Source organism: Homo sapiens, chromosome 10 (assembly GCF_000001405.40).
Source record: "Homo sapiens chromosome 10, GRCh38.p14 Primary Assembly".
Lineage (NCBI taxonomy): Eukaryota > Metazoa > Chordata > Mammalia > Primates > Hominidae > Homo > Homo sapiens.
The window spans coordinates 29,263,333-29,327,251 of record NC_000010.11 but is presented as its reverse complement, the minus strand read 5'-3'; the positions used below and the strand labels follow the sequence as shown (position 1 = coordinate 29,327,251).

Sequence of the window (63,919 nt, the reverse complement as noted above, 5' to 3'; positions counted from 1 at the left end):
AAATGCCCATGGTCTAAAGGTCTTTTGTCAACCACACTCAAAGACTTCCATCTCCTTGAGGGTGAACTTGTCTGCCTGGTTTCATTACTTGCATGGCACTCCTCTCAGATGGGGACTTTGACCTTCTGAAATTCCTGTTGAAGATTAAATACCAAACCCAGCAGTCCACAGGAGAGTTAACAGACGGTTTCAGTACACACAGCAAGACTTCCAGAGTGGTCAAATTATTAATCCACGGGAAAATGCGGATCAGATGGTCAAACGCAGGACATAACTCACATAGGGAACCGGCTTTTGCACTGGGAGCCACTGAGTCCTAGGGATAGAGCCACGCTGCTCTGGGCTAACAGGAAATCCCAAGTTTGGGCTTTTTGTTTTTTCCAAAGCACATAAATGCAATTGATTCACTCTTTGTGGAACTCTTTGGAGCTTCAGTGCCACTCTAGATGGCTTCTCCTGGCCTCATCTAGAATATTTCTTTTTTGAAAGTCTTTTTGGAAGGCTGAGTTAGAACTGCTGTCTCTTCTCTCCTCCACTCTCTTTTGCCATTTCGCATTCCCATTTTAGGCTTTTCTAGTAGTTTAAAATATTACATGGTTGATGTATTAAGATAAAATTATGGAACCTACTTGGTCATGAGAAATATATCCCATAGCTATACTAGGTCTTTTGAAATTACCAAGTCAGCAGGTAGGAAAGTCAGGAATACAGTTGAGAAATGTGTGTCCTTCATTCAGCATGAACATTTGCTAACAAATGTTTTGTAACTGGGTAGAGACTCTAAGTGTGTAAACTTTCTGGAACATCTCCGAATTTGGTTCAGGATACTTTGCACAATTGTCTCTTGATCAATTCAGATTTCTTCCTTGGTCCCTTCTTTCTGTTGCTCGCCCTTTGGTTATTTGTTACTTACTCTCTGGTACAAGGAGGGAAGGGTCCCAGAGAGAAAGAAAAATACCCCTCCATATTCTTTCCAACATGTTTTCCAACTGTTCACATTTCCTCGGGAATGGGAGGCTAAAATTCTGGGTGAACTCTGTTTTGGGCTATGTATTGAGGTAGCATAGTACAATGGTCAAGAAGAGAGATTTAGTATCTGAAAGACCTGGAATTGAATTACTTGAACTAATGGACTAACCTTATTAGTTAATTAACTAGGTTAATCAACTAAACTTGTGCAAATTCATTAAACTCTCTGGGCTTTAGTTTTCTCATTTGTAAAATAGGATAAGATTAGTTTCATAGGATTGTTAAGAATATTCAGTTAATGAATGAAAAGTCCTTAGCTGTGTTTCCAACATAGAAGAACATTTATTAGGTATTATTATTATTATGTCATTAGTTGTTACCCTCTGCAATGCCCATGAATCTGTTGTGTGTAGAAAATTTTGATTTTTCAGCTGACAAACCATTATACCATGGCCCCAACACTTTATGTTCAGTGTTGCAAGGTACTTTTGAGAATTTAGTGGATTTTTTCTCTCTTCCTCTTTCCTTTTCTTTATTCAAGCAGGTAGCAAGCTACGACTTGGATGTCTGAACTTGTGAGTGCAATGCATACTACTATGCCAATAAAGGCAGCACCATTTCATTGATTGGATGAAAGCAGCTTCCAGTCTGCTTTCTGAAATGGACAGATTCTTCTTTAACTGATCAGGGAACCACATGCCCCAACACTGCATATTCACTGGAAGGCCAGGAATCTTAGGAACTGAGTTTTTTCAGGTTGCATTTGTCAGCACTCGCTGGAAAGACACAAAAGAGCAAATGGCGATGTCTATAGTTTCTGAGCTATGCCTCTTAAGTATTTCAGATGCCTACAAGCTCTGCTAGGCCTCACTGTGGGAGCATTTTAAATATCCAGAATAAGGTAACACTCACCTGATTTCTTTTTCTAATTTAACCAATTCAGTCCAATTACTGCTGTCGCCCTGTGCTTTGCACAGAACCTAAGAGCTGGGTTTTCATTCAGCCTCATGTGAGAAAGCAACTACCAAACATTACAAGACTCCTTGGCCAAACGGACTGTGGTACCCAATCTGACTAGGATGCGACTGTTCCAGAACTCTCTCAAAAAAATTTTTTTTGAGACAAGGTCTCACTCTGATGCCCAGGCTGGAGTGCAGTGACACGATCTCGTCTCACTGCAGCCTCTGCCTCCCAGGCTGAAGCAGTCCTCCCACCTCAGCCTCCCTAGTAGCTGGGACTGCAGGCACACGATACCATGCCTAGCTAATTTTTTTTGGATTTTTTTAGGTCTACCTGTAGACCCTATCTTTTTGTAGAGATAGGGACCGTATGTTGCTCAGGCTGATCTCCAACTCCTGGGCTCAAGCAATCTGCCCGCTTCAGCCTCCCAAAGTGCTGGGGTTACAGGCATGAGCCACTGTGCCCAGCTTCAAATTCTGATCTCAAACAAGCTTTCTGAAAGCATTGAGGTGGGGGTAGTAAGATACTATGAGTTCTGTTCCAGGAAGTCTGGAATCCACAAACTCTTGTCCTGGCTTCAGTCTAGTGAAAGCCACAAGGTCAACGACAGTGACACCACCGTACAGTACTTCACAGTTAACTAGGGGCTGCATATATATTACTCCGTTTATCCTAACAACGGCTCCTTGAGGTTTGCTGAGCTGAATCATAATAATAACAAAAACTTATTGAGCACTTGCTATCCATTTTATGCTGGGCACTTAGATATTCATGACAACCCCATGAGGTAATACTATTTGACGATCAAACAAGGGCAAAGTCAGGGTAAGTTAGTCGCTGTGCTGCAGAGATGGGATTTGACCTGATGTCTGCCAAGTGCAGTAGGCTGTGCACTTAACTGCCGGTGCAGGAGGCAGGCTCCGGGGTGTGGGAGTCTCGGCCAAGGTCACAAAATCGTTAGCATGGCCAGGACCTGAACCCTCGGTTTCTCATTCCCTGGCCAGTTCCCTTCTTGTTACACTGTTGTAAAAGCACTCTATATTTTGGATTATTAAACTTTAAGTAGCTTCTAAAACCACCCATTTAGCTGGGCCTACAGCTGGGAGTGATTAGATCAGCAAGCCCCCTCAAGCCAGCTTACCTGTGCAGCAGGTCCTTGTCCCGGAGCAGCCCTCTGTGTCTCCCACCGCATGACTGACAGGGGCTCTCACCCTGCCTGCCCATGAGAGGCACAGTGTGGCTTTAAATTATGCTAATGTCAGCCACGTGCAGTGGTTCATATCTGTAATCCCAGCACTTTGGGAGGCTGAGGTGGGAGGATCGCTTGAGCCTAGGAGTTCAAGACCAGCCTGGGCAACAACATGAGACCCCATACCTTTAAAAAATGTAAAAAAATTAGCCAGATGCAGTGGCATGCCTGTAGTCCTGTCTACGCGGGAGGATGGCTTGAGTCCTGGAGTTCAAGGCTGCAGTGAGCTATGATCGCATCACTGCCCTCCAGCCTGGGTGACAGAGCAAGACCCTGTCTCAATAAATAAATAAATGATAAAAAATGCCCATTTCCATTGCAGATTAAGTAAATAAGGGTCTCTGAAGGTGGGTCCCAGGCAGGAATATTTTTTTAAAGCTCTCAGGTGAGTCTGACCGCAGTCTGGAGCAGGAACCTTAGACTGAGGCGTGTGCTCTGAAAACTGTGGAAGGAAGTTCAAGAGGTGGCAGCAGGAACCGCAGTCCACCCCGCCAGCTGTGTCTTAGCTTCCAGAGAGAGAAACGGGTCCAGATAAACTCCTTCATGCAGCACTTAGCATGGGGTCACACATGAAGAATCAAGATTTTTTGGATGCTATTTAAAATAGATGAGGAATTTTTAATTTAGAACCAATTGGTGGCTTCCTGAGAGTGAGGAGGGGGCTGTGGGATTCCTGAAACTGAATTGTGTGTGTGCCAAATGAGCATTTTGCCAAAGAGGGGAGTGTATCGTTATTGTTGTTTTCAGGTTCTCAAAGGTTTCTTTAAGGAGTTTACAAAAGCGACCTTACTGATCCCTCCAAGAGCAGCCGCAGAGAAAACAGAGACAGTCCAGAATATTGGAACTGGAAGGAGCCTGGGGTTCATGACCTTGGTGGCAAATGACAGTGGCCTGATGGCCACATGCTCAGAGGTTTTGACTTTTTAGTCTGTGGGGAGGGCCGGGGCATTAGTATTTTTAAAAACTTCCCTGGACGATTCTCCTGTGCCGCCAGGGGTGAGAACCATCACAACTCACTATTTTTAGATGAGACTGGGGCCTAACAGATTCTCCTGCCAGCTTGCTCTGCTAGGAATACTGCTTACTGTCTGCTGTTTCTGGCTAAGTCAGTGTGACAAGCCCCACTCCACTTCTCTACCTTTTATCTCTCAGAAAGATCTTTCTTTTCTCTTTTTCTTTCTCTCCTTCCTTCCTTTTTTCCTTTTCCCTCCCTCCTTTTTCTCTCTCTCTCTTTCTTTCCCTCCCTCCCTCCCTCCCTCTCTTTCCTTCTTTCTCTTCCCCTCCCTCCCTCCCTCTCTTTCTTTCTCTTCCCCTCCCTCCCTCCCTCCCTTCCTTCCTTCCTTTCCTTCCCTCCCTTACTTATTGCTCAGAAAGGACAAGTAGCATTATTTTCCACCCTGATTAGAATACTTCCAGGGCTGGGATGAGGGTGAAGCCTTAGCACACAGTTTAAGGGGGTGTCCAAAAACTCAGGAGTCAAGATAAATAACATTTGAAGGCATTATTTTTTAAAAATCAAAATTAATGCAAAAACCCCATGATGAAGAAAATATCAAAATTTCAAAATAGGCCAGGCACGGCAGCTCATGCCTGTAATCCCAGCACTTTGGAAAGCCAAAGCTGACGAATCGTCTAAGGTCAGGAATTTGAGACCAGCCCACCAACATGGTGAAACCTTGTCTCTACTAAAAATAAAAATTAAAAAAAAAATACAAAAATTAGCCCAGTGTGGTGGCAGCCATCTGTAATCCTAGCTACTGGGGAGGCTGAGGCAGGAGAATGGCTTGAACTCAGGAGGCAGAGGTTGCGATGAGCCAAGATCATGCCATTGCACCCTAGCCTGGGCAACAAGAGTAAAACTCCATCTCAAAAAAAAAAAAAAAGAAAAAAATTTCAAAACGAAATGAAAATCACTCATAGTGCTGTGAAGAGCCACATTCAAACCTGGAGCAAAAGAAAAAGAAAAAAAAATCAGTAATATTGGTCCTGTCTTTGAAATGTTGACTTTTTGTTCATCATGGAGTTTTTGCATTAGTTTAATGCATCGCATATTGCAAATAGATCATGCATTAAAACCTTGTTGATCCTGATGACTGCGTGTTTTGGTGCTTCTTTCATTTCACACCTAGGAGAGTTTCCCACGGTTCTCGCCTTGAGACTGTGGCCACTGAGCGGGGACCTGTGAGAGGAACAAGAAGCTGCTGGCTGTGCCAGAAACAGGTTAGATTCTGGGCGTGTGGGGAACAGGTTAGATCCCAGGTGTGCGGGGCTGGGACAGAGTGAGCAGGGGTGTGGGGGAAGTGGGGGTGGGAGGAGGGCTCTATTACATATATGTTTTACTATAAATGTGGGGGGAAATTTTGCTTTCTTATCTGCTGGCACCAAAATTTTTCTTACAGGTGGGATCGAACTTCTTTTTAAGAGCACTTTTTCATCAACTGCTTAAAGAGAAGATAAAACTTTGAGCACCTGAATAATTAGGAGCCAAGATGATAAAAAGAAACAAACAAACAAAAAACAGAATAAAAGAAAACAGGTGTTTGGTCAGAGAGAAAAAAGAAGAGGAAAAACCCCGGAAGGGGAGCAGGAGGAGAAGCAACACTTGGGGAACAGGAATTTCTCTTGTCTGAGTTTTTTGCATTGGAAATCTAGATCTTTCTGTCTTCCTAAACCTTCTAAGGAAAGTCCATATAAATATCTTCTGTGGAAGGTTTAATTTTATTTCTGTATTGTCCAAATGAAGAAAAGAGACCCCTTTCCTGTCAGTGACACAATAGCAAGGAGAGGAGAGGATTTTTAAATGAACGAATTCAGCAGAAGCAGAGGCTCAGAGCCAGAGAAAAGCATGAAAATGTAAGCTTTTTAGGTCTCAGGAATCTTGCAGAAGACCTTGGGCTTCCCTTATAAAAGGTTGAGTCATTCTGCCCAGGATGTTGAGGGGACAGGGCCACAGCTGATGTGTGGGTGACCCCTTAGCGTGGCTCAGTATAATCAGACAGCACCTATACTTTATTGGTTTGTAATTGCATAGATTTTGAGTTTTCTTGTGCAATATCACCTTCATATTTCTTCATATTTCTGTGGTCTCGTCATCTGTCTCTTGCTATCAAGAAAAATGACTGGCTGGGTGCAGTGGCTCACACTTGTAATCCCAGCTCTTTGGGAGGCCGAGGAGGGAGGATCACTGGAACCCAGGAGTTCGAGACCAGCCTGGGCAACATAGTGAGGTTCTATTACTACAAAAAATAGAAAAATTAGCTGGCCATGGTGGTTTGTGCCTGTAGTCCCAGCTACTCAGGAGGCTGAGGTGGGAAGATTGCTGGAGCCCAGGAATTCGAGGGTGCAGTGAGCTATGATTGTGCCACTGCACTCCAGCCTGGGCAGCAGAGTGAGACCTCAAGGCAAATCTGTAGGCTTCACGTCCTTACAGTGTCATACAGGGGCAAAAGCACTTTGTTCAACACACTCTTAACTATTGTTTAAAATTCCTAGACTTAGGGAAGTTATGTGTTAAGTTTTAGATTTTTCTTTGGTAGAGATGAAAATAATTTCTATCTGGCAGGAAAAACAAAAACAACTCCGTAGTTTATAGTTTATTTCCCTGTAAGATGTTAACTAGCCAGTAATCGTACCCTAACATTCCTTTTGTTAATTGCCCATAAATACCTAGCTCCTCAGATCTCTCTGAACTGGTATTAAGATCTTACTGATTCCTCATTAATTAGTGAGTGTGATAAAGTGTTTGACATGTGTTCATTTTATATTTGCATAAAGAGTCTTGGATTTAGCTTTTTGGAAATTGTGCTTTTGCCCTCTCTGGACTTGTAGACCTCAGGGTATAGCTGGTTCTCCTGCCCCTGCCTACAGAGAAAACCCAGAGCTGCAGAATCAACCAATTGGCTATGCTCACCATTTGCATAGCATAGTGCCTGGCACAGTTACTCACATATTTGGGGGTTTTTAAAATTGGTTTTAGTGGGCTTTTTTTTTTTTTTTTTTTGAGACAGGTTCTTGCTCTATCATGGCTCACTGCAGCCTTGAACTCTGGGCTCAGAAGATCCTCTTGTCTGAGCCTCCTCAATAGCTGGGACTACAGGTGTGAGTCACCATACCTGGCTAATTCTTTTAATTCTTTTTGTAGAGAGGGGGGTCTCGTCATGTTGCCCAGGCTGGTCTCAAACTCCTGTCCTCAAGAAATCCTCCCACCTCGGCTTCCCAAAGTGTTAGGATTACAAGCATGAGCCTCCGTGCCTGGCCTTTGAATACTTGCTGAGTGTTGTGTGTGTTCTGGCCTCTGTTGTCCCCAGGTTACTCTGATGATGAGGCTCCACTCTTGAGGTCCCTGTATTGACTCTCAGCTATCGGAGAGGAACGACTTCCTGAGTCTTCACTGTAGCCAGAAGGTGGGTGACCTTGATGTTCTTCTCCCAGTGAGGTGACGGAGAGGGGGCACTGTAGCCCAGGGGAAGCCTGTGCTCAGCAGGGTCCCGTTAAGTCTCTTACTCAGGGTTCATAACCTTGGTTGAGCATTAGAATTAACGGGGGAGTTAAAAAAATATCTGCATCAGGACCCTGCCTTCAGGGAGCCTGATTTAACTGAATTGAGCCAGGCCTGGCATCTGCATTTTTTGAAGTGTCCTGATGATCGCATTGTGCAGCCAGGGTTTGGAACCACAGTTCCAGCCCTGTCCCTCGACTGGCACAAGGGACCGTCCCTCCCGTTGTCTCTCCTCAAATGTGGTTACGTGAGCTGTGTTCAAAGGGCCTCCCAAGGGTGTTTTTCCCTGCGCTGCCGGCCCCATGTTGGTCTTCATGGTGGGCCCCGAGGAGCTCCAAAGTCCACAGAAAAATCCCAATTCCTCAAAGACTCTCATCTTACCAGCAATCTCCCCACCGCCCGCGCAGACTGCTCCATTGTAGATTTTTTCCTTTCCTCTTCTTTTTTCTCTTCTAAATTCTAAGTTCCTGGCAGCCACTAAAATGTCTCAGAAGCAGAAACTAGCTTTGATCGACTGTCAGCAGAGTCGAAAACTACAATTTTTTTAAAAAATAATTTTTCAAAATCTCCCTTCTCTAAAGTCCTTCTTGGGCACCCCCTGGAAGGCCTTTGGGCTGCCTTGTGCACATGACCCGCTTCCCTGGCCTCGGTCCCAGCCCGACCTCTCCTGCCCTCCCCTCTCCGCCCCTCCCCTCCTCTGTCCTTCCCACCCCCCTGCAAATTAATGTGGTGCTGCTGCTGAGAGAGTGGGTTCTGGAGCGGGCTTCTTTCTGGCCTCTCTGCCATCACAGGCTGGCAGCTTCAAAGCTCGAGTCATCCTGTTTCCGTCTGCCCCTGAGCCCGCGTGGCTTGGCTTCACCGCAGGGGTCAGAAGTGCAGCCTCAGCCGATGACAGCAGCCTGGCCCGGCTCGACAGCGACCCGGGGACACACACCCATCTGATGTCTCCCCTCCTCTGCTATTATCCCTCCCCTTCTCCGCTATTTTCTCTCCCCTTCTCCACCTCCTCCGTCCCCAAACAGTCCTTCCTCTGGAAAGATAAGGCCCTCTTCTCAGTTCCCGCATCCCTTCCCTTTTATGCCAGACAGAGGCAGCCCTTTGTGAAGGGGGGTACGGGCTTTTGCACAAATATTTAATCTCTTCCAATCTGCCCTTTTGCACTGCCTGTCAGTTCCTGGGGTTGGAACCACTCTGTTTGCTTTAGCTGGTAACAGGATACTGTTTTGAAAAGTGATGCTGAAGTCAGATTACTTATGAATCTGGGCTTTATTTTGCATGAATGCTTTCTCAAGGCAAGTATAGATTTCGTTTTTTCATCCTCACCAAGAATTATGTTGCCACTGGGGTTGTGGTCTTGAGCAGGCAGGGAAATCTAGCTGAGTTTAACTTTTTCCCTTGTAGTTTGGAATTCTTAGCAGCAGGGACCTGTGAAAATAAACAGCCTCAGTTTCAGGTGGTTTCTTTCAGCCACTATCTGCACCTTTGCTTTTTGAACATGCCTTTATTTCACATTAAAATGTAGTTTATCCTTTCAAAGTGTCTGCAGGTCCTGTTAGAAATCACCTATTACAAAATTATAGACAAAGAAAAATGCAGAAATAGGATAGTAATCACTTTTTTTTTTTTTTTAAAGAGACAGGGTCTCACTCTGTTTCCCAGTCTGGAGTGCGGTGCTGTCATTATAGCTCACTGTAACCTTGAACTTCCAGGCTCAATCGCTCCTCCCACCTCAGACTCCCAAGTAGCTGGGACTACAGGTGTGTGCCACCATCCCCAGGTAAATTAATCACTAATGTTTATTACAAGCCTGGTTTGTGCCAGGTGATTAACATGCTTCTAATACGGTTGCTAGTCCTTACCATGGCTGTGCATGGCAAATACTGTTATTCCCATTTTACAGGAAGTGAAACAGAGAGGTTCAGTGTCTTGTCTGTGCTCACACCACCAGTCACAGAGGAGTTGGGCTTAGCTCTGGCAGTCTCTCAAGGGCGCCCTGTCTACTCCCCACTCTGTTTGCACAGCTATTGGCTTTGCTCCATCACCAGGGACAGAAGACCTGGAGCTAAGGTAATGGCATGTTTAGGATTTTTCAGCACAGTACTGACTTAAAATGTTTTCTCTACGTACCAACCAAATGGTGAATGATGGATCCTAATTGTTGGGAAATTGTGATTGGCTTTCATACTTCTAGTCTTGATTTGACTTCTAAAGTAGCCAAGCAGTCCAGGGAAAGATGACCTCCATGAAGAACATGTGCTGAGGACTTCTGGTGAGGTTCAGAGGAGAATAAACAGTGAGAAGAGGAAGGGCTCTTTGCAAAACTTGGCCTAGAGCTCCAGGCCTGAAAATGGTACTGGACAACCTCAATATCCAACCATAGGGGAGAGAGGAAGTGAATCACAGGTCAGCGTAAGTAACTGTTATGCTGTTCCTATGTGTCATGTGTTAGAAAATATTAATGTGGGGAAAATCTTGTGTCGTATTAATTTAAAAATAGCTATAAAATTAGGTATCCTATAATTCCAACTTTATTAAAAATCTGTAAAAAACCTGGAAGAGGCTGGACATGATGGCTCATACCTTTAACCCCAGCAATTTGGAAGGCTGAGGTGGGAGGATCGCTTGAGCCCAGCACTTCAAGAACAGCTTGGGCAACATAGCAAGACCTTGTATTTACAAAAAAATTAAAAAGTTAGCTGCGAGTGGTGGCTCACGCCTGTAGTCCCAGCTACGTGGGAGGCTGAGGAGGGAGGCTCACTTGAGCCTGAAAGTTTGAGGCTGCAGTGAGCCAAGATCACGCCACTGCACTCTAGCCTAGCCTGGTGACAGAGTAAGACATTGCCTCTAAAAAAAAAAGAAAAAAAAAAAGGAAAAGGAAAAAGAAAAAGAAAAAAAAAACCTGGAAGAAAAAACATCAAAATATATTAATAGCAGTTATGGATTTTTTTCAGTTTTGGAAATTATTTTCTATCTATTCTACAAAGAATGTAGATTATTGTTATGAACAGAGCCTAACCAATAAGGTGAGTAAAACAATGTCTCCATTCAAAACACAGCGTTTCTTTTGGGTTACATCAGTGAGGAGGCCCCAGTGGTAAAAACTGTGCAAACTGCAGCCTGGTGTAAAGAAAGATTCGTTGCTTCTCTTCTCTCTCCTGCTCTCCAGCAAGACTCTCTTCATTAGCTTCTGACCTTGGGCTTCCTCTTCTCTTTCTCCTGTTACTGGAGGATCAGTTTAAACCAAAGTGACTGCTGAATCTGTGAATCGGAACAGTTTCTGAGTGTCCCCTGTTCTATTTCCCTGCACTTGTGGAATCAGATGAGAGAAGGGAGAAAAATGAGGGAAAGAATTACCTGCTCAAGGCAGAGTGCTGTGAAGCTGCCTTCCTGCCCTCAAGGAGCCCCATTTTGTTCCAGAAGCTTCTACTGTGCCCACAGTTCCTCCCAGATCCAGATCCTAAGCTCTCCCTGGCCATGACTCCTCTGCAAGCTGGATGTGTGAATTTCCTTCCCCTGACATCGCTGTGTGTAAAGAACTGCTTGCAGCCCAAGCGCTGGGGGATGGCGATGTCTGTCCTCAAGCAGTCGGACCCTTCAAGGCAGAAGCACTGCAGAGGAAGCCTGGCAACCTGGAGAAGCATCACCGGGGGGCTGAGCAGGGCTGGAGTGGGGCTATTTGGCCTATGTTGGAAGACATTTTCATGCTTTAAACTTTTTTTTTTTTTTTGAGACAGTGTTTCACTCTGTTGCCCAGACTGGAGCGCGGTGGTACGGTCAGAGCTCACTGCAGCCTTGACCTTCAAGGCTCAAGTGATCCTCCCACCTCAGCCTCCCAAGTAGCTGGGACCACAGGCACAGGCCACCACACCCGGCTAATCTGTTTTATTTTTTGTAGAGATGGGATCTCACTCTGTTGCCCATGCTGGTCTCAAACTCCTGGGCTCAAGGGATCCTCCCACCTCGGCAAAGTGTTAGGATTACAGGCATGAGCCACTGCACCCGAGCCCTTAAACTTTTTATTTTTATGGTATTTATTTATTTATTTATTTATTTTTATTTATTTTTGAGATGGAGTCTCAATCTGCTGCCCAGGCTGGAGTGCAGTGATGCAATCTCGGCTCCCTGCAACCTCCGCCTCAGTGTTCAAGCAATTTGCATGCCTCAGCCTCCAGAGTAGCTAGGATTACAGGCACTCACCACCATGCCTGTCTAATTTTTTTGTATTTTTAGTAGAGATGGGGTTTCACCATGTTGGGCAGGATGGTCTCGAACTCCTGACCTCAGGTGATCCGCCCACCTTGGCCTACCAAAGTGCTGGGATTACAGGCGTGAGCCACTGCGCCCGGCCTAAATTTTTTAAATCAAAAAAATATAGTGTATTTCTAGTTGGAAAGAGTAGTTCCTGTTTATTGACAGTTCCAGTTTTAGACATCCAGAGCATTTTCCTTCTATTTTGGAGACACAGAGGAAATCTTCCTGGGTCTCTTGATGAAGGCTTTATTTTTTTAAATTCACCTTGAAGAGACTAAATTGTTCCTGCAGATCTTTCAGGGGCTGGCTTAGGGTTTGTGCCATATTTGAGACACTCAAGGAAGTGGCTGTGTGGAACACAGGTGAAGGGCTCAGGCACTCCCTGTTCGTAAAGGAACTAGGACACGTTCTGTCACTGAGTTCTGAAGATCCCCGCAGGGCAGCAGGGGCCTCTTGGATTCTCTGCCATTGCGCTGTGGCCCCTGGGCGATAGTTACCCCTTCCGTATCTCAGGGACGTGTATATGGAGTGAAGTTTTCATTCCCCTATATCCCAAGATTGTTGTGAGGAGCGTATGAAATAATAAACATGAACTTGATTTGAAAACAAAAATGTTCTAGATGCAAGGTCTTATTTGTAAACTTTCTGTGATTCCACATGTGTCCAGTGGTACAAAAAACCAACATCAAATTTTTTAATTAATTTTTTTAAGAGACAGGGCCTCACTCGGTCATCCAGGCTGGAGTGCAGTGGCTAGTTCATAGTTCACTGAAGCCTCAAACTCCTGGGCTCAAGCGATCCTCCCACCTCAACCTCCTGAGTAGCTGGAACTACAGGTGTGCACCACCACACGCAGCTAATCTTTGTACTTTTTGTAGACATGGGGTCTCACTGTGTTGCCCAGGCTGGTCTCAAGTGATCCTCCCGTCTTGGCCTCCTGCAGTGCTGGCCAACATCAAATATTTTTGAATGTTAACTATTATGTGTTTAGCACTGCAGCAGGGATTGTGGAAATATAGCAGTGAAGGACATGGTCCAGGCCTCAAAGAGCTTACAGGTTGGATGAGGACACTAATCCCCAGTCACCTAATCCTACAGCACACACCAGCCATGTGTTCAGAGGCAAGAGCTTTAGGGGTTAGAGGAGCTGGGAGCTTGTGTTGGCTGGGCCAGGCTTGAATAGGCTGCAGGGGAGTGGCACAACCTCCATGTATGGGAAAAACCAAGAGCAAGGACACCTGAGGGGAAATGATATACTGGGTATAAAAGGCATCAAGGGAAAATCACAGACCAGACCAGACCAGAAAGCATCGAGGAACAACAGGGAACAAGTTGGGATTCAAAGAGCCAGATGCTGGGGGAGTGGGAGGTGTCCCAAGAATCAGGCAGAGCTGAGTCCCCACAGAAAGAATGTACCCACATAAGCCAATCACTATCCCCTAATACCCAATGGTCTGCTCAGTGTATCTGGTAACCAGCAGATAATGTGGCCACGAGGAGTAAATGAAAATCTACTTCCAAGTGTCTTAGAAACTATAAAGGGGAATATGAGTGTGGGTTTTTCTGAAATATGCTTTTGTTAAATAAAGATAACTCAGGCATAGAAGTATTCATGTCCTCTTGAATTTCTGAAGGCTTTAATTATGGAAAATTATCTGGGAAAATGTATTCTTTTCATCCTAAATTATTCTTTATAGAAATAAATCAAACATGGGGGAAGGGGAAGAGTAGGATTGCATGCTTAGAAATCTTGTGAGTTTTGCAAAAAGATAGATGAGTCTAATGTTAGGACAGCCAATGTCTTTTTACCTTAAATTTTAAAACACTTATTTTTGGAGTTGGTTTAAAAAAAATATTTCCCCCAGTCTTTGAATGGCTGGTGCCAGGTTCATGCTAACTTAGCTCATAAATAGGTGCCGTTGGTTTTAATGAAGCAGAAATTTGGCTAAGAATGGGGCTGCAAGGCAGATGACTAACAGGACAATAATAATGAAAAATGCATATTTATGGCCTTCTGTAAGCACAGATTATTGATTTAGTGCAGCTTAATGGATTCTACATTTTTCAAATTTTCTTCAGCTATCTTATAAAATTACTTTTCAATTCTTAGATGGGGTTCAAAAGGTTTTTTCCCTCAGGGTTTATAATGCCTGTTAAATTGTCCCAGGATGACATGTATGTTTAGAAATATATAACATGTTTATTTATTTATTTAGGCAAGTAGCGGTTAGGCGTTCTTAAAGCCTCTGCATGCAAGGCAAGCCGGTGGGCAGGAAAGGAGCCATCAGTTGAGGCCTGGGGAGTTGGCAGTAAGAGCATATTGAAGGGTTATTTAGGCGCTGTCACAGTATCCATCAGTCTCATCAGTGGAGACTTTCTTCTAAGTGGGAAACTTACTTGTTGGCATAACCAATTCTCCAACAAACATCAATTGAAGGCATTTTCCAGGTCAAATTGCATTCAACATGAGCCTACTACCTTCACCTAAATTTAGAACAAGACAGCTCCAACCAGCTCTGCCCCAGCAGAACAGAGGCATGTGGATTGATAATGGGCAAGAGAAAACCCAGCAGGTGCCACAGAACCACCCCGCCATGGGAGCCAGGAGGGGGTGCCATCCCTGTGCGGAGCAGAAGGCATCCTGGGAATATCGCTTTGGGGTCTGAGATGCTCAGCTCACTGCCATGTCACCAGACTTCCATCAGAGGGTCACCAAGTTCCTAGCCATACGAATAAAATCTGCACGTCTAAGGTTGAAAACAACTTTGTCATGGGGTTGTGAGCTTGTAAGCATGGCTTTTTGAATTGGATAGATTTAATTTAAATCAGGGGTGTCCCATCTTTTGGCTTCCCTGGGCCATATTGGAAGAAGAATTGTCTTGGGCCACACATAAAATACACTAACAATAGCTGATGAGCTAAAAAGAGAAATCACAAAAAAAAAAAATCTCATAATGCTCTAATAAAGTTTACAAATTTGTGTTGGGCCACATTCAAAGCCATCCTGGGCCACATGCAGCTCATAGGCCATGGGTTTGACAAGCTTGATTTAAGCAGAAGTGGAATAACATGGGGAACTCTCTTGATGTCAGGGGTAAGAGCTACAATTTTATCTGTTTGGACCCATTAGAATTTCCAGCAGGATTTAGGCATAAAAGCTGCAACTAAAACAAAACAAAAAAAATGCTGTAGAGACAGGGTCTTGCTATGTTGCCCAGACTTGCCTTGAACTCCTGGCCTTAAACAGTCCTCCTACCTTGGCTTCCCAGATTGTTGGGATTACAAGCGTGAGCCACTGTGCCTGGCCAGGGGTCTTATTTTTTACTCCGGAAAAAAAACGTTCCCTCCCCCTTCCCCTTCCCTTTCTTGACAGAGTCTTGCTCTGTCACCCAGGCTGGAGTACAGCGGCATGATCTCGGCTCACTGTAACCTCCACCTCCCACCTCAGCCTCCCGAGTAGCTGGCATTACAGGCACGCACCACCACGCCCGGCTAATTTTTGTATTTTTAGTAGAGACGGGGTTTCTCCATGTTGGTCAGGCTGGTCACAAACTTCTGACTTCAAGTGATCCACCCACTTTGGCCTCCCAAAGTGCTGGGATTACACACGTGAGCCACCGTGCCTGGTGATGTTTTTCTTTAATAGCAAAATATGTCAGGAAAAACTTGGAAAATGCAGAATACAAAATACAAAAAATGCAACTGAGAACTTTTATGAGAATTTCAATATCAAACAGTGAATCTCAGTTGCCCTATCTCTCTGCGTCTCTTGCGTGCGTGTAGATAGATAAATGGTGTCTAGGCTTGTGGGTGGGCATGCATAGACGGTCCTTCTGGGGTACTCTTAAGGGGATTCGGCCCCTCAGGTGCTCCTAGTTCCTAACCTCACCCTTCTGCATGTGTCCTGTTTCTGAGGATGGCCCTGAAGATGAGGGAGTCTTATTTTTGAATGAGCAGCAGTTTCAGGGCCACAGAAACCAGGACTCCCTACAATGAAGAAGGGAGCTTTGTTTTTTCCAAGGCTAGAGCATTGTGGAGGTGATTTTTCAAGTCTTAACACCATGCTATTATGACATCATTGGAACTGAGACGGGGTGAAGACATTTAAATGGAAATATTTATTTTCTTAAAAGTATAGCTTAATTTTCCCTCTCCAAGTTTGAGAAGGAATATTGGGAGGAAACGGGACAAGATGACACAGGCATTTGGACATTCACTGCAAATCCTAGGGCGTTGCTGCAAAGCATCCTGGGTCCAGTTCCAGTTTAGGAAACCTCACAGCCTTTTTTCCACTCGGACAGGTCTCTGCCCTCACAATGTTTCTTCCAGCCTTGCCTGAGGATGAGAGGGAAGCAGGAGCAGCAGAAAGAAGCGTGACAATCCAAACCGTCTTAGTTTCAAAGCCTACAGAAATTAACCAAAATCGCCAGCGGAACCCTGGGTTGGGTTTCATTTGCTTCTGAGCTTCAAGGATGCTGTCCTTTTGCCTAGTTCAGACTTTTGTCTCCTGGTTTTCTCCTAGCCATTGTTAGCTTCAGCAACAAGCAATCAACTTTTGTAAGGATGGGTCATTCCATGTCACACCCACATCTGTGAAAATTCGGGTTCTCTGAGTGGGGCCGGCTGGCAACGTTCACCAGAACACAGCAGCAGCGAATGCAAGGCCCCAGGCTCAATGCTGGGGACGCTTTCTGCTGAGTCGCCATGACACAGACCTGCTCACTTTCCTCTTGCTGCTGCTCATTCTCTTTCCCTGCAAAATGTTGCTGTAACCTTCAAAATCTTATCCAAATCTAGAACAAACTCAAGCTTTTTTTTTTTTTCCTCTCTCGAATTGATTCAGTTGACCCTTTCCAAGTCACTTTAGAAAATACCTTTCTCCATTGTTTGGAATACGTTCATATGAAAAGCAATTGCAAATTATCTTAACCCAATCCCAAGTCTCCTCTCCCTTTCTATGTACTACTATGTTCACTGCACACCCACACACTGATGGAGGAGAATATAGACAAGGTCTCCTTCCATTGGTTGGACCACTCTGCGGAGGTGAGTTTGTCAATTCCACCATAACTGTGATAAATACACACACTAGGTTTTGCCCATGACAGCACAAGTCTCCCAAGAAAACACTCTTACCAATAGTTCATTCCTTGTGTCTCTTTAACAATTTTCCTGGCACAGATAATTGCATCTGTGAGGTCATCAGTGATCAAGGCTGTAAAAGAGAGAAGACATCAGGGTTAGGCGAGACTTTGTTGTTGGAGAGGGACCTCAACTCAACTTTACTTCACTTTTCTCAGTCTTTTTGGATCAAGAGGGTTGGAAGAACTATGATTTTGCCTGCAAAGCCACAATCTTATTTTCATTAAGCTTCTTCAAAAAGAACTTTTTGTTGTTGTTTTAAGACCGTTTTCATCTTGCACTACCTGATGTTTCAGAGGAAGAGCCCAATCCTGAAGGGTTTTTGGAAATGTGTTTAGAGAAAATGCCATGCAAGAATGTTTTTTATGTCTTAAAGAAATAGGCGCAGGCCAGGCATGGTGGCTCAGACCTGTAATACCAGCAGTTTGGGAGGCTGAGGTGGGAGCATCCCTTGAGGCCAGGAGTTTGAGTCCAGCCTGGGCAACGTAGCAAGATCCCATCTCTACAAAAAGTAAAAAATTAGCCAGGTGGGATGGTGTACACCTCTAGTCCCAACTACTCAGGAGCCTGAAGTGCGAGGATCACTTGAGCCCAGGAGGTTGAAGCTGCAGTGAGCTGTGTTCACACCACTGCACTCCAGCCTGGGCAACAGAGTGAGACCCTGTCTTAAGAAAAAAAAATGGCACATAAGACAGGATAGCACAATGTTTTCTCTATGTGGGTTAGTTTGACATATAAGTTCTCTTTGGAGGTAAATATTAAACCTTTGTCTATTGTCATTTCATATTGTGCCTTAAAAAATTTTTATCCAGGGTTTTGTTTTGTTTTGTTTTTGTTTTTGTTTTTGTTTTTGTGAGACAGAATCTCATTCTGTCACCCAGGCTGGAGTGCAGTGGCATAGTCTCGGCTCACTGCAGCCTCTGCCTCCTGGCTTCAAGCAATTCTCCTGCCGCAGCCTCCCCAGTAGCTGGAATTACAGGTGTGTGCCACCATGCTGGGCTAATTTTTGTATTTTTACTAGAGATGGGGTTTCACCATGTTGGCCAGGCTGGTCTCAAACTCCTGACATCAAGTGATCCACCCACCTCGGCCTCCCAAAGTGCTGGGATTACAGGTGTGAGCCATCGCACCCAGTCTAGGGTGTTTTTCATATGCAAAAAGTTTTAAGTTTTAAGTCAAATACGTCTATCTCTATCTTTATTACTTTTCCTTTTTTCTGAAACAGGATCTCACTCTGTCACCCAGGCTGGAATGCAGTGGCATGATTATAGCTCACTGCAGTCTCAACCTCCTGGGCTTAAGTGATCCTCCCACCTGAGCCTCTCAAGTAGCTGGGACTACAGGCATGGGCCACCATGCCCGGCCATTTTTATTATCTGTATTTTTTGCAGAGAGAAGGTTTCACCATGTTGGCCAGGCTGGTCTTGAACTCTGGGGATCAAGTGATCCTCCTGCCTTGGCTCCCAAAGTGCTGATACTACAGCCAGCACTGTGCCTGGCCACTTATTACATTTTCTATTGCTTCAGACATAACAAATCTTTTGATTGAAATGTATTGTTTGATATCCGCATTCTTTCCTGCTTGCCTGAAAAGTAGCCTCAGAATCCTTCTCAACACAAACATGACAGAAAACGGCAAATAAAATGTAAAAGTCCAATATCACTTCTGTTGCAATTTGGGTCTCCAGGAACAGACGCTGCGATGGGTTTGAGGTGCTAGATATTCCTCAGGGATCCACACCTATGAAAGGAATGGGGTGGAGGAAGCAGGATGGGCAGACGGAGATGTCCATTTGTGACGCAGACCCAGCAATTCATTGGGCAGCCCAGCCATGAGCTCCCGAGTGAGCACCGCCCATCAGAGTGGCCCAAGTCGGGCCCACATGCCAGGTCCGCATGCCTCTGCCTCACATGTCACTGGGTGTGGGTCACCCCGGAAGGGAACAACCTGCACCTGAAGCCAATCCTGAAGCAGGTGGCAGGTACTGTCTGCTCATCACACAACTGCAGCGGGGGCAGCACGTCTTTCCTTAGCAGGGGATCTGGGAGGCCCATCTCCATGACCACCACAACCACCAATCAAGGACAAAAATACTCAAACCACTTGATCTCATTTCTGCTTGTCAATTACTCAAAGGTTTTGTTTTGTTTTGTTTTGTTTTTGTTTTTGATTTTTAGAGAATTGGGTAATGCTTGACGTTGACAAGGGCACAGAGAGGCAGGTTCTCTGGATACTTGCTCGTGGGCGTATAATGGATTCAACGTCTTAGGAAACCAACATAGCAGCATGTGTTTAGAGCCTTAAAGAGGTGTTTATCCTTTCACCTAATAATTTATCTCTCCAGATCTATCCTAAGGAAACAGTCATGATGCTAGACAAATATTTCTTTACAAAGTGGTTTACTCTAGTTTTATTTACAAGAGTTAAAATGAAAAAAATCCAATTGCCTCATAATCAGTGATGTTCAAATTAATCATAATACCTTCATTTAATAAAATAAACAGCCATTTAAATTATGTTTTCCCAGGATGTTTTATAACATGGGGGAAATGCTCCCAATGCAATGTTAAGTTCCCAATATCATAAAAATATCCATTGAGAGCTGTATTGGCTAATGCCAATATGGCAGGCATTAGCAACATGTGACAATTTACATTTAAATTATATTTGTTGACCGATGAATGGATAAAAATATGTTTATATAGAGAGTGGAATATTATTCAGTCATGGAAAAGAAGGAAATGCTGACATTGGCAGCAGCATGAATGAACTGAAGGAGATCGTGCTAAGTGAAGGAAGGAAGACCCAGAAAGACAAATACCACATGATCTCACTCATATGCAAAATCTATCAAAGTTGAACTCATAAAAGCAGAAAGTAGAGCAGTAGCTGGTGAGGAAAATGGGGAGACGCTGATGGAAGGGTCTAAACTTTCAGTTATAAGGTGAGGAAGGACTGGGGATCTAATGTACAATATGGTGACCATAGTTAATTATACTGTACTGTTCACTTGAAATTTGCTGAGAGTAGCCGGGCACAGTAGCTCATGTCTGTAATCCCAGCACTTTGGGAGGCCGAGGCAGGTGGATCACTTGAGGTCAGGAGTTTGAGACCAACCTGGCCAGCATGGTGAAGCCCATCTCTTCTAAAAATACAAAAATTAGCCAGGCGTGGTGGCATGCACCTGTAGTCTCAGCTACTCAGAAGACAGAGGCAGGAGAATTACTTGAATCTGGCAGGCAGAAGTTGCAGTAAGCTGAGATTGCACCACCGCACTTCAGGCTGGGTGACAGAGCCAGAATCTTAAGTGTTCTTCTCTCTCTCTCTCTCTCTCTCTCTCTCAATCTCTTTCACACACACACACACACACACACACACACACACATACATAAGCGGTAACTATGTGAGGTGATGGATTTGTTAAACTTGATTGTAATAATCATTTCACAATGTATACAAAAATAAAATTATCATGTTATTTACTTTAAATATATATTATTTTGATTTGTCAATTATACCTCACTAAAGCTGGGAAAAATTCAAAAAACTATGAATTTTAATTAATCAACATTAAACATAATTAAAACTTTAGTTCCTTATTTTTTCTTTTTTTTTTTTTTTTTTTTTTTTTTGAGACGGAGTCTCGCTCTGTCGCCCAGGCTGGAGTGCAGTGGCGGGATCTCGGCTCACTGCAAGCTCCGCCTCCCGGGTTCACGCCATTCTCCTGCCTCAGCCTCCCGAGTAGCTGGGACTACAGGCGCCCGCCACTACGCCCGGCTAATTTTTTGTATTTTTAGTAGAGGCGGGGTTTCACCGTTTTAGCCGGGATGGTCTCGATCTCCTGACCTCGTGATCCGCCCGCCTCGGCCTCCCAAAGTGCTGGGATTACAGGCGTGAGCCACCGCGCCCGGCCAAGTTCCTTATTTTTTCTAGCTACATTTCAGATACTTTATAGCCACTCATGGCTAGTGGTTCTCATGTTTGACAGCACAGATGGAAGACATTTTCATCATCACGGAAACTTCTATTAGACAGCACTGGTTTAGAAAAAAAAGACAGTCATTAATTCACTAATACTTTAAGAAGGATTGGCTCTTAACTGTGGGATCACCAATGCTCTTAAGTCTTTGCTGCGTATTTTCTAAAATTTGTTTACAGTAGAAATGCACTATTTTTGATACCAGAAAAAAATAATTGTAAAAAATGCTAGCATAAAATGTTGCATTTCAGTAGAACATTGTAATACCAGATTATTTTGTTAACTCTGTTGGAAGTGGAATTTTCCCTCGAGCATGCTATTTCCCTGAGTTGCTAATTTTGTGGCTTTCTCAGTTCAGCTTCACTAGAAGATAAAGGTAGTGACAGATTTCTTTTAAGCAAATTTATTCTGAATGTGACTTAATTTTTATTTAAAACAAAATTCTATTAACCAGGAGAAAAACTGACAAAATATATCATCAGTAAGAGATAGCAATTGAAACAACATATGCAAATTCGCTGGCATTTGGTTTACAATTCTACAGTGAAAACTAAAGCTATATCAGCTTATAAAATCTCCTGCCTATCTTCTTGACATATAAATATTTCAGATAATAATAGCTATTACTACTAGCTTATGTTTTATAGAAATCTTACTCTATGTCAGGCACATGTTAAATCTCTTCACGCAAAATCTCCATCAGTTCTCTGAACAACCATTTCTGTGGGTACCATTTTATCCCCATAAACCAAGGTCACACACCCAGTTAATGAGCCTGTATTCTGATAGGGGGCTTAAATTCTGTTTTCCTCTGATCTCTTCTTCCAACAGAAGTCACTTAAGCAAAGATTCCTGCTCATAAAACACTATATGTTAATAAAGTTAATAATTAAAATATACTTTATTAATTTTTCAAGTAATTATCTATGAGGTTATCCAAATTTAAGCATTTGGTACCTGATACATGTTCAAGTTACTTAGAGACACTTTATTTCGGGTGCTTGATAAATGCTGAGACACTGTGGTTTGTGTTTGGAAGTAGTCTAGCATATTTTCTGGGAGATGTGGGTTTGGGGCGGTCTCTAGAGGTTGGAGGGACACAGATTATATAATACATAGTGAGGAGGAAGCAGATCACATTCTATTATTCTGGGATTGGAGGTCATCCCAGGCATGTACAGAAAGAGCACATTTTGTACTAGGGGCAGGGCAGTTTGATTGTGGATGCCCTGTAAGGATTTCTGGGACGGTGGGGCCATATTGGACCAGGAAGTGGACACCGAGTACAGTTGTTTGTCTCCTCCTACTTTGTTATAGCATTTAGTTGCGCAGTTGGGATGTTTTGAAAGTTGGACTTGACTGAATTTGCTTGGGAAAATATGTTAGGGAAAGTAGGGGCTGGGAAATCAAGAGCTCCCTCCTGCCTCCCAGCCCTGAGCACTGAGGTGTTGTTACAAGAAATAGCCACAGAAGGGCAGCAGAGGGGCAGAAATGAGTTCAGATGGCACTTTTTAAATGAGGACTCTTGCCAGTAATTGTTTCTGCTCAATTTACTTTAAATAGACAGTCTGTCCTGTCAAACATGAATAAAGAAAGGGTTATGTTGAACAGCAAAGAATCGTTTATTCTTCCACATCCAACAGAAAACAGCAACAATTTACACAAAAAGAGCTTCAGTCCTATTTTCAGTTATGTTAGTTCTACTTCAAAGTATCTGTGTCTCTCCTCGGCATCCTCCTGCCTCCCAAGTGAAATCTAGCAGCCACACACCCTCGATGTTCATCTCTTTCCCCTGTGAGATGACAAAGGCCAATTCAGATACCAGGGTGATGAAAAATAAAATTAATATAAGTGCACTAGACTACACTAGATAGAGAGTCAATAATCATTTTTTCCTCAAATGCTCTTATTTTAATGAAATCTGTGCTGTTGGGGGTAAATACTGTCATCACATCAGGCATTTTGTACACTGTGTGTATGTATATGTGTAGGTATATGAACGTGTGTGCTTATGTATGCTTTGTATATATGAATATAGCATCAATTTTCTGTCCAAATAGTTTAGGGAAAGTAGGAAGGCATTTTAGGAATACAATTTGGAATGAGAGTGAGGAGACTGTCCAGCTTCAGAAAATGGTCACGGGCTAGGTGCAGTGGCTCACGCCTGTAATCCCAGCACTTTGGGAGGTCAAGATGGGAGGATCGCTTGAGCCCAGGAGTTTGAGACTAGCTTGGGCAACATGGCGAGACCCCCTTCTCTACCAAAAACAAAAAGAAGAAAAAGATCATGAAGTGTATCCATGCTGTACATGCATATAACGTCACGTACCTTGTAAACACACCCTAATGCTAACTTTTTTTCAGTTTCCCATGACAAATGTCCCTACTTCTGTAATATGTGGGACAGAATGACATTGTTCTAATAAAAAACTCTCTGGCCTGAGGCTAAGGGAGGCCTTTCATGGAGGGTGGTTAGTTATAAAACCAACATCTTGTTTTCTATTTTAAGGCTATCCCCCAAAATCCCATGCTCTTCACGATAAGAAAACAGATATGAGTGTCCTTTTACCTCTGACCATGAACCGTCCAACACTTTAATTTCTTAGAATCTAAGATTGTCTTGCAGATAGACCTTTGCCCCAGGCTTCCTTAACTGGAATGAAACTGAACAATGTTAAATTAGTAATCTGCATTTAAAGTCCAACATGACCACGATGGAGTCACAGATTTCTCTTCCCACTGTAAACAACCAGAAGACTAGACAAAATAGATGAAAAATTGTTTTCGGATATGGACAACTGGCAATGCAGGATCATGATCTTTGAGAGAGAGAAAAACACAGTGAACCCTGTGACTGCCATGACTTTCTGCCCAGAGGAGCTCTGCAGACCAGGAAGGTAGAACCAGGCAGGGGATGGCCATCTAAGAGGAGGAGACAGACATCAGACGCCAAGGCAGCTCAGATTTTGTGGAGAATACCTGGGAGGCAGGAGCTACCCAGAAGAAGAGCAGCAGAAATCTGCAAAGGGATTCCACCCAGTCTTTGACTGAAGGCTAAACTGGGTATGCACAGGTAAATTTCCACAGGGCTAGGCAGAGAACTACCCCAGGGAACAGGGCAATTACAGACCTCGCGGGGCTGGAAGACATTTGATTTCTGACTAGCCCAAGGGAATAGACCTTGCTGAATCCTCAGCACATTCAAAAGAGACACTGGATGCTTAGTTATGCCTTGGTAGTGGGACTAAACTAGCCCTACCCTAAAAACTACTCCAGAACTTCACTAACAAAGTTTAAGAGTTACGCTGATCAGAATAAACTTAGCTGGTTGGAAAAGAAATTCAACACTCTTTAAAGGAAGACACATAGTCTAGACACTCAACAATGTTGCATATGAGGCAGGATAGGTAGGCAAGGAAGCAACTGTGTCCGCGGGGTACGGCAACTATGGTGACTGGCCAGTCAACACGATGAGCCTCAGCATTCACACTGAAGGCCAGCTCATTCAAACAAAGCTGTCTCCAGAAGGGAATTTCCCCTGTAGGGAACATGCGCATTTTGACTTTACCTGTCCTCAAACTCACGCTTTGCTCATTATAATAATAAAAAACACACACCTGGGTGGAGATTTAAGATGCTAATGAGACATGCGACATATGAACATCCATGTACAGCTACTGCGCAAATGCACGAAGAGGACCGCCCAGAACATGCTTACTAGCAACACCTCTTCCCACCCGTTTATGAATAATCATGGAAGACTCCATTAAAGGGAGCATCCCTCGTGCCGGCCTTTGATGTCTCATCCTTACGAGCAGCCTGCCCTGAAGTTTCTCTCAGGGTGTACTGTCCATTCTGCACCTAACTTACAAAATATTCTTTTTCTTTTTCAATAAATTAGTCTATGCTACATCTCCTTTGCTGTGTATCTCTTGTTGAAATTCTTTTAAACTAAGAAGACAAGACTCGAGGACTTACAACAGCCATCAACACACACACTATGTATGTATTCAATAAAAAATGATTCCTTGTGCAGAGGCAGGGAAATGTGGCACATACCAGGAGAAAGATCAGTCAAGGGCAAGACCCAGAAATGACAGTTGATTCTACAGCAGATAAGAAATTTAAATCACTTCTTATAAACATGCTTACTTATGTCAAGGACTTCAAGAAAAACATGAATAAAATGAAATGAGAGATACGAAAGTTTGCCTAACACCAAATAAAAAATACGGTATCTGAAAAGAAACATCCAATCAATAAGCTTAATAGATTAGCATTAAAAAAAAAAGTAACAGTGGACTTGAAGACATAACAATGGAAACTACTGAAAATAAAACACAGGGAGGGAAAAAGGCTAAAAACATGAAGAGCCATGGTGATAAATGTGACAGCAGCAGCAATCTAACATATGTGCCATTAGAATCCTTGAAGGAGAAAAGAAGAGTATTAGAAGAAAGAATGACTGAAATGTTTTCAAATTTAATGAAAATTATAAACTCAGGGGTACAAAATGTTAATGAATGCCAAGTAAGATAAACACAAATATCACACATAATCAAATTGCTGAAAATGAGTAATAGAGAGAAAATCTTAAAAATGACTAGATAAAAAAGACATATTACATACAGGGGACAAAGATAAGAAAATCATTGGTTTCCCATCATACACAAGGCAAGACAGAAGGCAATGGAATATCTTTAACAATTTGAAGCTGAGCATGATTACTCACAGCTGTAACCCCAGCACTTTGGGAGGCTGAGGATCACTTGAGCCCAGGAGTCTGAGATCAGCCTGGGCAACATGGCGAGACCCCATATATTAGTCCATTTTCATTCTGCTGATAAAGACATACCTGAGACTGGCCAATTTACAAAAGAAAGAGGCTTAATGGACTTATAGTTCCACATGGCTGGGGAGGCCTCACAATCATGGCAGTAGGCAAGGAGGAGCAAGTCATGTCTTAGATGGATGGCAGCAGGCAAAAAGAGAGCTTGTGCAGGGAAACACCTGTTTTTAAAACCATCAGATCTTGTGAGACTCATTCACTATCAAGAGAACAGTGCCGGAAAGAACTGCCCCCATAATTCAATCACCTCCCACCGAGTTCCTCCTACAACACATGGGAATTATGGGAGTTACAATTCAAGATGAGATTTCGGTGGGGACACAGCAAAACCATATCACCCATCCCTACAAAAAATAAAATAAAAACCAGCCAGGCATTGTGGCATGTGCCTGTGGTCCCAGCTACTCGGGAGGCTAAGGTGGGAGGATTACTTGAGCCCAGGAAGTTGAGGCTGCAGTGAACTGTGATCATGCCACTGCACTCCAGCCTGGGTGACAGAGCAAGACCCTGTCTCAAAACAGCAACAACTTGAGAGGAGAACAACTGTCATCCCAGAATTTTATATGTAAAGAAAATATTCCTCAAAATCAAAATAAAATAGAGATATTTTCAGACAAACAAAAGCAGAGAAAATGCTTGCCAGTAGACCTCTAGTCTAAAAAAACCGAAACCAAAACCAAAAAGAAGGTAAAGAAAGTTCTTTCAGCTGAAGGAAAGTGATATCGATTGACTACTTCCCCAAATAAATCCACCAAAGGAATGAAGAGTATTGGAAATAGTAAATACATAATAAATATTATAGAACTTTTTTCTCATTTAAAAATTTATTTAAAAGACAATTGTTTAAAGCAAAGATAATAAAAATGGATTGTGAGGTATATAAATATAAAAGAAAAATGCGTGACAACATGGCACAAAGGATGAAATGGGAGAAATTAAAGAATACTGTTAAGAAACTCATATGTTATATATGAAGTGGTGTGTTATTTGAGGGTAGAATGTAATACGATAATGATGCCTATTGGAAACCCTAGAGTAACTACTAAAAACAAAATAGAGATATAGCTAACAAACCAATGGAGGAAATGAAAGAGAATAATAATTTTTTTTTTAATTCCAAAGAAAGCAGAAAAAATGGAACCAAGAATAGATGGCATAAACAGAAAACAGAATAGCAAGATGGGATTTAAAACTAACCATATCAATAATCACATTAAATGTAAATGATCTAATCAAGGTTCCACGATGTATGTCCCACAGGAAAACCTCCTGTTTCTGTAAATAAAGCCTTATTGGAACACAGCCAGTCCCATTCATTTACATACTTTCTATGGCTGCGTTCACACTCTGTCGTGGTTGAGTAGTTGCAATCAAAACCATATGACCTGAAAAGCCTAAAATATTTACCATTTGGCCTTTTAGGCAAACATTTGCTGACCTATGGTTTAATCACTCCTACTGAAAAGCAGTAATTACCAGAATGGATATAAAAGCAACACATAACTATATGCTATCTATAAGAAATTCACTTTAAATATAAAGACCCAGATGGGTTAAAAGTAAAAGGATGGAAAGAAACATATTATGCAAAGACTTCCCCAAAGAAAGTGAGAGTGGGCTGTATTGCTATCAGATAAGGTAGATTTCTGGATGAGAAATAGTACCAGAGTTAAGGAGAAACACGGACTCCAGTGACAAAAGGGTCAATTCACCACAAAGACATAACAGTCCTCGATGAATATGTGCCTAATAACAAAGCTTCAAAAATGGACAAGACTGAAAGGAGAAATAGACAAAACTAAAATGATAGTTGCAAATTTCAATATCTATCTCTCACTATATGATAGTTCTAGTAAGATCTGTCTAATAAGTTCTCAGTAAGAAAATCAGAAAGGAAATAACAGTCACTTATAGAACATCTACCCACCAAATATAAAATACACATTTTTTTTTTCAAATGCATATTCATCATAAGACACATTTGCTGTGCTGTAAAACAAGATTAAAGACATATTAGAGGTCTGAAACCATATAGACCAGGGATCCCCAACCCCCTAACCACAGACGGATACCAGTCCATTGTCTGTTAGGAACCAAGTCACACAGCAGGAGGTGAGCGGCAGGCAAGTGAGCTAAGCTTCATCTGTATTTACAGCCACAAGCTTGCCATTGGTTGCATTACCACCTGAGCTTCACCTCCTGTTGGATCAGTGGCAGCATTAGATTCTCATAGGAGTGCGAACCCTATTGTGAACTGAGCATGCAAGGGATCTAGGTTGCACGGTCCTTATGAGAACCTAATGCCTGATGATCTACCGCTGTCTTCCATCATCCCCAGATGGGACTGTCCAGTTGCAGGAAAATCAGCTCAGGGCTCCCACTGATTCTACATTATGGTGAGTTGTATAATTATTTCTTATATATTACAATGTAATGATAATAGAAATAAAGTGGACAATAAGTGTAATGCGCTTGAATCATCCTGAAACCATCCTCCTCCCTCTGGTTCATGGAAAATTGGTCTTCTGCAAACTGGTCCCTGGTGCCAAAAAGGTTGGGGACGGCTGATATAGACCATATTCTCTGACCATAATGAGGTGTAACTAGAAATCTATAATAAAAGCTCATCCTGGGATCATCCTTCACAATCAGGCTGGGCATTCCTCTTGCCTTTCTCCCTCATCGAGTCCCTTGTTTCCTGAACCATGTCTTCCTCTTTATTGTTTTAGTTTATCCTTTTTGTGAAGCATGTTTTCCTACGGTTTTGTGAGAGAGGGTGCATGGGAGGTGAGCTGAATATGTCATCTTTGCCCTGACGGATCCACTCTCTACCCTTCTCCACCATGCTCTGTGCACTCAGAGGCCAACGCACACAGTTGCCGTCAATGGTCTCCCATGTCCTCTGACTTCTGAAGGGGTTTAAATAAGAGTAGGCATCAGCAGGGAAGGGACAGAGGAGGGACACTGAGGTTGGCATATACATATAATATCTTCCAGCTTTATTTCTGTCAGGTCACTCAGCACAAGTCACATCCCTTGAAGGAAGGTCTCAGATCCTAGAAGGTTGTCCTCTCCCTGCAGACCCCTTGTACCTCGGTGCTGGTCATAGTTCTCTTTCCATTCCTCATTGGGCAAGGGGGTGGTAATTGCCTGTGATTCCTAATCCCTTACTTCACTATTGCCATGTTTTTTCTATGATTTGATCAGATTTTTGTAAGTAGAGTCTTTATTAATATTCTCCTCCAATTACCCAGTTTGTGTTTGTTCTGTCTTCCAGCCAGGATTCTTTATGATACAGGAGGTAAAGAATTTAACAACTTGGTTCTCAGAAAGTGTACTCATTCTATGCTCAAAATGTACTGATAATTTGGTAGCACAGAATTTTATAGTGGAAATGGTTTTCCCTAAGAATTTTGAAGACTTTTTCCATTTTCTTCTAGCTTCCAGTGTTGTGGTTGAGAAGTCTGATGTCACTCTGATGCTTGATTTTTTGTATGGAACTTTTATTTTCAAATGGAAGCCTGTTGTATATTCTGTTTTTCTATCATGTTCCGAAATTGTATGAGGATGTTCCTGAGTGTGAGTGTACAATAATCACTTTATCCAAGGGGGATACATTCCAAGACTCCCAGTAGATTTCTGAAATGATGAATAGTACCAAATTCTACATATACTATGTTTTTTAAGGCAGATAACTGAGACAGCTACCAAGTAACTAATGGGACCATAGTGTATACAATGTGGATATGCTGGACAAAGAAATAATTTATATCCAGTATGAGACAAAGCAGAATGGTGCAAGATTTCATCACACTACTCAGAATGGCATGCAATTTAAAAGTTATGAATTGTTTATTTCTGGAATTTTCTATTTAATACTTTTGAGTCACACAATGACCATGAGTAACTGAAACTATGGAAAGCAAAACCATAGACAAGGAGTGACTGCTGTACCGGTCATGTGATGAACCTTACAAATTGAAATCACATGCTCTTTAGTTCTGGAAATGTTTTTTAAAGGTTGTGTGCTATCTATTGTTTCTCTTCTCTCCTGCTAAAAAGTATTTTTATATCCATTTATTTTATCATTCTTATTTCTCCTATTTTTCACTCATCTCTTTTTTTCACTCTGCTTTTAGAGAGATTTCTTCAATGTTATCTTCTAACTACTTTACTGAGTTTTCCATTTCTGTATCATATTGTTAATTTCCAAAGGTTCTTTATTTGGTTATCTGAATGTTTCCTTTTTCTCTCTTTTTTTTTTTTTTTCAAAAAAAGCATCTTGCTTTGTTTCATCCAAGCATCCTCTCTTATCTATCTGAAGATATTAATGGTAGTTTTCTGAATTTGAAGTTTCATTTCCTTGCATAAACTCTGCTTTCAAAAAGTTTTATCTGTTTGGTTTTTGCTTCATTTTTTTTCATGTCACTGCTACTCCTCTGAAGTCTGGTGAGCCTTGGCTCTCTGCAACTATTTAAGAGAGGGGCACTAAAGGCTGGCAGAGCCCTGTGCTCAGAGGTAGGGATTTTCAACTGTGGATCTCACTGCAGGGAGGTTTGACCAGTCTTGTTCACTGGGGAGTCCCACTCAGAGTCATTAGTAATTTCCTTTCAATTTGGCCAGATCCCTAGAAGAAAATCTTCTCATCTGGAGAGTCTGGCCTGGCTGCCATCATTGTGGGGTCTGAGTGGAGATGGTGGTTGGAACTATAGAAACTATAACTTAATCTCCCATGTCTGTGGTCTGGAGCTCTCAACCTCAAAGATTGTTGAGGTCTCAGTTGAGAGGTTTTCTACTTTACTCGTCTAGAGGAAAAAGTCCCAGTATTCTGCCAGGGTGAGTGAGGGGCAGTCAGTAGGTGAATGCCTCAGGAAGGGACTGGATGTTCTAACTACTCCTTAAGTGAACTTTAAATGTGTCTTCCTGTTTGTAATCTGTCTTCATTCTAACTTCCAGAAGTAGCTAATGCTACTGATTTCAGAGCTTTTTGTTGTTGTTGTTGTTGTTGGTTCTGTGTTTGCTTCTCAGCTTTCTCTCTGCTGATTTAGGATTCAGATGTCTTTAATCACTAAGTTAGTCACCACTTGCCTCCTGCTTTCCAGCTTCTAAATGTTTTGGTATTGTTTCCTCTTCCATTTATCTTGTATATGTGGATTTATCTTTTTATCTTATTGATTCTCGAATCCCTTTGGTATTAATTTGGCAGGACACCAAGAGGGAGGAGAGGGGTATTGGGTTTCTATTGCTGCCCTACCAAATTACCACAAACATTGTGGCTTGAACACTGCAAAATTTCCTTACAGTTCCGATGGCTGGAAGAGTGCCAGGGGATTCACAGGGCTGAAGTCAAAGTGCTGACAGGTCTGTTTTCCTTTCTGGACACTCTGCAGGAAGATCCATTTCCTTGCTCACTTGAGTTTTGGCAGAGTTCAGTTCCTTGTGGGTGTTGGACTGAGATCCCTGTTGCTTGCAGGTTGTCACCTGAGGGCCATTCCCAGCTTCTAGGGACCACTCACACCCCTTGACTCATGGCCCCTTACTCCATCTTCACAGCCAGCAATGATGGGTGAAGTCCCTCTCACACTTTGAATCTCTCTTTCTTCTTCTATCATTGGAGCTCTCTCTGACCACAGCTGGGCAAGATTCTCTGCTTTTAAAGACTCATGAGATTAGACTGGTTCCACCCACATTGTCCCGGATAATCTCCCCTACCTGATCTCAGATCCTTCCTCACATCTGCAAAGTTCCTTTTGCCTTGTAAGGTAACAGAGTGAGAGATTTCAGAGATTAGAGAGTGGACATTTGGAAGCTGGGGACTCAGCCCACCATGGGAGGTAAATGCACACATTTAATCCTCATATTTAACTGAAAGACTCCATTGGTGAGCTCTTAGGGAATGCTAATAAGATTGACTGGGACAGAGAAGGGTTCAAAAGTCATGCCTATGGAAAGTGAATATACTGAATGTTTTAGCTCAGAAGATAAGAAACCAGAGATGAGAGGTACTTATAAATCATTTGCATACAGTTAATAAGTTTTTATGTGTAACATAAAGCAAACTTGTTTTGAATAAACCCAGAAGGAAAAACTAGGATTGATATAGAAGGTTAGAAGAAGACAGATTTTGGCCTAACAAAGGAATGTTCTAAATTAAGGGCTGACCAACAATCGGGAGATCTATCTCAGGAGGTAGTGATCATTCTTTATCAATGTTAGGGTAGGGACAATATACTAGGTAACTTAACATATTATTCAGTCATTCAAACATTCAAACCCATATACTGATTATCTTGTACAATAGTTCCCCCTTATCTGCAGTTTCATTTTCCAAGTTTTCATTTACACTCAGCAGTGGTTGGTTAGTTTTATCAATGTAACATATTTTGAGAGTCAGAGAGAAGGTGCTTACATATTTTTATTACAGTATATTGTTATAATTATCCCATTATTATTGATTGTTAACATCTTACTGTACCTAATTTATAACTTACACTTTGTCATTGGTATCTATGTACAGGAAAAATCATAGTATATACAGGGTTAGGTATTATCTGCAGTTTCAGGCATCAGCTGGGGGTCTTGGGATGTATCTCCCTTCAATAAGGAGAGGACTCCTGGATGTGGCAAAGAGAAGTTAAAACGGTTTATTTTCTGCTCTGAAAGAATTTGCAATAGAATATTTTATGACTCTCTGACTTCACTCTTGTTCCTCATTCTCTCCATTTATTCAATAAACATTTATTGAGCTCCTGCAATGGCCAGGCACCATTCTAGACATTGAGGATACATCAGTGAATGAAACAGAACTCTCTGCCCTCAAGGGACTTACACTCTAGAGGCAGCACAGAGAAAATGCCTTTGACTGAGCTCTGCCCTCTGCCTGTTCAGCATCTCTTGCATCAGTCTTCTCCATGTCACCAACCATGACCATCATTCAGTCTTTTTATGGCACTTAGCTCAATAACTGTGGTGACACTTAAATGGTCTCTGCTTTAATCTATCCCACACCCTGCTTGCAGATTGATCTTGCTGAAGCAATGCTTAATTAACTGACCTCTCTTGGTTTCCTCTTGCAGGCAGAAATCAGTGAAAGCCTCTTAGCCTGGGTTTTTCACACTCAGATGGTCGTTAGCCTCTCCACCTGCCTTCCCTGGGATTCTCTTCATGTCACTTTGTTACAGAAAAAACAAGCCTCTCCCTACTCTCTGTTCATGCTTCACACCTTCCCACAGGCACCTCTTTGCTTTTGCTCTTCCCCTGGCCTGGGATAACTTTTCTCTATCTCTACCCAAATCTTCCCTATCTTCTAAGTCTCGGGTCAAATATCACTGTGTTTACAGAATTTTCCATGATTTTCTTTTTTTCTTTCTTTTTTTTTTTGAGACAGAGTCTTTCTCTGTCACCCAGGCTGGAGTAGAATGGTGCAATCTCGGCTCACTGCAACCTCCACCTCCCGGGTTCAAGCAATTCTCCCGCTTCAGCCTCCCGAGTAGCTGGGATTACAGGCACCTACCACCGTGCCCAGCTAATTTTTGTATTATTTAGTAGAGATGGGGTTTCACCGTGTTGGTCAGGCTGGTCTTGAACTCCTGACCTCAGGTTATCTACCTGCCTCGGCCTCCCAAAGTGCTGGGATTACAGGCATGAGCCACTGTGCCTGGCTCCATGGTTTTCTTAATACTGTCACTTTCCTCTGAAGCCCATGGCACTCAGCGCACTCCTCCTTACATGATTTAACTTCATGTAAGCACATATTCTCTTTTCTTGTCATGTCACATGAAAGTTCGGTAAAGCAGAATTCATGCCTGATGTATTTTGTTATCCTCAATGCTGTGCTCATATGTATTTCTGGAATGACTAAAGTAGAAGACATGAAAGTAAATTCTAGCTTAATTTCTAATGTTTAAGACATGTGGCTAGCTAAATATACTGGCCCACACCAATAACTATAGCACTCTGAGAGGCCGAGGCAGGAGAATCTCCTTAGGCCAGGAGTTCAAGACCAGCCCAGGTGGGACCCCATAACGGGACTCCATAGCCAGACTCTGTCTCTACAAAAAAATTACAAAATAGCCGGGCGTGTGCCTATAGTTCTAGCTACCCAGAGGAGGGAGGATCACTTGGGGCCTGGAGGTCAAGACTGCAATGAGCTATGATCACATCACTGCATTCCAGCCTAGGCAACAGAGTGAGACCCTGTCTCAAAAAAAAAAAAAAAAGAAAAAAGAAAAGAAAAGAAAAAAAAAGAAAGAAAAGAAAAAGGGAAAAGAAAAGAAAGAAACCTAAAGTGTATTCATCTCATTCTGCACTAAGAAGTACAAACTGCATCCTCTGAGCGAATTGCTTATGGAAAGCAGCTGGCAGGCAGCTTCCTTTTTCTTACTGAAGACATCAAATATCTCTAACATGAAAGGGCAGTAGGGTTGTTTGTCCATCCACCTGCTTTAGTGGGGGCTTCATAAAACTGTCTACAAGGAATAAGTCATCTTTGGAGAAGTCAGCCACAGGATCCTGAGTGTCACCTTGGAAACTGTTGCATAATTTACCAATCTGGAACAGACCTATTTGCAAGCCTGAACTCCAAATTTTAGTTAAAGCAAGACATGGTTGGTGATCCCATTGTCGGCTTTCTCGCCTAGTCCTGAGGATGGCATCACTGGAAAGTCAGAGCCTCACCTGAGCAGGCGACATGGCAGTGGTTGTTCTCCTTCAGCTTTCCGCGTCTGCACCACGCGAAGCTGTTGATCTGGAAGATGCCATAGTCGATGCTGCCGTCATCCAGGACCGTCTGGGCTGTGGTGTTGTAGCCGCTCTCATAATATGCCATGCAGATCCCTGGAGGGGGGAAAGCCAGAAACGCCAGCAAAGGAAGTGCATCTTTTGCTCTAAGCTTGGTCTGAGGGCGAGTTTCCTTATCCTTGTTACCTGACTGCTTCCTCCCAATACACCTTGGGCAGGGCAGGGCGGGCATGCGCCCAGGGGGCACACGAGGGGCACATCGGGGGCTGGGATGGCACACCTGAAGCTGTACACCCAGTCAGGGGCTGAGCCTAATCTAGACCAACAGTCAGGTCCCCCCACTCCCCACAATGCCAGCAGAGGTGGCATTATTTTCCCCTTCCCTGGCTAGTGTCATAAGGACAGGACTCCAGGAATAAGGAAATGAGGGGCAGGGGAGGAAGGAGAGGAGACCCAGAGAGCCACAGTTAGGCTAGCAGCCACCCCTGAGTGCGGTGAGGGCAGAGCAGGGGTAGTTGGGAAGACACAGCAGGGAGTGTGGCCAGGACCTTCAACATCTCAGGGGAAAGGTCAAGGACAGAAGGAGAGCAGGAAAGAAAGAGTCTCACAGTTTCCAAGGCTGAAGCCCCAGTAATTGTCCAGGCCAGCCCTCGAGAATATTTTTGCCAGTTTGCAACGAGTGTAGATTTTGGACTCGGCGCCTGTGACCAGGCAGCCAATGAGGGTCAGAATGCCCGCAGCCTTCATCCTCAAAGCCTGCCGGAGACAGAACCTGCCAAAGAGCCGGAGAACAGGTCAGACGATCTTGGTTCAGGAACTTTGAAATCCAGCGGTGGTGACTGTGCACAGCCCTGCCTAGATGCTGCCTGTCACTTTGGTCATTCAGTGCCACCATCAGGGAAAACCGGCCACTCTACGGTCCAGGGAAGGAAGGCAACTGAAGGCTGTTTCCTTAATGCTTTTCCATACAGTAACTTTCAAGTCAATGCTGTGTTCTCAGGGTTAAGCAAGCAAAAAAATTAACCCTCCTTAATACACATCCAGGTGAAAACCACAGGGGGCATTTTTAGGATTTCTATTTTAATTCTATGAATGAAAAATAGAATACAGGGGTGAAACATTCCCTATACTGCTGACCCTTGAACAACATGGGTTTGAACTGCGTGGGTCCATTTATCCGTGAATTTTCTTCTGCCTCTGCCACCCCGAGACAGCAAGACCAACCCCTCCTCTTCCTCCTCCACCTCAGCCTGCTCAGTGTGAAGACAACCAGGATGAAGCCCTTTATGATGATCCACTTCCACTTAACAAATAGTAAATGTATCTTCTCTTCCTTATTCTTTTCTGAATAACATTTCATTTCTCTAGCTTACTTTATTGTAAGAATCCAGTACAGAAGACATAGAACATAAAAAATATGTGTTTATTGGCTATTTATGTTATCAGTAAGGCTTCCAGTCAGCAGTAGGCTATGGAGTCGTTAAGTTTCTGGGGAGTCAAAAGTTACATGCAGATTTTCAACTGAGCAGGCGTCGGTGCCCGTGACCCCTACATTTGTTCAAGGATCAACTGGATGTGTAGAAACAGACAGCCCATTTCAGCCACAGATGAAAGACACGTGGGCCTGTATGGAAAACTTTAAGGGTTATTGTTTGGGGGTTTATCGAAGAGTGAAGATTAAGCACCTACTCTTTCATTTTCTTTTCTTGATTCAGTTCCAAATGTGGGAGCTTTGCTTCCAAAGTATCAGTGCTTTTATTTATTTATTTATTTTTTGAGATGGAATCTCACTCTGTTGTCCAGGCTGGAGTGCAGTGGCGCCATCTGGGCTCACTCCAAACTCTGCCTCCCAGGTTCAAGCGATTCTCCTGCCTCAGCCTCCTGAGTAGCTGGGATTACAGGCGCCCACCACCACACCTGGCTAATTTTTGTGTTTCTAGTATAGATGAGGTTTCACACTGTTGGTCAGGCTCATTTCAAACTCCTGACCTTGTGATCTGCCCACCTCGGCCTCCCAAAGTGCTGGGATAACAGGTGTGAGCCACCATGCCCAGCCCAAAACATGAGTGTTTTATCTTAGATTGCAAATGCATTGCTTTGCTAAGCTTCACCACCAGTGCTCCGGGGGGCCTCCTAAAAGTCTGGCACCTGACTGGGGAGCAAGAGGGATGGAGGACAAAGCCTCATGAAAGGAGGAAAGCACCTGGGGGAGCAGAGGGGCAATAAAGAGACCCCTGCGGAATCATCTGAAATGGGAGTAGGATCAAGAGAGCTGTCTCCTGCTGCCTACTGATTTTCCACAATCTCTTCCCCTCTTGAAATAATGTCTTCCCCAAATACAACAGCCTTGCTGGGATGGGGTGAAGTGAAATTTCTGACAACTACTCGGGATCCTGAACTTGATGTTCTTACATATGTTCATCCCGTGTCATTTTCTGCACTTGCCTAGAAACTTCTCCAGTCATTAGTTTCTCTCCCTGGGGCTGGATTCCTGCATTGAAAGGCTAGGCCCAAAACAGGGATAAGTAGTCATCAGCAAGGCCACCGCACCAAGTAACAAGCAGGGCTTTAAGGTGACTAAGCAATAAGGTAAGGAACTGCATTGCATGAGGGGCATGTACATTACAAACGTGAATAGCAAGCGTGGGCAAACCAGGCCCGCTTTTGTATGTAAAGTTTTATTGAAACATAGCTACACCCATTTGGTAATATATCATTGGTGGCTGATTTCCAACTACAGTGGCAGAGTTCAGTAATTGTGTTTGAGGCCGTATAGACCACAAAGCCTAACATATTATTATCTGGCCCTTTTCAGAGAGAGCATGCCAGTCCGCTGTGTACAGCACTGTGTTAAGCTGTGAGGGACAGACAAACGAGGTTTAAGATGCAGAGCTAAGGCCAGGCATGGTGGGTGATACCTGTAATCCAAGCACTTTGGGAGGCTGAGGTGAGCAGATTGCTTGAAGCCAGGAGTTTGAGACTAGCCTGGGCAGCAAAGGTAGACCCTGCCTCTACAAAATATACAAAAATTAGCCAGGCATGGTGGTGTGTGCCTGTGGTCCCAGCTACTGGGGAGGCTGAGGTGGGAGGATCACTTGAGGCTGGGAGTTTGAGGCCATAGTGAGCCATGATTGTGACACTGCACTCCAGCCTGGGCAGCAGAGTGAGAGACCCTGTCTAAAAAAAAAAAAAAAAAAGAAAAGAAAAAAGAAAAAAAGATACAGAGCTTACAAATAGAGTTGGTTTCCATCCCCTGCCTTAGAATTTTACTGATCTCAAACAAGTCCAAAGAAAACCCGCAGCAATGATAACCCCAAGCATCATGTTCTACATCCTTCAAGAACCTGCCATTGCTGGTTCTCATAAGAGTAATTTAGGTCTTACTGAAAAGGCAGATTCCTGGTGCCTGCCCCAGAGGCTGACTTCTCAGTTGAGTCTGCGGAAGAAACACTGCTCCACTTAGTCGGTGACAGGCAGCTCAGGGGAGCGTCCTGCATCCCCTGAAGCCATGTCTGATTCTAACGAGGCGCGAGTAATCCTTTCCTAGCTCAAGAACATTTCTTTAGAGTGTTAGAGAAAGAAAAATTCTTAATCCTTTGTTTCTCACCACCTAGAGATGCTAGAATTCTACTTCTTGGCACTAAAAGCTGTATCATCCTGCATGCTTGTGTTCTGAGGCAGGTGATAACTGTCTTCTGGGGCTTAATACCTCTTGTTTTTTGTCTTTTCCCCTCAACAACCCTCCTCATTACACAACTTGGCCAGGGCCTCCTGTCCAAGTGAGAGCTCTTCTCTGAGGCGTCTGCAAACTTTATCACAAATTCCATTAATAAAGAAAGTTAAGCATGTATCCTCTTTAGATGTACATTGAGTTATAAATCATACTTCTGTACCTCAGTACTAATATGCTACATAAATTATCAACATACATAAAACTAAAATTTGAAAATTAATGACATAGAGGTGAAATTAACATTAAAAATTTATTAACAGCACATTTGCTATAGTCAAATTATTATTAATAAAATATTTTTGTAATAACATGATTTTATTATTTTTGAAAAATTTGGCTTAACACTTTGTGAATCAATAACTAAAGGGCTGTTTTCAAGGTCTATTTATTTCAATGTTCAGATTTAGTGACACATTTGAAATGAATTCTCATTAGAATATGTAGATCTAAGTAGAAGTTTATTGTTGGCTGCACCTAACTAATCGTTATATTTTCTTAAATTCCATCTGCCAATAATGCAAAGGTTTTGTTGAAATCTATTTTGAAGTTCATATAGTATTGCATTATACAGATACAACATAGCATACTTAGCCAATTTCATATTGATGCACACTTATTTTATTCTTCTATTGTAAACATATTACAACCAGTAATTTTGTACATATGTCATTTGTAACTTTACAAGAATATCTTGCTGGATCAAAGGGTATAATTTTGTAATTTTGCTAGATATTTGCCAAATTGCCTTTCACATGGGCTTGTATCAGGAAGATAGCACACTGTGTTATCAAATGTTTCAATATTTCTCAATATTAGAGATGAAACATAATTTTTCAGCAGAGTTTCAATTTCAACTTTCGTTATTTCAAGCTGCTTGAGGGTCTTTTTTATCTTTAGAAGCCATTAGTGGACTTCTTGTGAACAGTCTATAATATGAGAAAATGTATAGGTTTTTCCCTCAAACATCTTTTTCAAAATGCTTTGAAATAGGGATCTTACCAGTGAGAAAATAGAGACGGATTGTCTTTTTCTTTTTCAAAAATGCTTGCTTAGCAAGTTTTCAGATATGACGTAAATATACAAAAGCCATTTACAATCTTATATACTAGGAATAGAAAATAAGAGTTTGAAATAAAAAAAAATCCATTTACAATAGTACACAAATGCAAATGAAGTACTTAAATTTAAACCTAACAAAATATGTGCAGGATATATATACTGACAACTATAAGACAGACGGAAAATTAAAGAAGACCTGAGTAAATGAAAAAGACACACCATATTCATGAATTTGAAGAGTCAATATTATTAAGATTTAATACATAGATTTAGTGGAATCCCATTTAAACTCCCAGAAAAATTGTTTAGAAAATATCAATAAGAGGGTCCTAAAACTTATATGAAAAGGCAAAGGGACTAGAGTAGGCAAAACTATTCAGAAGAATAATAAAATTGAAGGACTCATATTGCTTGATTTTAGAACTTAATATAAAGCTGTAGTAATCAAGACAGGATGATATTTGTGGAAACAGACACATAGGACAGTGTAACAAAATAGAGAGCCTAGAAATAGTGTTACACATATGTAGTCAAGTAGCTTTTTATAAAGATGCAAATTAAATTCAATGGAAAGATGATGTTCCATTTAACACATGGTACTAAAATAAGACTGTCTATGTGCAAAACAACGAAAACAACAAAAATAAAACAAGGCATAAGGCATATTGAAGAATACATACCTTATATCTCATACAAAAATTAATTCAAGATGGATCAAAAGCCTAAATGTAAAAAGTGTGAAACGATGAAATTCTTTAAGTTAAATATAAAAAATCTGCAGGACCTTGGGTTTGGCAATGAAATTTTAGATATAACATCAAAAGCACAATCCATGAAAGGAAGAAAAAAAAACTGATTAGTTGGATTTGATCAAAATTTAAAACTTTTGCTCTTTGAAAGACACTGTTAAGGGAATGAAAAGATTAGCTACAGATTGGAAGAAATATTTACAAATCAATGTCTGATGAGATGAAAGCCTTGTATTCAGAATATATAAAGGACTCTTAGAATTCAACTATAAGCAAGCATATAACCCAATTAAAAAAAGGGCAAATGATTTAAGCAGACATTTCAAAGAAGATATACAAATGACAAGCATATGAAAAGATGATCAATATCATTGTCACCAGGAAAGAGTAAATAAAACCACAATTAGATATCACTTCTCACTAATTAGAATTGCTAAAATCAATTAGATGAAACCAAATGATGAAGACACAGAACTGTAAGAACTCCAATTTATCACTGGTGGAAATACAAATGGTACAGTCACTTTGGAAAACAGTTAGTCAGTTTCTCATAAAATTAAACATGGACTTATCACATAAACCGACAATTATACTCCTATGTATTTATTCAAGTGAATAAAAAACTTACATTCACACAAAAACAAGCTAACCCATGTTTATAGCAGCTTTATTCATAATCAATGAAAACTGGAAGCAACAAAGATGACCTTCAGCAGGCAAATATATTCAAAAACTATGATCTATCCATACAATGGAATACTACTCAGCAATGAAAGGAATGAGCTATTTGATTCCCGCAACAATGAGGATGAATCTTAAATGCATTTTGCTAAATAAAAGAAGGCAGACCCAAAAGATTACTATTATATATACGTATTATATATAATTCCATATATACGACATTATGGAAAAGGCAAAATTTATAGGGATGGAAAACAGTTCAGTGATTGTCAAGGGTTAGAGGAGAAATTGACTACAAAGGAACCACACACATTCTATTTTATTTTAGGTCATTGGAACTGTTCTCTATGATACTGGGGTAGTAGAAACATGGCTTCATGAATTTGTCAAAATCTGTAGACCCGTACACCACAAAGGGGGAACTTCATTGTATGCAAACTTTAAAAAAATCATCCAGGATGTTGGGGAATACCAGGATAGAATTTAGTCTGTGAGAAAAAGACCTAACTGTATTACAAACGTATAACATAACCTCACTGAAGGCGTGGGAAAAGAGATGCGGATCCAGGTAACTTTAGAAAACAGTGTTTTGACTGAATATCTAAAGTCTAAAGACAAAACAATCTGTACATAAACACTGTACTTCAGTTGGTGAATTCCCTTCTCCCTGGGGTAAGAGTTAGCAATTCTGAAACTACATGTAAACTAGCATTAAGCAAATGAAGAAAAACATTGCAGATGATGGGAGCCAGATTTCACACTGTCAGAGAGAGAAGTTAAAAACAAGCAAAAGAGAAAGACTAGAATTGAACTCTGTGACACTGGATTAGAGTTGGAGACATTAATATAAATCTGTCCATCTACCTAGAAACAGTGGCACTCCAGTAGCTATGGGCATTCTCAATACACAGACTTGCTTCTAATACCATTTTATTCTCCAGTAAAAGAAACCAGGACTCCTTAGAAAAGAAGCTGATTGCAGAACTGAGTCAGGGAAAATGCAAAATGAGCTTGGGGTATCTTGTTGGTGCCAAAGAATAAGGAAATGCTGAGGGTGGGGGAGGCACATGTCGAAGAGACACAGGAACCAAACTGAGAAAACCCCCCGATGGCCTAAACTGAGACAATCGCACAACAAAATAAACAACGATAGTACTGGATTCTAACACACAGAATAAAATAAATATATATGAGGACATACTGATATAAATAAATGATTGAATAAATAAATATCTGAGGACAAGAAACAAGTCTGTCTCTCAGAAGAATTCTAAGTAATCTATGTAGAAAATCCCCCTCCAGGAAATGGAGCTTAATTCTCCTCCCTTTGAGTAGGGGCTCGACTGACTGACTTGCTTCCCACAGATAGAATGCAGAAAGGGGAAAATGGCGACTTTCTGGTGAGGAAACCCAGCGGACTCTATCTTAGCCAAGTGATCCAGGTTAACCTCATCAGGGATGAGTCATGTTAGGTCCCCCTGATAGGACATGACAAGAAGGGCACCTCACCTCTGTGGTTTTCTTTCCCCGAAATCCATAACCCCACTCAAATCATGAGAAAACATAAATAAAACCCCAAAGGATGGACATCCACAAAATACCTGACCACTGCTCCTCAAGTATGTCAAAGTCAAGAAAAGCAAGGCTGAGAAAACGCTAGACTGGAAGAGACTAAGGAAGTGTGAGAACTAAAAGCAATGCGGTGTCCTGGATTGGATCCTGGGATAGAAAAAGGACATATTAGAAAAACGAGTGAAAGCTGAATAAAGCCTGCAGTTAATATATTGCACCAATGTTACTTTCTTGGTTTTGACAGACATGCTGTGGATGTGTAAGATGCTCATGTTAGGGAAGCTGGGAAAAAGGTATGTGGGACTCTGGACTCTCTGCACGACTTTTCTATAAATCTAAAATGATTCCAAAATAAGTTTAAAAATCTGTTAGCATACTGTTGATAGCCACTTATCACAGAAAAGGTGAGCAGATTTGAACTGCTTGATTATTGTAAAATAAAAGTGACTAATCTCTACAGTGGCCAATGACTGTAACTACATTGCTAATAAGAAACCCAGCACACATGTGCCACAAAAAGTTTTCAAACTCACTCCTCTTCTCATGATAAATTATGTGAGGGTTCTATTACTTAAAGGTCTCATTTTAATCAAATTAACCATATTAATTTCACTCTACCAATACAGTCTGACCCTACTTATTTTTTGTGTAAAGTGGGACCGCACTGGTGATATTATGTGCCATCTAAATGACCACATATTGCAGTAAACTAAAAGCAGCAAATGGATACATTATTCTCCATCTTCTTACCTGGGGGCCATAGAAAGTAAGATGAAGACACAAGAGCCAAACAACACAGGGGTAAAGATTCAAACTCCTAAGCTGACTTACACATTTACCCACAAGGGGTAACCAGCCACAAAGCTAAGACCACGCAGAAACACAAAGCAAATCAAACATAGACTTGGTCAGCTCACTGGTGATGATGGCAGCAGAGGTTTTAAATGTGTGCAGTGTTTTTATTTATTTGTTTATTTTAAAACTTGCAGTAAAATAGACATTACATAAAATGTACTGTTTTAACCATTTTAAAGTATACAATGAGAGTCATTAAGTACATTCACAGCACACATCCATCGGTTCTCTCTAGTTCCATAACTTTTTCATCTCCCCAAAAGGAAACTCTGTTCCCATTAATTCACTTCCCATTTCCCTTTTTCCCAGCCCTGGTACCCATTGATCTGTGTTCTGTCTCTACAGATTTACCTGTTCTGGATATTTCCTATAACTGGGTCTACAATGTTTTTACCAGTGTTTTTCAAAGTGTAGCTCTCACCACCAGCCTGGGAACCTTACCTGAAAAACATGTTAAAATAAAATTTTCTTGATCTTAGTCGAGGTCTGCAGAATTAGGGGTGTGGTGGCCTCTGGGAATCTGAGATTTGACATGCTCCCCAGGTGATCCTAATGCCCACTGAAGTGTGAGAAAATCTGAAATAGCTAGTCCTCTCCATCTTCTATTAACTTGACACTGTGGATGGCTGCTTTCCTGTGGGCTCAGCTGGCCAACCTGACAAATGAATTTACGATTGGGAATTAATCACTGAGGTTGATTCAATGTGTAACTTTTCCCAAGAGAATGGCAATATGAATTGAGACATCTTCAAAATACTGTGGTTTTCTTTCCCCAAAACCTGTTTTCAGACTGTGAAAACTTCAGTTCTTCAGAGACTAAAGGCCCCGTGAAGTTGCCTCAGGATGGATGCCCCTGTTCCCCAAGCCCCACACCAGGAGGTCTGAGCCACCCTGGGAATGGACAGACCCACTCCTGTCCCCGGGGCAATCTGACTTGCTCTCCAGCTCTACTTTTTGTGGGTGTAGGGGGAGTGGGAGGAGCTTGAATATTTGGCCTCTGAATAAGACTTGGTTTCAAATCTGTTTAAAAACAAAAAAACACCTCCTTAACTCTAATCAATGAACTCCTACTAGTCAGATTTCTGACACTGTTACAGACCAGTAGGGGAGTCATTATGCCATTAGGGTGACAGCTAGGGCTGAGTCTAAGACTACTCTAGGGAACTTTGGGGACTGTAGCGCATGGCTCTAAGTTTCAAGGGTGCCCACAGGTAATGCGTCTCTAAGTCAAGTGCACTGGATAAGTTCCGTGGGTATGACTAAGACAGTACCACCAGGAATAACACAGCAATAGAATGTGTTATAAACACAGAGATGGATTTATAGGAAATCAAACCTCATTGCCATGTCGTAAGCCTTGGCCCATCCCACTGTATGTATTCTGCTACCACCTCCACTATTTTAGACTTGTACGATAGACACTACCATTGCTGGTTAAGCTTATTTCAAAAATTCAAACACAAAACAGGCACCAACTATATCATAGGAAAGAGTTGGTCTTTGCTCTCTAGATGTTTCTAAAAGTGATCAAACAGGTTGGATTACTCCAGTGGTCATTTGAGACCCACCCATATATCTTGACATCATACTTTGTCAAGACTACACTCTTTCTTAGATTTTTGTAGGGTTCCAATTATGAATTTCGTGGGTAGCAGCTGGCCACTGGAACTGCAAAGTAGTCCATCCTCACAAAAGGATGTGCACTTTGACCAAAACCCTAGGTAACCATCTAGAGTTCTTTGAAATGATAAGGAAAAAGGATAATTTTTTTTTTAAGGTTGGGCACTGTGGCTCATGCCTATAGCCCCAGAACTTTAAAAGGTCAAGGTAGGAAGATAACTGTAGGCCAGGAGTTCAAGATTAGCCTGGGCAGTGTAGTGAGACCTTGTCTCTACAAAAAAAAAAAAAAAAAAAAAGGGAGAAATTAGCTGAGCATAGTCCCGGCTACTCAGGAAGCCGAGGCGGGAGTGTCTCTTGAGCCCAGGACTTCAAGGTTACAGTGAGCTACAATTGTGCCACTGCACTCCAGCCTAGGTGACAGACAGATGTGGTGGGTGATTTACTTTTTTTAAAAAATTTTCTTTTTAATATGGTTCATAGTTTTGTACTGTGTATGTTGTTCAACAGTTTCCATTGTCATGCATAGAAAAGAAACATTTTCATGGGTAGAAGAATCTAGAATCAGAATGCAAGCTCTGACATCAGATTTCCAGGATACAAACTTGTGCCCTGCCAATGACCAATTGTTACCATTAAAACTGTTGGAATAGTTCCTGGCACATGACAAGAGCTTAACATATATGGTTACTATGATCATTAGTAGAGATATCACTACTATGAATGTTATTACTAACCCACCCCCATGGTGAAAAAGAAATGAAGCCTTAGGCAAAAGTATCAGGTAGGTTTGAGTTACTTTGGTGAGGAAACGTGAGGCCCTTCAGCATAAAGATTCATTCATCAATAAGGTCTAGGGATATTTTCTAATAATGGTAGGAGTTCTTTGTCCAAGGTTTCAAGTGATCTAAAAAACCTGTAAATTTAAGTGGGGGTATTCATGTTCATTTTTCTGGTGACACACTCTAAATTTGACCAAATTCTCAAAGGAACGTGGGACTTTCACAATGTTAAGAACTGCTACTTTTGAGCCTGCTAAGTTAAATAGCTTTTCTGCAGGCTGTGTTCTGCCCAGCCTGGAGGCAGGTGGATGGATATGACATGAATCCTTCAGCGTCTTCCACGCCACACTCATCTTGCACTGGGTCTGTTAAAAATTATTTCAATTCCATGACATTTTCAACATTTGCCAAATGCTTGCAGAAAATTTTCCAGGATCCCAAACACTCCAAAATCCTTTAGGCACACACAGTTCAGGACAGTAGGATAACACGCATTACTCCATGAAACACAAATTCCCTACCTTTGTGGTACCCCAGGAATTTCTTCAGTTATTGGTGCTCTAACCCTTGGAGAATCTCTCTTGCTATGTGTGTGTCTGTATGTGAGTGTGTACGTATTTGTGTGCATGTGTGTGTGAACATTCAGTCCTGTGCCCAATGCATTTTGCTACTTTTTTTCCTACAAATGCCCACTCATTGGTAGACCTCTTTTCTTTGCCAACATCTTTACAGATCTTTCCCATTTTTATTCTCATATGTCAGCATGTCATGTTATAGCCATTTCCAATTTTTTTTTAAAGTCCAAGATAAATGCAGAAAGAACTTGCACTGTGGCTGAACTCTCCTTAACATCTTCAAAGGAAAATGTCTGTGTGGCATGATTTTTTCCATCATTTAATCCAACCGTGCACTCCCAGAATAAGAAAAATCAGAAACCCAGCAGGCTTACAACTGTGGGCTCCTGTCAATGGCAAAATGATTGTTACTTTGAGACGGATAAGAGGGACAGGAGGCACCAACCCCACCACCTCCAGCCTTGAGCTCCTCCTCACACAGGAGGGCCCCGTCTCTGCTGGAATCCTGATTATGTTGCCATTATCAAGTGGGAAAGGCGTTTTATGAAATGATTCTAAGGATCTCAATTCCCTCTCTGTCATGTGTTTATTGTATCTGGGGTTTGCAGTAATTTGTAAGCATGTGTTGAAAATTCCAGTTCACATCGATCTCCCAGTGCTGGCGGGCTCCAACGGTGAGCATGGAATCATCTGGTGACCTTTCGAATGTCTAATTTAGAATCAGGAGAAGCCGCAATAATGAATCTAGATTCTTGGAGTTTATAAATTAAAGGTAATTATTTATAAACAAACAAAACCAAAATGAGATTTCTTGTTTTTTTAAAAACCGGAGGCAACCCCCCAAAATTGTTGTGGTCCAGTACCTTCCTTTACAGATTAAAAAAAGCTGAGGTCCAGGGAGTTACTTTTTTGCCTTTTTAATGTGTAGCACAAAGTTTGGCTCCAAGTTAAGCATTTGGTAAGTGCTTGTTGAGTCAATATTTGTGATCGAGTGACTTGCTCCGAGAAAGAGAGTCCTAGTGCCAGACACTCAGTCAGAGCTTAATGAATATTGAGTTAATAGGACATGGTTATGGGCGCTCAGTCAACAAATGAATAATAATAAACTATCATTTAATCCGGAGATGCAACTGTCCACATAACCGGCTCATATCAGTGTAAAATGAAAGCACATGTCATCATGTTCCTTTGTTAATATAGCAGTGTTAGTATAGCACAATTCTAAACAAGAAGAGCAAATTATTGCCATTGCCCAATATCCATCATTCAAATTACAGTTGATCCTTGAATAAAAGGGGCCTCAACTCTCACACAGCCAAAAATCCATCTATAACTTTTGACTCCCCCTAAACGTAACAACTAATAGCCTACTGTTGCCTGGAAGCCTCACCGACATCATAAATAGTTGATTAACACATATTTTGTAGGGTATATGTATTCTATTCTGTATCCTTGTAATAAAAGAAGTTCGAGAAAAGAAAATGTTATTAAGAAAATCACAGCTGGGTGTGGTGGCTCACACCTGTAATCCCAGCACTTTGGGAGTCTGAGGTGGGGAGACTACTTGAGGCCAGGAGCTCAAGACCAGCCTGGGCAACAAAGTGAGACCCCGTCTCTACAAAAAATACAAAAATCAGCCAGGCACGATGGCTTGCACCTGAAGTCCCATCTACTTGAGAGGCTTGAGGTGGGAGGATCACTTGAGCCCAGGAGGTCAAGACTGCAGTGAACTGTGATCACGCCACTGCACTCCAGCTTGGGTGACACAGTGAGACTCTGGAAAAAAAAGAAAGAAAGAAAAAGAAAATCACAAGGAAAAGTAATATAGTTACTATTCATTAAGCGGAAGTGGACCATTGTAAATGTCTTCATCCTCGTTGTCTTCATGTTGAGTAAGCTGAGGAGGAGGGGGGAAAGGAGGGGTTGGACTTGCTGTCTCAGGGGTGGCAGAGGTGGAGGAGGTAGAAGGGGAAGCAGAAGAGTCAGGCATACTATGTGCAACTCGTACTGAAAAAAAATTGAAGGTAAGTGGACCCACACAGTTCAAACCCCTGGCGTTCAAGGGTCAGCTGTAATTGAGAAGTGTGCTTCTGCTCATGGTGGCTGATGTTGAATAAAGGCATTCTGTCCCCCTTAGAAGTTGTCATTTTTTTCACAATCTCTGCAAAAAAAAATTTCTCCGTCTACTTTAATCAGATCCCCTTGCCCCTCCCAAACCTCTGAGTGCTCAGAAGGCTGGTCCCCATTTATCTTCCACTCCAAGGGCAGTGGGTCACCAGCCCCATTTGAGAAGGCACCCCCACCCCTCAGGCTCCCCATTTTATAATTAAACTCCATATTTTACACAGCATAGAATTCTACACTTTGTTGTACACATAGTCTTTTTAACAGGAGATAATGCTAATTACAAATCTAGGTTTTCACAGCAGAGTTTCTGCCACTAGTGAGGTTGCATGAGAAAAGTCAAGACTCCAGGGTTGAGTGGGAATTCTGCCTGCTAACACACATGTGGTCATAATATTTGATATTAACCAAGCATTCCACAAATGTTAAAGACCTTGGGCACTTCCAGGGGGTTATTATTTCTAATTTCATTTGGGGGTTTGGGGAAACTCTTGCTCCTTTAGATTTTTCCTTTGGCTGGTAATCTGGTTTGTGGAGTATTTGAACCTCTTGTCTCTGGTTTCTGCACAATGCATGCCATAGTGTCTTCACTAACCAGTGAGAAAAGACAGCACAGGAGGAGCCAAATTAGCCCATTTTGTTTTTTCAAGGCACATCTTGTGAAAGATTTCAAGGGAGACAATGTTAGAATGATTGGCAAAAATGAAGCTCGGGGTTTCTGTGGGTTTAAACTGGTTATGTCTTTCCCGTGCCCTGCTAGAAAGGATAATCAGATTTAATTTGATTTTCAGTGTCAAGAGAGCAGCAGCTAGCTCTGAGATTATTATGGGCTCTTTTGGGAGATATTTACTTGGGCTGAGGGAGACTTTGGCCATTTATATTTCAGAGAGACTCTCCTTTGGAACCAATTGCACATAAAAGAGGAAATTTTGCTTTTATCTATTACAAAATTAGTACAACTTGCTTTTTTTCCCTTTAAGAAAATACTGTGACATTTCTGCAAAACAATAGTTCTCACTTGTAATGAGTTTAGATGACTCAGGGGTTTTGCTCCCCCCTTATTTCTTTGGAAATATGTAATGTCTGTAATTATGCACATATATGTTCAGTATGAAGCAAGGCTGGAAATATTTGGAAGTAAATAATTTTGCAGTATTTAGAAAGCTCGAGCCTTTTAAAATGTGAGAATGTTTTGAAATATTGAATTTACTTGGCTTAGAAAATCCAAGGACTAAATCTGTATTTCACCTCCTCCATCTTCTGCAGCCCCGCCCCCTGGAGAGGAACAAGGCCATGCATGTGGATCTGCTGGAGAATGAGGCTGGCACCAGGCTCTGTTTCCATAACCTCAGGACAAGGTGAGGAAGAGAGCAGGGCCTCTGAATATGCCACAGAATGTGAAATGGAAAAACCTAATGCTGGCTTCACCCCTGTCCCTTAGGAAAATATGCATGCGTAGAGCTTTGAAAGTCATCGCCCTGAGGGAATATTCCTTGCCTTGGAGACAAAGTCCAAGTGGTGACTTTATTTTTAAATGCCTAAAATAAATGCACGGAATCATCTGCAAGAAAGGTGATTTGCATATAAATCTTTTGTTCACCTTCTTCGCATGTGTCATAGGCCCAACATTGCACATCACAGGGGTGCAACAAAAGGTTTTTTTTAATTTTGCATTATTAAAGATTTGGAAATAAAATGTCTTGTTTTTCAGATATTGCTAATCATTCCCCCAAAGTATGAATTTGAAGTGATTCTCTAACATACAGGTTTCCACTTTGGGGGAAGTGTATATTAGTGTGGTTTGGTTTCATCTGAAGTCCAAGCACTATGTGGCATGTACCCAATATACCACAGTCTTGGGTTTATTATTTAATTCCCTGTCTGGAGACACAAGGACAAATGGCTTGGTGTCAGGAATTGTACTGAGAAACAATGTGATTATATTTTTATTTTTGGTTGTACCAGATTTTGTATTTGTGGGGGAAAAAATTCTATTAACTTTCTTTTATGACTGCCAGCAGTCATAAAGAAATATCTTGGAGAGAACAGTATCTTAAGAGTTTTAAGAGCATCCAAGAGTCCAAGTAACAGACGGGAGCTTTGTTAGAACTAAATGCTTCCTTGCTCTCATAAAACTGCTATCTACCTCAATCTATGTTTATTTTTCTCCAGTGTTTCAATTTGCTTAATGGACTTCAGCTGAAGACTTTTCTCAATGTCCGAGGGAAGTAAAGTCTAATAAACCCCTGAGGACTTAGCCGTCATAGTTCAGCACTTTTTGGCTTATTTTGTCTGACTTTCATCTTTGCTGCTGCAGAAATGAGGGCTGAAGAGCACCCTGGACCTACTCTTGTAGCTTTGAGCCTGGGAAGCAGTAAACTAGACAAGTTGTCACAGGCATTTGAACCAGAGCAAATGCTGTCTTGAACAGCAGCTGGGTAAAATGAGGCTGAGACCGACTGGACTGTATTCACAGATCATTAGGCATTCTTAGTCATAGGATGAGACAGGAGGTCAGCACAAGATACAGGTCATAAAAACCTTGCTGATAAAACAGGTTGCAGTAAAGAAGCCAGCCAGGGTGTGGTGGCTTACGCCTGTAATCGCAGCACTTTGGGAGGCCAAGGTGGGTGGATCGCTTGAGGTCAAGAGTTCGAGACTAGCCTGGCCAACATAGTGAAACCCCGTCTCTACTAAAAATACAAAAAATAGCTGGGTGTGGTGGCGGGTGCCTGTAATTTCAACTACTCAGGAGGCTGAGGCAGGAGAATCGCTTGAACCGGGGAGGCGGAGGTTGCAGTGAGCAGAGATTGCACCACAGCACTCCTGCCTGGGCGACAGAACGAGACTCCGTCTCAAAAAAAAAAAAAAAAAGAAAAAAGAAAAAAAAAAGAAGCCAACCAAAACCAAAACCAAGATGGCGACGAGAGTGACCTCTGGTTGTCCTCACTGCTACACTCCCACCAGTGCCATGACAGTTTACAGATGCCACAGCCATATGAGGAAATTACTCTATATGGTCTAAAAAGGGGAGACATGAATAAGCCACCCCTTGTTTAGCATATCATCAAGAAATAACCATAAAAGTGGGCAACCATAGCCCTTGGGGCTGCTTTGTCTATGGAGTTGCCATTCTTTTATTCCTTTACTTTCTTAATAAACTTGCTTTCACTTACTCTATGGACTCACCCTGAATTCTGTCTTGCGTGAGATCCAAGAATCCTCTCTTGGGGTCTAGATCTGGACCCCTTTCCTGTAACAAAGTCATGCCTCCCTTCTCTTCTTGGTAAAAGGAAAAATATGGTTTGTTGGGGGATCAGGAAAGCTAAATCGAGAGAAGTAGGATGAGCTGATGATGGAAGGTTTAGATGGCTAGGCCGAAGGCTGCTGAAGAATCTGACCTTCTAGAGCTTGGCATTCAGGTCATCCTCATCAGAGAAAACTGGCTAATTTGCTACTTATCCAGATGATTGGCTTAGAAACCAGACCTGTTGAACCAATATTTCTGGGGCAGTGCCCAGGAATCTGCATTTTCATCAAATCTTTCACTAGACATTAGAGAATCACTAGCTAAGCAATAGGGTGCTTTGGAAATTCATGAATTCAAAAAATTCTTCCATTTTAAAACTTTCCCCAGATGTTTTAACTGTGCTTTTTACAATCACCGTATTTTATTTTATTTATTTATTTATTTTTTTATTTTTTGAGACGGAGTCTTGCTCAGTCGCCCAGGCTGGAGTGCAGTGGCGCGATCTCGGCTCACTGCAACCTCCGCCTCCCGGGTTCACGCCATTCTCCTGCCTCAGCCTCCCGAGTAGCTAGGACTACAGATGCCCACCACAATGCCAGGATAATTTTTTTTTTTTGTATTTTTAGTAGAGACGGGGTTTCATCATGTTAGCCAGGATGGTCTCCATCTCCTGACCTCTTGATCCACCCGCCTCGGCCTCCCAAAGTGCTGGGATTACAGGAGTGAGCCACCTTGCCCGGCCTACAATCACCATATTTTAATAGTTGAGTATAATCACATTACATTTATTTGTTGTGTTTATTGACACATTCGGCTTCTTCCTGCTATCTTTTTTGAACCATGCTTTTTTTTGCATATATTTTCCTACTTTCTTGACATCCGTTGAACTGGTTAAAAAAATGTTTTTGGCCAGGCACGGTGGCTTATGCCTGTAATCCCAGGACTTTGGGAGGTTGAGGCGAGTGGATCACCTAAGGTCAGGAGTTCAAGACTGGCCTGCCCAACATGGCCAAACCCATCTCTACTAAAAATACAAAAATTAGCTGGGTGTGGTGGCATGCACCTGTAATCCCAGCTACCAGGGAGGCTGAGGCAGGAGAATCGCTTGAACCTGGGAGGAAGCTGTTGCGGTGAGCCAAGATCACACCATTGCACTCCAGCCTGGTTGACAGAGCAAGACTCCATCTCAAAAAAAAAGAAAACTTTTTTTTTAATTGTTCTTGTTTTGAATTTGCTTTTTTCCCTCCCTTAGGCTGGTTTGAATATTACAACTTGTATTCCTTCACTTTTTGGTGAAATTCAGTTTATATATATATATATATTTTATTTTACATTTTCCTAATGATATCTAAAATTATCCAGTGCCTCTGTCTTTCTTCTGAACAACAAAGGCTCTGTTGGTCAGTTAGCATGCATTCCCTCCTCCTTTCCATCTTATCTCCCCATCTTCATGATATTTCTAGCTGGAATTTTAGGTCTGTCTCTATAAAGACAAAATATAATCAATTATTTAACATTTAAATATCAGTAGTTAGCCATGTCAACATATTTTACCAATGTCTTTGTTACTGTTATTTAAAATAATTTTAAAATACTGTTCCAAAAGTCAGAAAGAGTAGTCACCTTTCTAAGTTTTTATGTGTTTGAAAACGACTTTTATCTGGCTCTCAGTTTAAACGAAATTTCCTCCCGGTGCAGTCTGACGATTATTTTCTCCATCACTTTGAGGCAATTCCTCTACTGTCTTCTGGTATCTCTTGCTGGTGAGATGCCTACTGCCTATGGCAAACAGACCTCAAGACAGCCTCCACAATCTCACCTCCTGGTGTGCAAGCTCTTATGTAATCACCTCCCTTCGAGTGTGGGTTGTACCTGTGACTTTCTGCTAACCAACAGAATACGGCAAAAGTAACGGGATGCCATTCCTGTGATCACATTGTGTCACATAACACTGACTGATTGCAGACGGGCTCTGGAGTCTCGTTCTGCTTGCTGCTTTGAAGATGCAACAACCATGAGTCCTACAGTTGCAAGGAAGTGAATTCTGCCAACCTGAGTAGGCTTGGAAGCAGCAGATCCTTTCCCAATTGATCCTCCAGATGACAACCCAGCCCAGGCTGACACCTCAATTGCTGCTAAACCATGTTCAAACTCCCAACCCACAGAAACAATGAGATAAGAAATGTGTGTTGTTTTAAGTTGCTAAGCTTCTGGTAATTTTTTACGTAACGCAGAAAACTAAGACAGTACTCTTTACTGTTACCGGTGTGTAGCTCATCTGTCATTTCTCCCTTATAACTTCTAAAGGTTGTTTCTTTTTCCTCGGTGTTCTACAATTTCACTACAAAATATCTAGGTGTGGTTTTATGTCTTTTTTGTCCTGTCCACAATTGGCGTGGACTACATGTATGAACACTCTTTTTTTCTCCTTTAATTCAAGAAAATGTGAAGCCATCACCTTCTCAAAAATGCCACTCCACCAACCTTTGTGTATATTCTCTACTTTTAGAACTGCAATTAGGTCCATCAGAGAGGGTCTCAATCTGTTCTCTATGTTTCCTGGCCTCTCTTCCATATTTTAGGTTTCTTTATCTGTCTGTGCTTCATTCTGGATCAATCAGTATATTATAGCTCTTTAATTCCATGGCTATGACAAGTCTAGTATTTATTATCACTGCTATTTAGTTTTAAATTTCAGTTAATATATTATTGTTTGAGTGGTAGTACTTATCTTTTATAATCATCCCTGTTCTGGATTCATGTATTTGTTTGTTTGTTTCATAGTGTCTTGTTCTTGCTTTGGTTTTCAAGCTCACCTTGAGAAGCATGTGTGTGTGTGCTCACCTTGAGAAGGATGTGTGTGTGTGTGTGTGTATGTGTGCTCACCTTGAGAAGGATGTGTGTGTGTTGATGTGTGTGTGGCATGTTTTCTTTTCCTTTCCCCATGTTAATACCTCTATGTGGATATCTTACAGTTGCCTCTATCCCACCAGGGTTCCCAGTTCAGAACCAGTTCTATTAGTGTGTCCTATGGGATGTCAGAGCTCCTGTTCCTAAACCAGCAAGGGCTTGCTCACCTCCAAACTGTCCGGCTGTCTCTACTTCCTCCCACGACATCAGGCAGCAGCTCTGTGCAGTTTAACGACACAGCATGAAAGCTCCATTTGAACGGGGCGGGCCACCTTAGACCCTGGTTTCACACATGTTTCAATCTTGAAGCCCAGTAGAAAGGCTTCAGTTCCCACTTACTGCTGTGTATTTGGTTCTGTTCATAACCTATGAGGTCACTAATCTTGGGTTGTTTTTCTTTTTGCATGGTTATGAATTTAAAAATTAATTTACTTTAACATGTTAATGCTACATGTTTGGAATGCAGGCAGGGGATTGGTGTGTAAAATCACAGCACTCGCTTTGTTTTAGATTCCAGGAATAACTATTGTTATATTTTCTGCTATCATACATATTTGGTTAGGATAGAATATTTCCATATCAATTACATGTGTCATTGAATCACTGTCTTAGTCCATTTGGACTGGTATGATGCAATAAACAACCAAGATTTACTTCTCATAGTTCTGAGTCTGGGTAGTCCAAGATCAAGGCATCAGCAGATTCAGTATCTGCAAAGGACCTGCTTCCTGGTTCATAGATGGCAACTTATTCTGTCCTCACATAATGAAAGGGGCAAGGCAACTCTCTTAGGTCTCTTTTACAAGGGCACCAATCCCATTCGTGAAGGCTCTGTTTTCATGACCTGATCATCTCCCAAAGGCCCCACCTCCTAATACCATCACCTTAGGCATTAGGATTTTAACATATTAATTTAGGAGAGGACACAACATTTACACTACAGCACTGACCAAATTCTCTTTTGCTTTTGTTGCTAGAGGTATTATATGAAGAACACTTGAGGATTCACCTTGTTAGGTTATAGGCACCCCTTGCCAAGTTAGTATTATCTGAGTTTATCAACTACCTTAATAGGCAGATATGACATGGAATTATACTTGGCTTTAAAAAAAATTCAGCCTCAGAGGAAATAAACTTCAAAATAGTGCATACTGGCACTGAATGTGTTTCTGAAAAAAAAGTGATAAAAGCATTTTGAGATGTGGAAGCATTGTAGGATAGTAGTAAATGCATTAGACAGAGTGAGAGACAGCTGGAAGCCTAACTCTGGGGCCAAGTTTGCCTGGATTTGAATCTCAGTTCCTTCCCTTCTTTTAAAATCTCTTGGACTCTTGTAGAACATGCATCTCAGTTTTGTCATCTATAATATGGGGAAAATAATAAAACCTCTATTACAGAGTTATTGTGAAGGTCAAGTGTGTCAATCTGTGTGACATGCTCAGATTTTTTTTTTCTGGTATGCAGTAATTGCTAAGCAAAGACCAGCCATTATTATTAGATCTGCAAAGACTACTGAATTGGCAGCTTGGAAAAAGACAATAGACATTTGATGTGTAGGAGCTGAGGTATTGATTAAAAAGAAACAGCCTCTTTTTAATGCTTAATTTTGTATCAACTTGACTGGGCCATGTGGTGCCCAGATATCTGGTCAAACATTTTTCTGGGTGTGTTTGTAAGGATGCTTTTGAGATTAACATTTGAATTGGTGGCTTGAGTGAAGTGGATTGCTCTCCCTTATCTGGGTGGGCCTCATCCAGTCAACTGAAGATTTACATAGAACAAAAAGGCTGTGAGAGGAAACTCCTCCTCCTGCCTTACCACCTTGATCTGGATCATCAGTCTTTTCCTGCCTTTAAACTCAAACTGAAACATTGGCTTTTCTGGGCTGATGGAATGTGTGCCATCAGTACTCCTGGTTCTCAGGCCTGCAGAGTCCAACTGGAACTATATTATCAGCTCTCCTATGTCCCCAGGTTGCCAACTGCAGACCTTGGGACTTGCCAGTCCCCATAATCACATGAGCCAATTACTTATATTACTCTCTCTCTTTCTCTTGTCTCCGTCCTCTCTCTCTGTCTAAACATATCTCCATAGAAATATACATCCTATTGGTTCTGCTTCTCTGGAGAACCTGACTGCTGCACTCTTTCTCTTTGAGCTGGGCTTTGTGTGTATGCAAGTCAGTTGCAAGACTATGACCTGCATTATTTTCTGCCTTGGCTTTTACACACACTAATGTTAAAAGATATGAATGTCAATATCTGTAGGCCGGATGAAATCCTCCTACAGGTGTGGACTTCAACACAATTATGAAGGGTTCATTTTGCTTGTAGTATATTCTCTAATGTCATCCTAATTTCAGAATTGAAGAATGAGGCAGTGCCGGACTGAGTCCTTGGGAAGCCTGTTGGTTCTCATGCTAGACCTACTCATCTCAGTTTCTGGACCCAACGGGTCTTGACCTTTCATCCTGCCATATATTTGTAAAACCCTAAAAGTAAATCTTGGCTTTGAGGACATTAAGACATAAAGCACGAAGACTGCTCAGGGACGGCCTCTGCTGCCAAGGGAATGGGATTCTGCCTTTGCGCCTTCCCGGGCCTGGGTGCCGAGTCTTTAGGAAAATGTTGGAGTCAACAAATCCTTCTACAGTAACTATTCAGTTTTACAACATTTGTTCTTTCCAAAATACACTTCTGTTTCTTACTGACTATTTCATTTTTGTTTTACTTTACATCAGCGGTTCTTAACCTTTTTGGAGTTGTCTCCAAATATGATGAAAACTATAACCCTAGAACAATGTGTATTCACACATAAACACGCAAACACACCCGGGGAGTTCACCCTAAAATTTGATGTGGACCAGCCTTAAGGATCCCCACACTCGATGGTTGTTAAAACACTCCTGACTTGGCAAACTCTCTTTCATTTTGCGTTTCCAAGGAAGCTGAAACTGTTTTCCTGCCATATACTTCCCTGTCCCAATGGACTATAAATGAGATCCTGAGGTGTCTGTTTCAATCTGTGGAAAGTGTTTTCATTGCCAACTAAATACCAACCGAAGAAAGCCAGAAGTACATTTTAGGAAACCAAAACGCATTTGTCATCTCATTTCCCAAGGAACTACTTCACCAACTGGACGATAAATGTGCTGAATTTAACACGTGTTCACATGGATGCTATCATTTTAAAGAGAAACTCGGGCCCCCTCCAAATCCTATTACATCCCCATCAAAAACACATGAAAGGCTTAGTTCTGTGTCATTTCTTTACTTTCCTTCAGATGGCATGATTTGTTTTGTTAATATTTGATGTTCTCATATCAATATTTTCTTTGAAATGGGTAGACTTTGACATATTTCCAGGAATATTGTTTTGCTAGAAGCATAAAGCCATTTCATCTGAGATATATATTTTTTCTGAATGTTTTACAGTAGTAAAACATTTCTGGAGGAACTTACTGTTTGAAAATACAATTTGAGCAAGGTATTGATGGATGTGCATTGTTAGTTTAATTTCCATTGCTCTTTTATGAAGCCTAGAGAGGAGGCCTAGAAAACCAATTGCCATATTTGTGGAATAAAAAGGGTGGTGGTATTGCAGTCACCCTCCTGGGCCAGGTGTCCCTAAGTCTGGAGATAAATAATCATGTCATATAAGAATCTCAAAGGCAATGTCTTTATCTGGACGATGTAGACCAGGGAGAATTACCTAGCACACAGCTTTCTGGGTGTCTCACCATCCACCTCTTCCTCTAGTGGTATTCTTGTTCCAGCCCACCCACCTGGAGGTATCCAGTATCTTAATTAATTTCCTTGTGGCCCCAGGCTGCCTTTGCTACAGCACCTATCCTGCCATGAGCCCTAGCAAAGCCATGTTTTTTGAAATTTTGCCTTTGCCTCAAATGTATTATTTATGTTTATTTTATTTTATTTTTTTGAGACAGAGTGTCGCTCTGTCGCCAAGGCTGGAGTGCAGCGGCACCATCTCGGCTCACTGCAACCTTCGCCTCCTGGGTTCAAGGGATTCTCCTGCCTCAGCCTCTTGAGTAGCTGGGATTACAGGCACGCGCCACCACGCCTGGCTAATTTTTGTATTTTTTAGTAGAGACGGGGTTTCGCCATGTTGGTCAGGCTGGTCTTGAACTCCTGACCTCGTGATTTGCCTGCCTCAGCCTCCCAAAGTGCTGGGATTACAGGCGTGAGCCATCGCGCCCGGCCAACAGTATTATTTTTTGACAGCCCTCTGTCCTTTCCTCTAAGGCCTGTTCTCTGTTATTCATGTTCAAGTTTAATAATGGTTCACCAAGCCAGACACAGTGGCTCATTTCTGTAATCCCAACACTTTGGGAGGCCAAGATGGGAGGATCTCTTGGGCTCAAGAATTTGAGACCAGCCTGGGCAACATACCAAGACTCTGTCTCCACAAAAAATAAATAATTAGCCTGGAATGGTGGCTTACGCCTGAAGTCCCAGCTACTCAGGAGGCTGAGTCAGGAGGATTGCTTGAGCCCAGGAGTTCGAGGTGGCAGCGAGTCATGCTTGTGCCACTGTACTCCAGCCTGGGCGACAGAGAGAGATCCCGTCTCTAGAAAAAATAAATGGTTCACTGGATTCGGTCCCTGTCAACTAAACCCTCTGTATTTAAAAATGAGTCTTCTGTGATTTAATCTTATAGGGAAGACTAGTGTTTTAAGTTACGGGTCCCATGCTGGAGCAGTGTGGAAGAGATTTTTATTACAAAATATCTTAAATTGTTTCACAAATAGAAAGGAAAGAATGCTACTGGTAGGGCTATTGGTGACATGTCTTAGAGGCCCACCTTCTAGATCAAATTTTTCCTAGCTGTGATTGGAAGTCAGCCAAGCTATTCTTTTCAGCTCACCTGAAAAGCGAGACGGGCACCCACAGCACTTGGTAGCAGTGATTATAGCAGATGCAGTGAGTCCTGCATTTCAGGATGAAGGCACTATTAGGCACAGAGGACCTATTCTAGACTGATAGATGAATGGTGTCAACCCCCAATGTCACAGAGTAACATCTGCTGTTTCCACAAAAAAAAGAATTTTTATGTCTAACCAAGTCGAAGCTGACAAACATGCTAGCCAGAAATTTGTGAGGATTGCAGAGAAAGAAAGATGGCCAGCATGGAAAGTTTTCATTTCTTCCTAATACATACCGTCTCTTGATGTAACTTTTGTATCAGCTTTCTATGAAGGCTGATGTGTAAGAAAGCCCGCCAAAAAATGGCCTTTAACCTTTTTTGAGGGGGAAAAAGGGGGGCATAGCCCTGGAATCATCATATGTTATCTAATCAAAGAGACACCATTAGAAAAACTTTCTACACTTTCTGTGTAGAAAGTTTTAGAAAATTCTAGAACGTTCTATTAACATTCAAGAGATTTTTGGTAAGGCATTTTTTTAAAAGTCAGTAAAGAGACCCCCTAATCCCTGCTTCTCCTGTTTTTTAGGTGAATCTTACTGTCTTCTTTACTTTGCAAATAAATAAATAAATAAGAGTATTTTGTTTTCTGGGAACCTGTTATGAATATCATTTTATCTAATAGGAATTGAAAGCCCCTTTTGTGAGAAATCTGTGAGTTTCCTGTTTCCTCAATGTTTGTGAGGAAGGACTTTGTAGTGTTCCCAGGCAGAAAGTCAAAATTTGCATTTTGGAAATATAAACAAAACAAGTACAAAAATGAAGATGGGTCCTGGGACTAGGGAACCAATACAAGACAAACACACACACACACATAAACACACACACAAATGAGGATAAGTCAGGCTAATTCTGAGCTTGGCTGATTGCATCAATTGTTTGCGGCTGTGGAAATCGATGATTCGGGAGCCTGGGCGGCCTGCCATTTCATCAGTTAACCAGAGCGGGCTCCCTGCTGGTGGCTGCTTTCAAGAGAGCGCAGCAAGCAGCCTCATCCTCATTGCTGCTTAGGAGACACTTTGCACATGTTTTTTCAATAAAACGGCACCATGCAACTTGCTGGGTCAATAGTAGAGCAGAAAAAAACATTTCACTTGGCAAACCCAGTGGCGAAGACTCCAGATTGCCTTAGAGGCAAAGCAAAGTAAGGAGTCTCTTCTAATGAGACTACTTGTGCTCTCTAAACACTTCCCTTGTTTTCTTTAATTTGTTGAAATTTGCCCCCTTGTCCTCTAGTGTTTCTCTGTATTCTCCTATTCACAACCAGAATAGTTTTCAAATGAATATAAATTTCATGTTTATAGTGTCAGAGAGGATCCGGCATCTACCTCTGAGGTTATAACCATGCCTGTCTCAGGGTAGTAATGCTAGGAATGCTTCCTACAGCAGAGTGCGAACTATACCATTAAATTTCCTGCGATTTCAGCATCTTTTGTGTGTGTGTGTATGTGGGCGGTGCGGGGGGATGGAGTTTCGCTCTTGTTCCCAGGCTGGAGTGCAATGGCGCCATCTTGGTTCACCCCAACCTCCGCCTCCTGGGTTCAAGCAATTCTCCTGCCCCAGCCTCCTGAGTAGCTGGGATTACAGGCATGCGCCACTACACTTGGCTAATTTTCTGTATTTTTAGTAGAGACAGGGTTTCTCCATGTTGGTCAGGCTGGTCTCAAAATCCCGACCTCAGGTGATCTGCCCGCCTCAGCCTCTCAAAGTGCTAGGATTATAGGTGTGAGCCACCGCGTCCGGCCTTTTCTTTTTTTTTTCTGAGATGGAATCTTGCGCTGTCACCAAGGCTGGAGTGCAGTGGCGCGATCTCAGCTCATTGCAACCTCCACCTCCCGGGTTCAAGCAATTATCTACTTGAGCCTCACGAGTAGCTGGGATTACAGGCATGCGCCACCATGCCTGGCTAATTTTTGTATTTTTAGTAGAGACGGGGTTTCACCATATTGGCCAGGCTGATTTTGAACTCCTGAGCTCGTGATCCACCTGCCTCGGCCTCCCGAAGTCCTGGGATTACAGGGGTGAGCCACCGTGCCCGGCTGAGATTTCAGCATTTTATATAATTCTAGCAGCTTCCTTTCTCTCTGAGGCCATGCAAAACGATCAAGATGACTCCTACCCTACAGTTAGCTTACTTTGCCTACTGTACAGCCCTGGGTGTCCCAGAATTACTTGGTGCAAATTTTCTTTGTCTTTATCTGTGTTGTTATAGATATGGACATACACACATTAAACCTTTTACGTTTCCATGCATATATTTTAATGTAAAATGTATGTGTGTATGAATTTAATTCTTCACACTCTCAGGCAAGCTGTGTAAATATGTTGACCAGTTGTTATGACGGTGCTCATGTTTACACACAAATGCACATTCAGAATAGTCTGCGATTGTACAGCTCTGCACTTCACTTACAAGAGCTGGCCTGGGAAAGCCCTGCAAACTTTCAGAGCACTCTGTTTTTCATAGCTGCTGAAAGGAACAGCCTAAGGAAGAGGGTAATGTGACAGGAACAAAATGTGCAGGTACAGGTGTAGGAAAAAGGTGGCTTTTAAAAATATGAGTTAATAATAGGCTTGTTTAAAATGTTAAGTTCAGGGGTACATGTGCAGGTTTGTTACCTAGGTAAACTTGTGTCACGGGGGTTTGTTGTACAGATATTTCGTCACCCAGTTATTAAGCCTAGTACCTATTAGTTATTTTTCCTGATCCTCTCCCTCCTTCCACCCTCCACCTTCCAATAGGCCCCAGTGTGTGTTGTTCCCCTCTACAGGTCCATGTGTTCTCATCATTTAGCTCTCACTTATAAGTGAGAACATGTGGTATTTGGTTTTCCGTTCCTGCGTTAGTTTGCTAAGGATGATGGCCTCCAGCTCCATCCATGTTCCTGCAAAGGACATGATCTCATGTTTTTTGTTCGTTTGTTTTTGAGACAGGGTCTCACTCTGTTGCCCAGGCTGGAGTGCAGTGGCACAATCTTGGCTCACTGCAACCTCTGCCTCCTGGGTTCAAGTGATTCTCCTGCCTCAGCCTCCTGAGTAGCTGGGATTACAGGCGCCTGCCACCATGATTGGCTAATTTTTGTTTTTTTGTTTTTGTTTTTTTGTTTTATTTTTTGAGACAGAGCCTCCCACTGTCACCCAGGCTGGAGTGCTGTGGCGCGATCTTGGCTCACTGCAACCTCTGCCTCCCAGGTTCAAGTGATTCTCCTGCCTCAGCCACGCTAGTAGCTGGGATTACAGGTGCCCGCCACCATGCCTGGCTAATTTTTGTATTTTTAGTAGAGACGGGGTTTCACCACGTTGGCCAGGCTTGTCTCAAACTCCTGACCTCAGGTGATCTACCCACCTTGGCCTCCCAAAGTGCTGAGATTACAGGCGTCAGCCACCATATCTGGCCCAATCTTGTTATTTTTTATGGCTGCATAGTATTCCATGGTGTATATGTAACATATTTTCTTTATCCAGTCTATCATCTATGGACATTTAGGTTGATTCCATTTCTTTGCTATTGTGAATAGTGCTGCCATTAACATATGCATGCATGTGTCTTTATGATGGAATGATTTACATTCCTTTGGGTATATACCTAATAAAGGGATTGCTGGGTTGGCAGTTCTGTCTTTAGGTCTTTGAGGATTCACCACACTGTCTTCTACAATGGTTGAACTAATTTACACTCCCACCAACAGTGTATAAACATATAACACATATTTTTTAAAAATAGGCAAGAGGAGATGAAAACCAGGTTTAGTATTTCTTGGTGTCATTTCCCACTTCCTCCATTTATGTTGCTTAATTCAACGTTGGCATGAGAAATGAACCAGAATTGTTAACCTTGCACCCCCATGAGCAGTCTGCTCGGTTGCTCTATACCTTGGCATCTTCCTCCTTGAGAAGGGCCTGTGTCCACAGACAGCTGTGACATGGCAACTGGGCACATTGGTCTGTCGGCCTCTTGAGGGCAAGAGTCATGCCTTGTTCATCTTTCTGCCCCGGCATACAGCATAACGCCCTCAATAGTAGCTGCTTATTAGATGGCCGCTGGAGGAAAAGTCTGTACCTCTACTCCATGACGAGGCCCCCACCCTTCTCAAGTCTGTTTTCAGGGTGCAGCTCATGGGAACTCTTCCCTGAGGATAGCACGGTGCAGAGAGAAGACCAGGAACTGTAGGCGGAAGTCGCTGTTCACATGAGAGCACCTTGGACAAGTGTCACATGGGCAGACAGCTGGGCCATGGGTTGGGAACAGAGGTGGAGCACAGGAGTGTGGGGAATTTTCACCAGGTTTGCCTGCATGAGATGGGAAGCCATGGAGTTTTCACAAGGCTGTAGGTCTGTGGCCAGCATTTGAGAGAGTGGAAGAAGGAAACAAACAAATAACTCCTTCCCTCCTTCCTTCCTTCCCTCTCTCCCTCCTTCCTTCCTTCCCTTCCT

General features: G+C 42.2%; 1 protein-coding gene and 1 long non-coding RNA gene across 5 annotated transcripts, besides 3 other annotated features; one reads left to right on the top strand and one right to left on the bottom strand.

Annotated features, from left to right (window-relative positions):
• Positions 1-8,923: 8,923 nt before the first annotated feature.
• Positions 8,924-38,182, bottom strand: LYZL1 (lysozyme like 1). 4 transcript variants are annotated; one of them, XR_428650.2, is made up of 6 exons: positions 38,022-38,182; positions 35,246-35,409; positions 34,575-34,733; positions 17,064-17,142; positions 9,804-9,942; positions 8,924-9,101 (listed from the first exon to the last, which is right to left on the bottom strand). XR_428650.2 is itself a non-coding variant. In XM_005252627.4 (5 exons), exons 1-5 carry the CDS (start codon positions 38,132-38,134, stop codon positions 9,059-9,061), a joined length of 558 nt encoding a protein of 185 aa, XP_005252684.1. In that variant the 5' UTR covers positions 38,135-38,182; the 3' UTR covers positions 8,924-9,058. The 4 variants fall into 4 exon arrangements, 3 of the variants coding, with proteins under 3 accessions (XP_005252684.1, NP_115906.4, XP_016872280.1); XM_005252627.4 differs by lacking the exon at positions 9,804-9,942; NM_032517.6 differs by lacking the exons at positions 8,924-9,101; positions 9,804-9,942 and adding an exon at positions 16,020-16,262.
• LOC124902400 (uncharacterized) lies at positions 9,588-14,690 on the top strand. The gene is made up of 2 exons (XR_007062098.1): positions 9,588-9,743; positions 14,376-14,690. It is a non-coding gene; the product is annotated as an uncharacterized LOC124902400 (long non-coding RNA).
• Positions 24,322-24,858: an enhancer, noted in NCBI's record as "OCT4 hESC enhancer chr10:29591323-29591859 (GRCh37/hg19 assembly coordinates)". NCBI's record gives its function as "activates a minimal SCP1, AML or CMV promoter by ChIP-STARR-seq in naive H9 embryonic stem cells {active_cell/tissue: H9 hESC(naive)}" and the evidence as "EXISTENCE:reporter gene assay evidence [ECO:0000049][PMID:30033119]".
• Positions 41,348-41,437: an enhancer, noted in NCBI's record as "active region_3194". NCBI's record gives its function as "activates an Ori minimal core promoter by ATAC-STARR-seq in GM12878 lymphoblastoid cells {active_cell/tissue: GM12878}" and the evidence as "EXISTENCE:reporter gene assay evidence [ECO:0000049][PMID:35858748]".
• Positions 41,548-41,617: a silencer, noted in NCBI's record as "silent region_2258". NCBI's record gives its function as "represses an Ori minimal core promoter by ATAC-STARR-seq in GM12878 lymphoblastoid cells {active_cell/tissue: GM12878}" and the evidence as "EXISTENCE:reporter gene assay evidence [ECO:0000049][PMID:35858748]".

Coding starts and splice junctions, on each gene's coding strand:
- LYZL1 (XM_005252627.4), bottom strand. CDS start 38,134: ATGCAGGACGCTCCCCTGAGCTGCCTGTCACCGACTAAGTGGAGCAGT. Junction 34,734..35,245: donor GGGCTTCAGCCTTGGAAACT/GTGAGACTCTTT, acceptor TCCCCCCTCCAG/GGATCTGCATGGCATATTAT. Junction 17,143..34,574: donor CTGCCATGTCGCCTGCTCAG/GTGAGGCTCTGA, acceptor TCTCTTTTACAG/CCTTGATCACTGATGACCTC.